A 71351-nucleotide genomic window follows, 5' to 3' on the forward strand; every position below is an offset into this window, starting at 1 on the left:
TCACTTACCTTAATCTAGAAATATGATTGAGGAAATGATTCATTTAAAAAAATTGACGTCTAGTGTTCTGCCTTATGAATCTTTTAGCGAGATTCATTCATATGAATCTTTCACCGAAGATTCATTGAGATGGATTCATGAATCTTTTGGGATTCGAATCTTAAAACGTTTATATTTCTTTCGAAACCCTAATGAATGTTTATGAATCTTTCATGGATCTTTCACGATTCTCCATGATTCCTTCATTGGAGTGGATCATGCGACCATAAAAAATGGATCACCCAACCAATTTTTTTTTTCTCGTAAGATTTCTATCAATTGATGCATTTTTGGGATTCATGAGTCTCGCATTAAAAGATTCGCGAATCTCTAAAAAGCAATGAATCATTCACATTCATGAATCTGAGTAAAAATCACACAACTCCTTTGAAGTCATGGATGTCTTTATGATTGTATGCAAAATAATAACACGGGTAGAGCACGGACTACGACCGGATAAAATCCGTTCGACGGTCGGTGAAAAATGAACTCTGTGCGTTTATACCTTATATGTTCAAAGGTTCCTTTGAAGCCTCCAGCTTCGTTTATACCTAAGACGCTCAAGTGTTTCCGTGAAGTGGATGATTGTATCTTTTCAAACGAAGTCGTTGGTATTCATTTCAATAATTATACAAAATGATGATAAACTCATAAAAAATTACAAATAGGATCCTCAGAAAAGCAATAAACACTCTTTTTTTAAATAAGAACTCTCAAATGTACGAATTCGTTGAGAATCCGCGGCTTAAAACCTCGCGGATTTCTTCCCATACAAACGGGAACGAACGGATTTGCGAAAAGAGTTCATTTCGTTCATATTCAAAATGGCAGGTAAAATGAACACATTTGAGAGGAGGTGAGTGAAACTTGACAGCCAGATTTGCCCGCGCTTTTCAATGTGAGTGACCTTTGACAACTCGATTCGAACGGATTTTATCCGATCGTAGTCCGTGCTGTACCCGACAATCTTGTAATTATTTTTTTTCTGAGCAGTAAACTGATTATTTGAAACATATTTGTCGAACTTCTATAAAAAATTAACTGAATACAGAAAATCTATATTTGAATTTACTGCAAATGCTGCTTTAGATTTTTAAACGTTTGTTGAAAGGAATTTTTGTGGATTGCAATAAGATTTTAAAGTATCTGTTAGAGTGCAACCACTTTAATAGACATTTATTTTTGTAAGTTTTCAGGACTAACAGTAGTTTTATGGTTGGTTTTTAGTGTCGATCTATATTTATTATTGAGTTTGGGTTTTTAACAGAAATCCGGGTAACCTTAATGCTTGGTTTTCAAAACATCAGCAAAAATACTAAGCATTTAATACAATCCAGGAATCTGTTAAAACCTTTTTAACATTGAAAATTCGGATGAAGGGTTTTCATTGCAAAGGAATTCAATAAACCATCTAAAGGTTTATGGAAAGTTAAGTGATGTGTAGAAAACATGTAAGAAGGTTAAGTTTACCTATTACTAGTATTAGAGTAGAAGTAAAGTGATCAATTATTGGTTAAATAACTGCAAAATGAAAACCGGATTGGTGGCGAACTGATCATTGTAGAAAAGTGAAAATTTTCGATACTTTACCTGGATGGAGTCGTTTGGACGATTATGATATTTTATAGAATCTAGCATTAATTTTTAGATTAGTTGTTCGCAAAGTTCTGCTCACATCGCCTGAAATAAGTGTAATGAAAGTGCGCAAATTCTACAACGCTCTTCTCTGCTAAACCACAGACTTCTCGACGAGCTCAAGCAGTTGTGTGACATAGTGAAAAATGTGAGGAATGGTGCAAACAGAAGTGACTGACAGAACGGTCTCGCCCAAAGTGCACCAACGGCAGCAGCAGCAGCATTAAAGTGCAACGAACGGGTTCCATCGCGTTAAGGTGGAGCCTTGCACCATCAGCCACAGCCTACAACCACTGCATGCGTTGTTAAATGAGTCTGCCATCACGCAATGCCCGGCCTGCAGTAACCCATCAAAGATGATAGTGAGTTTCTTCCCCGACAGTGTCTGGGGATGTACAGTGAAGCAGCACCAAAAGCAGAAACACCTCCTGTACCATAAGATCATCTACGCCCTCATTAGCGATAAGTACAAAAACCGCAACCTGCGCAAGTCGTCCTTCGCGCTGCTCTACCTGTCGTACGTCTTTATCAAGATGCTTCCGGTCACGCTGGCGATCGAGTCGCACACCGGCACCAAGGCGATCACCTCGCTCCCCGCCAAGCCGCGCACGGTGCCGGAAATGGTGGGGGCGGCGCCACTCGGCGACGAGGACGACGACTACATCGACGATTACGGCGACGAGTACGACATCGTGAACAATAAATCCGGTAAGTGGTTCGCTTCCGTGCGCTGGGCGGTGAGTTTCCCCAGGACGAGGGTAAGGCATGATAAACGAAAAATACAATACACCAACCGAGGGAAACATAAAAATTGACCTTTGCAAATGTCGTACCCTTCTCGGAATCATGTCAAATGGAAAGAAAAAAACGTATAAATTCGGCGATAAAAAGAAAACTGGATCGAAAATGAAATGCTACCAGGAACAAACATCCAAATGCAGATAGTATCCTCCCGCGTACCGGTGACATTCGAAATTCGTTTTTATCGTAAATCCAATAACGCTACATTGCCTGATCTATGGCCGACTCTGTCGTTTCGACAGAAAAATAATACAATTTAGTGCGTAACGTCTTTTTGGCCTTACGTACCGGATACAAACCATGAGACAAGCGGTAGATCCGGCGACGGAGTAGCTTCGGATCTCGTGGATGAAAAGATGCTTCCGTGTAGCTCGAAAAAGGAAACAAAACATTACCACACCGATGAGTTGTTGCGCAGAAAATTCACGATTAGAGCGGCAAAATTGGAACCCGAATGGAAACTAATTCAAAACAAATTGCCCATTCATGCGAAATTCTGTCCCGTCCCCCCGGACTCGCCGGGGGAACGAGGCTTATTTTTCCCAAAAATAGCTTGACAAATTTGCGTTCATCAGAAAATTTGATTAATTGCCCCCATTGAACCCCTCCACATTCTCCTCCCATCAGCGAGGTTTCCCGTCACCGTCATGCATAAAACAATTTTCATCCCTGTCCGACTCACGTCGGATGCTTGGCTTTTGGCCGTTTTCCCAAACATTAAACAGCCCAAGTAACCGCAGTGCTGCAGAGCGTTCCAGTAAAACGGGCGAAAACCCGTATGCCGGGTGGAAAACGGTACGGTGGGCAGGGGTGACGGTGGTTAAGGGGTCCCATGGGGCGGGCTGCTCTGAGTTTTCATGTCCGCGTGCTTTTAAACTCCGTGATTATACACTCACTGCCGGTCACTTTCCGCCTCGGATGGCGTTTAATGATTGCGTTTTATTGCTGCATGTCGAAAGCACGAAAGCATGGTCCAGGCTCGGTCTCGGGGGTTGCCCGGTCGGTTTGTGGTTAGTTCGCTCATTAAAGGAACAAGCGTGTTGTCAGCGAAACGCCATCTAAATTACTCGATAATTGGACGTGTTTCGCACGCTTGCGGTAAACGTGAATCAGGAAACATGAATTTTGCACGATAGCGAACACACAAATGCTCGATTATTAAATCAGATAACCAGTTCTAAATTATGTAGAACGGTGAGAGAAAAAGAGATGTAAGGCAAAAGTTATCTATCTATTTACTTGTTTACTTTCCTGTTGTACAACTTTTAATGATTATTTATTTGGTGAGGGTAATTTTATGTACATCCTATTTGTTGTTTACTTCCCCTTTCCACTGCGTTGCGGCAAACTTCATTGAATTCTATAAAAGGTCACACTTTTGCGCCCGCAAAGCTGCACCTCAAGGTTTCCATAAATATTCCTTTTGGCACATTTGCCCAATCCACCCACGGGGGAGCCGGCAAAGTAACAACGTTGTACGTTTTAAAAAATGACAATATTAGACGGCAATGTTGGCCAGGCGCACGGCAGCCCGGCATTCGCGTTCGCCAAAATGACCCAAATATCTGTCATCCAGCGTTACATACTACGGCCGAGTGGTTGGCAAATGGCGATGGCAAGCGGCCAACGTTCTGTTTATCAAAAACAAAAAAAAAGCATAAAAATCCCGCTCGCCTGCCAAGATGTGCCAAGAAAAGGTGATAATAAAAGCAGAAGTTATGGCCGTATCATGTAACACTTTTTACACACCGCGCAACCTGTCCGGGTTACGTAAGGAAAAGGGCGGCCATTTGCCGGCGTGGTTGACTTTTAGTGATAATCGATGGCTATTGCAGTACGTTTCGATTGTTTTAAACTACATTGAAGATGATATTTTCCATCATTGATTGGTTGACATTTTGAAGAGGTCGTGGAAAAATTAGATAATGCAATTGCCAAAATTAAACCAAGAACATAATTGAAATAACAGAATAGGGCAGAAAACACCCTGTGACCATAAATGTTCATGTATTATTACATAAAAACACGGAAATGAAATATATACAAACTTTGTTTAAAAAATTCATCCTCATATGAAGGATAGAACAAATGCTAAGTTTAAACGTAACTAACTAAAATAAAAGAGTTAAAAGTAGCATTTTCAGAGCAATATTAAAAAAAAATGAAAATATGGTTGAACAACTCTTCAATACGATATGCTTTTTGACGAAAACAAATGATAAAAAAACTGAAGAGTAAACTGGACCACCTTTAAATAATACATTTAGTAAGAATAGAAACTACTTATAACTGACTACCGAATTTAGTATCAACATGCTCCATCAACTTGAACCTACATAACGTTGTGCGTCTATTCATTTACATCCATCAGTCATCATCAGCGAATAAATGGACCTTCGATCGGTTTACTGATTGCTGCTTTCCTTGCATTTGCCTCTTCCCCCTTTTTCACGGTGCTTTTCCAGCGAAAGGACGGTACATAGGTGCACCGTGCGAGTTTACGTGCCACACCACCCTCCATCACGTCTACTGCGACCCGACGACGAACACCTGCAGCTGCGAGAAAGACTACGCCGTGGTGATTGGAGTACTGAAAGGATGTGCCAAGCGTAAGTTTTCCCACGCCCCATCGCGAGTCTTCGGCGACTACTCAAAGTCGATCCTTTCCCAGCTTTGCCCCAGAAAACGACCCCTCCGAGGGGTGCGGTCGGGCCGAGCGGAAGCGCGGAATGTTTCCGTTTTCCTGTTCCATTTATATTATTTTCACCTTTTAGCGTACGCTGGCCGGGCGCGCTCGTGAATGTCCAGACCGTGCGGTGAGCTGACCGCAGACGACGATGAAACGGACGAACTTTTGCTTCGGCTTTTGGACAAATGCCAAAGCCCGGTTCTCGAAATTATCCACAGAAAAAGCCACATTTGTAGGTGCGCACATACACGCGCGCCCGTTCCGAGCTGGTAAACATTTGAAATGTCCTCGCGTCCAATATTGTCCGTCGCCCCGCTCGGGGATGGATCACGTTTCGCCTGATGGAACATTAGTGCCTTCTTTGTTGCGATTTGTGTTTTACTTTTTGCGCTTCTCATCAAAGCAACCTTCAACTTACGGAAGGAAAATCACAAAGCGTTAAATGACGAGATTTTGAATGGAAGAGAGCCGTGGCCCGCCGTGGTTGCCAGCAATTCGACTTGCTGTCAACAAACAAACAAGACTTCCCTCCCGTGTTTTCCTTCTCCCTCCTTACCTCCTGCCCCATGGAAGAATGCGTTCCGATGGAGCGTAGCATTTATCCCCTCCGCTCGCGCGTGTATCCTTTTTCACCTTGTTTTCTCTTTCTACTTTTCCAAAATTTAAAAAAAAAAACACACCGTGCAGCCAAAAAACTTGGGGAACAATGCTTCTACGATGAAACTTGCATCTTCAACGACGAGCATGCGCTCTGCCAGCAGATCGTGCACAACGCCATCTGTCAATGTGCGCCCGGTTTCCACTCCGTCAGCTACTCGAAGCCGACGAAACGTGTCTTCTGCACACAGGGTAAGTATACACCGATGGGTTTCGTGTCACTCACGGGCAGGCGAGGGGGAAATCGGTCACGGCTTCCCAGCAAATGCAAAAGCAAACAGTGTTCTCGCCAGTTGCGATTGGGTTCGAATTATTGCTACAAAATCGGTTCTACAGAAACATAAGCTCCTAGCATACAAATTAAGTACCGGAAGATCAGGGCAGAACTTTTGATTCTATGAATTGACAGAATTGAGAAATAAGGGAAAATCCGGCTACTGTCGAAATAGTCTGTGCATTTATTCAATTTTTTTTAAATTGTCAATTCGTTTAAGTTTAACATAACAAACAAAAATTGGAAGTTCTTTAACTTTCCGAAGAAACTTGGCTGATTGGTTTTGGTAACATTCAATAAGAGAATTTCATAGTTTTCGTCTTTTATATTTTATAGTTAGACAACGAACGTCGCTTTTTGGTCGATGAATATGTTCTGCTAATAAAATAAAATGGTAATTTGTACTTTCTGTACTGGAGTTAATTCAATTGCTCTAAAGCAGATGATGAAAAACAGCATGAAAGTGATACTTTAGACGACTTTTTCATGTTTTGAAGGTGATATTGCGCCTCATTCGAATTTAGCATGATTTTTTAAGCCCAGAAAGTAACATAAACGTAAGCTATGATATTTCAAAATATTCATTGTATTTGAAGTTAATTTCTTGTATTATCCCTGAAACCATATTTTACCTGATGGAGTCGTAAATTATATAACTTGAATGTAGTGATTCAACGTAAAGATCTTATTTTACCGCCAGAGTATGGTATACAGTTTCACATGGCGATTTAACAGTTTAATCGTGCATTTTCAGGTAAAGACAAGTGAGGTATTCGAGGTTCGAATTTTCTTACGGGCCGCATGGAAAATGGTGCCCGGACTTTGCCGACCCCTGCTCTAATGTATAGGAGCAGTTCGGCTTTCACTGATCTGTACTATCTCTTGAAATGAATCATTTCCATCTTTTAAAAACTTTGTTTTTTGTTGTAATGTTACAAGAATTTCAGGATTGTATGTAATATTTTTATTGAATTGTCACTAAGATTTTAGTTCTCAAAATGTTCATGTCATCATATAGTTCTAACATTGGGCGGAAAAATTTTAAATCAAAATCATACAACCTAGTGCGGGCTAGGTACTTTTGTCTAGGAAAGCATTAGAACGAAAAACTCGACAGAAAAAACATTAAAAGGCTCGCTTAAAAGCGAAAAAATTGCACCCAGAGAGCCTACCTTAATCGACCGGTCGCGCTGCTCCTGTCCGGTTCGGCAGTTTCGGTGTTTGATTTATGCAAAAATGAATCCGATGCTGCGGCAAAACACGGCCTAGCGCGCCCGATAATGGTTCGAATTACGTGCGACACCTGCTGGGGACGACCCGCAGGTACCTGGCGTGCACTGGAGGGCCACGCCGCCCCATGCCGTGACATTTGACAACATCTGGCAGGGGCCCAAAACCAGCTAGGCACACGCGGCAGTGCAGAGGCCGAAAAAAGAAAACGAAACAGTGCGATTGTGTTTGTGCGGAAAAATGAGGAAAAACCCGCCAGCAAAATTCCCCGTTATCCCGTGGGGGGTTAGCAGCTGTTACAAAAAAAGGAAAAAGGAAAAGTGTAAAAAAGGACGTCAGGGACAATTCAGGAGTGACACATGCACACACACAAAGGAACACATATACGGTAGCGGAATCACTGCGGTTCCGGCAGCGCCAATCATTTAACATTCTAATCTACTTCGCAGACATGGCCTCCATAACTGCGGATCTTCCGACGCTCTTCGGTGTCACGAGCGGCATTGCCGTGCTGGCGGGCCTCATTTGCATGGTGCTGCACTTATTTAGCAAAACGAAATACCCTCGACCTAGGCACTTCGGCGATGCGAACCTTGCACCACCGATACTATTTTCCAGTGATACAGGTAGGCTTCCAGCGCGACTTCCTCGATGTGCAGTTGTTCGTGTGACTATTTTTATAATTTGACCACCGTCCCCTCCCCACCATTGCCCCCTTCACGAAGGATGGCCTACCCAGCGATTTTCTTAGTTTTTCCTCTCTGTTTCCTCGTGCCACATCGCGAGTCGACCTTGGTAGTGTCGCGTTTTCGGTTCCATTTCCGGGATTTCTTTTCTTTCCACTCCTTCCGGTTTGGTTCAAACCTGCAATTGCATTTCGGTTCATTTTTCCCTGCATTTTACTCTAAATTGTGCCACGGAAAACATTCCCTATGACGCAAAAAGTAGATCAAGAAATTAGACAAGGAGAAAACTGCTGCATGCCCTTAAACCACGCGACGCTTAGTGGTCGTTTCTTCCCGATGCATCCTCCAGTGGTCACCAGTCCTATACCATTATTTCAAAATGGCACTCTAAAAAAAAACCCTCCACTCGACTTTCTGCATTAATTTTCCATCACATTTCCTATCATTAAGTTGAAGTCTTTTACGTTTTCCTGCTCGGCCTCCAGTAGCCATCTCGACAATGGTCCTGTTGGAATTTCCGTTGCCTAATGCCTCGTTTTTCTTTTTCTCTCACTCTATCTGTGTATGCGCGTGTGTGCGTGCGTGTGTGTGTGTGTGTTCTTAAGTACGCTGAGTGATAATTTTACGCGTTTTCATTTGTTCTACTTTTTTCCGTCTCTACTTTCATGCTAACCGATTAACACAAAATAACAAAAACACGACGGCGTTAACGTTTTAACCTTCTTTCTAACGTCGGGACACCATTTTGAAACCAAACGTTCGTCACACGTCACACAACATCTCGACCAAAACACGCAAATAACCGGGCATTGCCGTGGGAAACCACTTGTACACACATTCAAACAACCGGTGCCCGGGTCCACCGCAGGGATACCATTGACAATACAGTCGGCAAGACCGTCATCTCGTTCCAGTCAGCGCTCGAGCGGCTCCATCGGTTCCTATGGCAATCGGCGGTCGTCCAGCGCGCCGCTGCACGGCTCCAAGGGGGTCCTGGTCTCGACCTCCCGCACAGGTGCGGCCCGATCTGCCGCCATATTGCTTGTATCATGTCACATATCTGCAATTAGAAATAGTCAGTCCACTAGTACCGATTCCCAGCACCCCAGCAGCTATCTGAGCGACGACAATATGACCAGATATCTCGAGCGCCAGCTGGAGCACCAGAAGCAGCTGCTCTACCTGGACATACCGTCGCTCAGAACGCACAATAAGTTGTTTTCCAAGTTTTGCAAGGCGACCGCACTGATCGGCCAGCCGTCGGCCGCCGCCGCCGCCGGCAGTGGGGGCCGCCGGAAGTACCAGGGCGGCGCGAGCAGCAGCGAGGACGAGGCCGGCGGCCACACCGCGGGCACCATGGGGAGCGTCGCCGGGCGGCTGGGCGGCCGGTACGCCGGTGCGTCCGTCAACGACGACTCCAGCTTCGACAACGACGACGACGACCACTACGACCGACACGGCACCGGCGAGCCCGGCTTCGCCAACCACTACTACAGCTACGATCTGCACGACAGCATCGAGCTCGGGGCCCTGCCGACTCCGGCTTGCGAGGTCGCAAACGTTGCGGTAAAACACATTCACTCCACATCCGTTCACAGGCTACCCGACCCCTCCCCCCACTCTCTCTCTCTCTCTCTCTCTCTCTCCACCATCCCTCTGTCTCTCTGTCTGTCACTGTGTGTCCCTTGTTGTGTGTCGCAGTTAACCCCGACTTGATTACCGAATGTTAGATGGAACTCCAGCTCCTGGAAAACGCACACACATATCCCACATCCTAGCCCCAATTTCCTTCGCGCCCGGGACTACTTCCGGCACCCTCCCACCACAACCCTAGTGTGTATAGTGTGGAATCGATGTTCTAGCTGTTTCCGTTACATTCTGATGTTTACTTTCTCTTGGTTTCATTTTATTCGATGTGTGGTGTTGCTGCTCCTTTCCTCTTCCACAATCGTGTCCTACCCCACCGCACTCCCGTAGCACTCCGCGTGTATGTATGTAGGTGTCAAACGATCGGGATTTACACGGTCGATTGTGCCCCCGGCAATTGAGCTTTGGGCAGGATGTCCTTCCGAATGCGTGCAATCAACAGCTACTTCCATCTCGTTGCGGCTGATGCATTTATGGATGCATTGAGTGTCACGCGTCCCGCCACGTTCACGGTGCTTGGTTAGGAAAATCGAACTTTGATTGCGTAATTGGTCGGTGCGGCAACTTTATTGGTTGCCAAGAGAACTTTCGTTTACTATTGCAGTCGCGCCATGTAGATTGGATGGAATAACAGATAAATATTTATGAAACAGAGAAGAATACATTTGATTATCACTAAAATTTACAAGTTTTAGACGGAAATTGGACTTTTTGCATAACGATTTACTGTGCAAAACCATTAACTGGGATTAGATTAGGACTACCAAATGCTTGTTTTACTAGCAATTCACTTGTAACCAAATTTTAAATTTATTTTACACGTGGTGATACACGCTTAACGCACCTATGGGCGTTGAAATTGACTTGAAAATGATCTAAAAGCGATGCAATCGAAAAGGGTTTTCTTCGCTAGACTCGTTAAAATATTTTAAAAATAAAATATATTTTAACAATTAAGTTACGCTTCAAATTGTGTGTGGTTTTGATAAATGGTTGTTTTGAAAGTAAACAGCTTTTTTGAACCATATTTGTGTTCAAGCATTTTTTAAACAATGCGGTGTTAGAAGCTTTTCACCAAAGACTTGGTTTGGAATACAGTTTATTTTCCCTTTAAATACTTAAAAACAAGCATGGCAAAATAGCAATTTAATATTAGATCTTCTTTTTATACATAACAAAATCACAATTAACGAGCAACAGATAGCGGTTAAAGACACGAAAAGCATATAATCAGACAAAAAACTAGTACATCAAAATTCACCGTATCGACCAATCAATTACTGTACAGCATGGTTGGATAAATTGGACATAAACACGCACGCCGTAGGGAAATAAAACTAAACGAGGAGATGAAACGAACCCAACACTGGTACACGCAAACCCGAACGTTCCTAATTCGCCACACCTGCCAATCGCGGCTAAATTGTTTTTGCCACTGATTACAAAATAATGCACTTGCGTGACGTTGCGCATGCACCCGGTTGCGCGGTTTGGGGCGGAAAGGGAAGTAGCTGGCCGGAAGCAACGTACAAAACACCGCAACAATTGTCAAGGATAGGGATTTGGTGCCAAAGTCGGCCGTATTCCTTTTTTCAAGTCACGTTTTCTTAGCGTGCTATAAACGTTCGCTGCCGTGATGAACAAGATTGTGTCCTTCACACATTCGCATTCCCGTACGTCGTAAAGGTCCCCGGAAAGAGAAGACAGAAAAAAACAGTCCTTTCACAATAGTTCCACGTTTCTTCCCCGCATAGCTGTGTTTCGTGTTTTTGGGTGTTTGTAGTAGTGTTGTGATTTAGTGTTTAATCATTAACCGTCCGTATGATTTTCCGCTCCGACGGGCGGCCAGCGTAAGTTTATGGTTTCCGTTTCTTTCCATTTACAAATGACGAACTAATTTCAGAAGTGTTTCATGCATATAAGCAATATGGCGAAATGATTTACCTACACACATGAACGAAAAGAAAAACAATATGAACGAAACCATTCACACAAATCTGGTAATGATACTGACATCCACAGGCTGTTGTCATGGTTTTTAAATAGGTTTTTTCTACTTTATTTCCAATGTATCACATGTGTTACTTTCATCTACTTCCCTATTTTTCCACTCCTTGGTTTGCGTTTTATCTTTTTTCCAGCGGTTTTTATTTCAGTTCTTACGTTTCACATTAGCTTTTTTGGCATACGCTTACACTTTCTCTCTACACTAGGCTACTCTGGCTGTTACGTCTCTCACGTCTAGCTATTCAATTCTACGGCTGTAAAAAAAGTTATAAAATGTTCTACAATTTACAAACAAGTTTTGCCTCCTTTCTGTAATTTACATTTCTAAGTAGAACATACATTAAACATTGAATCTCTTTCTCCCAATTAAGCCACTAGTAGCATTCACACGAAGCTTTACTTGAGCTGCAGGATAATTTTCTTATCATATTGCTTCCGACCAACACAATACACATTTTTCTATATTAAATTTTTATTCATTTTCTTCTCGTTGCTACTAACTAAACTGATGTTTCATTTAGTTAATTTCGTTTCGTTGAACCGTTCAATATTCCTGTGTATAACCGCACTGCTTAGCAGCTTTTTTTCCACAGCGCAGAATAAAAATGCATTGATTTCTATTTCGATTTCCATTGTGAAAGTGATACAATTATCTTACCATTGCATTTAAAACAACGGACGGATGTTGTTGCAAAAAATCACTACAAATTAGCAATTGAAGATGTTTTGCTCTGTTTACTGCTCTTCCCATGGTTTGTGGTGTTACTTATATCAACGAAATTGTTCCATTTCTCTCCGAGATATTTGGTTCATTGAACATAAATTTATTTTTGCAAAAACAAGACATTTGTAAAAATAAATCTAGACAACAAATTGTTGCTCGAGACTAGTAAAGAGATTGAAACTCCAATGGTTTTTTTTTTAAATAAAATTATAATGAATCGCTGTTGCCATCCAGTTAAAAATTTATAATTTATATTTTCTCTACGGCTTGTGTTAGGATTTATGTTTTTGTTTAATTACGTTCGTAAAGGATATGTGCATTGTTTTGTGTAGCACTGCCAGCTTGCAAGCATCTCACGGAAAATCTATGAATGTGTCTTTATCGTTTCCTTCTCTTATCACTGTCACTCTATTCGATGGTTGCTTACTATCTCGAAACCAATTCTAACGCGTCACCAAAGACACACGCCATTGGTTCATCCACATCGAAGATAAGTAATTGGGCCGGCAGAGGATGAAAATGGTCTTTTTCCCCCTTTGTATTTTCTCCCCCTCCACTCTCCCGTCACCGGCCACGACCCCCATGACCGCAGGTTCCCGAAGACCCAGTCTAGCTTCCGTACACAGCACCAGTTCGTCCGTGCGGAGCTACAGTATGCGTCGGTTTGAGCAGGAAATCCAGCAGAAGGAACTACGGCAGGAGATGAAGCGGCACCTGGCGCGGCTCCAGGAGCAGCAGCAGCTGCAGAAGATCAAGCCAAACATCATCATCGGCGAGGTGATATCGTGCCCGATGAACCGGCCCATCCTGACGACGCCCAGCCCGATGACGCCGAACTCGGTCGACGACATACTGCCGTCGGTGGACGAAACGCAGGAAGTCAGCATCCGCCCGTTCGATATGGCCCGCAAAACCGGATGGTGCGCCTAATCTTAGCCTTTCTCTTTCACCCTTCTGCAATGCAGTTTTCCCCCAACCTCAGCCAGCGATCGGTTAGCGACAGCACCGGCGGGTGCTTCGACGGGCCGTGCAGCTCGACGGAGCTGCTGAAGTAGTGGACGCACACGTAGCCTTCCGGAGGGACGAACTTAGCCGTTGACGCTAGGCGAATGTTATATAGACACCATTTTATGGAAATTTTTACATCGATAAGGAGCGAAACACGAAACCTAGGCATACGACAACACAAAGAGTGGGGAATCTTCACCGAACTGATCCTTGCCTCTCTCTCTCCCTCTCTCACACGGCCGGAAGAAGGGGGAGGCGACCTTCTCAACGACCCGGAGAAAATGCGCAGGAAGTGACAATGCAAACACAACCAGCAAACAGGAGAACCCACTCCCGACCAATCGACGTCTCTACAGTTTGACCAGGAACTAGTTTCCGAACAAGAACAAAAAGCAGCTTGCAAACACATGAGCAAATCGAACATACGCACACGTCAGGAGAAATCTCAACAATGGCAAAGCAATAGTACGGAAGTAAGTGCATTTTCCCCGCAGGAAGTTTATTTTTGGAGCGAGGCTAGGTTTCAAGATTGCATTTTGTTTTGGTAGAGGAAATGCAGGGAACAAAGTCATCTTTATTTTCCATTAGTAGCTTCAAGTTATAAGTTTAAGGAATATAACAATTTGAGAAACGAACACCAGTCCGGGTGCATAGGGTAGTGAACAGTGTAACGGAAAAAAACCCACACATTACAAGCGCTAAACACCCCAAATTCTAACGGCCTCGGATGATGTGCGTCGGGCGCACAAAAAATCATTCTTATGATTACTCTAACAAGAAACTTCTCATTAAAACAGTGTGTGCCCTCGCCGGGAGGAATCTCTAACGCTATCTATTACCAGTAGCATAGATTAAAACCAATTGAAACAAACAGAAACCACATAACACAAATATTCCTTACTACAGAAATTACGAAGTTTGCGGTAGCTTTTGTCAGTGCACGTTTTTCCCTCCCCTGCCCCCGATGACCCCCATCGTCCCATTATCTATCCAACCGAGTTCGACAACCGTTTTTGTACCAACACTTTTTACGGTTTGCATAACGTTTCAACCTAACTAGAGTGAAAGTGCTGGCAGGCGACAGAGTTTGATTCGAAGTTTGAGTAGTCTTTTTACGTAGAGCAAAAGAATAAAAGATGTCACCAGCATCCGGTTAACTGTAGAAGAATCTGTGACTTAACAAATTTAAAATAAAATGACCCGAAAAACGCTCCCCCACAATAAGCAACAACAATGAAACTCTCGTTTGATTGGATGAAAGGATGTCGATATGAATGCTCTAGTGGTACAAACGGTAAAAGGCAACAAACGAAAAGCGGAATGTTTCGAAATTACAAAAAAAAGCATAAAACAATGAGCCGAAAAAAACAAGAAACAGATTCAAACAAAACAAAAATAAACAGAAACCCGTAAATTAGCACGTTCATGTTGACTTAAATGTTGTATTAATATTAAGAAAGTAATAAACATCAACCGAATGTACGTGCTCAGCCTTAGGCAAATAATAAAATTGATAAGATTCTCAGGATCAGGATTTGTTGGTCGCGAGACGAAAGAAAAGAGCACGGTGCGCGGAGAAAAAAGAAATAAAAAGAGATAAATGTGAATGTGTGTTTGTGGCTGAGTGCGAAGTGTGACCCAGTACAACGCGCTAACGAAGGACCCGAGGGAGCAGATTGGAGGATGAATTGATTAAAAAATTATTCTAAAGATGATGAAAAAATACTATTAATTTATAAAAGTAGATAATGTTCCAAGAGAATACCGTTCTGTTGATGTGCAATGTGATGAGGAGCAGGTTTGTAGAGACCAGTAACGTGTTAGTGTTTAGGTTCTCGAAGATCAGCATCGTTTAGTTCTAAGAAGATCAGTCGATTGTTTTGCAGGCGGATAAAAAAAGATTTGTCTTATTTTAACGAATAGTAGATTACATAAACATTTTGTTATAATTTATGGCCTCTTCCAATGTACTGCTCAACAGTTTTGCTTTTTTTTTTTACTCGTGCAAAGATTGCAATTTGAATCTTGAATTTCACAACATTTTCTCTCCGTTCTTCCCTGGAGTTTGCATGTGTAACGGAGACAAAATAGGATGTAAGATTAGACGAATCCAATGTGACCGCAACCGCAATTGTGAGTGCAGTTGCGCACGCGAAGTTGAATTACAAGTTGTACGTAATCCTATGGCGTAGCATTTCGACAGAGTTATATTAAAGAGCATCGTATGAATTGTCCAGTAACTATTGTTCAAAGTACTCTGTTTTCACCAATTGAAACAACTTTGACTTTTTGCCTTCTTCCAGCGTTCGATACTGTATTTACTGACATGGTTCGTTACCACGGTTTAAAGACGCAACGTGTTTACTTCCTACTTAATCTTCCTATTTAACCGGCACATTCAATAGCGCAACGAACGTTGATCGAAGATTCAACCGTCTTTTTCAAATTCCTACCTTCGAGTTTTTCGCTTCCATGTTACGGCACCGTTTCGTAAAATCGTTAAAATATGAATTCCAAACAATCTTAAACGATATCGATAATTCAGTTCGGAACAAAACGAAGAAAGGAAAAAATCACGACTACATGTCTTTCGGGTGGATGGTAGCAAAAAAACAAAAAAAGGGAAAAGTTAATAGAAACAATTGCAGTAATGAAGTGAACAAACCAACAAAGCTAGAAAAAGGGAAACAGATTCTGTGACGATGTTTCGCAAAGATCTTTAATTTCCTCGAAACCATATTTACCCCGAAGTTGAAGGGAAACTACATGGTAGGAGTGTTGGACAATGGCCACTTTCCCTTTCTGTACACGTCACACGATATTGATATTATAACTTTAATATTGAAAATAGACTGATATACCTATAGAAGCAAAAAAGGAATGGTAATCGTTGAACACACAAAAAAAGGGAGATAAAGTTATATGTGAAAATCAGTGTTTACGTAAATGAGACGAAATCAAACGAGCATACTGTAGAACCGCCAAAAAGGACTGGTAAATTCTGTGGTAACCCCAAAACGCGGAAAAGAAGGTGTCAAAAAGGAGCGCGGTGTGGCGTAAAGGTTTGTGAAACAACAAAAGGATTTTTTTTTTCCGGACAACGGATACGCGAATGTAACATGCGGGACATAAAGGACCCTTCTAGCTGCTGTGCGCTTTCCCCCTGCCATGCAAATGTGCAAGCGAATCGCATCGATGTTAGGCTACTACTACTACTACTACTACTACTACTACTACGACAACAAGCGGGCCAGCTTTGACCTCTTCCAGGAGAGTGGCCAACAAGCTCGACCCTCTCCAACCCGTACGGGACGAGCAGCAAAGTGCTTTCAATTTCGCTTCAGCAACAGTGGAACAACCAAAATAATAAAAAAAGGAGTCAAAATGGAACAGATTAAAGCTTTGCGTGCTCCTGTGCCCTGCCGCCTTCTCTACGATACATTAAATCTAATGATTTGGTTTAGTGTCAAGAAATTCCAAATTATGGTTATGGTTTGTTATGATTTTTAACCCGAAAAAAACGAAAAAAACGCCGTTTCAATGGAATCTACTCCAATTTCGGTGTAGCAAAACAAGCATTAAACCCCCACTACTAAACAATGCTAACAGGAAGGCAAAACACAATTGTTTTAGAACCAACAACTAAATGAATAAAATGGAGATTTTTGTTTTCACAGTTTTCACTGTCGCTGTTGTTTATTTGTCTCAACCCTTGCGACCGTCTTTAGTCAACCTCCTCGATCGTCGGACCGGCACCGGAAGTTGGTGGTGGCCCACCGGCACCCGGCGCGGCACCAGCACCGGGCATACCGCCGGCACCCTGGTAGAGCTTCTGCACGATCGGATTGCAGACGGCCTCGAGCTCCTTCTGCTTGTGCTCGAACTCCTCCTTCTCCGCCGTCTGGTTGCCGTCGAGCCAGGCGATGGTGGCGTTGCACTTGTCCAGGATGAGCGTCTTGTCGGTGTCCGGAATCTTGTCCTTGATGCTCGCGTCCTCCATCGTCGACTTCATGTTGAAGCAGTACGCCTCGAGCGAGTTCTTGGCGGCGATCTTCTCGCGCTGCTTCTCGTCCTCGCTGCGGAACTTTTCCGCCTCGTTCACCATCCGATCGATGTCCTCCTTGCTCAGGCGGCCCTTGTCGTTGGTGATGGTGATGCGGTTCTCCTTGTTGGTCGACTTCTCGATGGCGGACACGTTCATGATGCCGTTCGCGTCGATGTCGAATGTGACCTCGATCTGCGGAACGCCGCGCGGTGCCGGCGGGATGCCACTCAGCTCGAACTTGCCCAGCAGATTGTTGTCCTTGGTCATGGCCCGCTCGCCCTCGAACACCTGAATCAGCACGCCCGGCTGGTTGTCCGAGTAGGTGGTGAACGTTTGCGTCTGCTTGGTCGGGATGGTGGTGTTGCGCTTGATCAGCACCGTCATCACGCCGCCCGCCGTCTCGATACCGAGGGACAGCGGGGTGACGTCCAGCAGCAGCAAATCCTGCACCGCCTCCGACGTGTCACCCTGCAGGATGGCGGCCTGCACGGCGGCACCGTAGGCGACGGCCTCGTCCGGGTTGATCGACTTGTTCAGCTCCTTGCCGTTGAAGAAGTCCTGCAGCAGCTTCTGCACCTTGGGGATACGAGTCGAGCCACCGACCAGCACGATGTCGTGGATGCTCGCCTTGTCCATCTTGGCGTCGCGCAGCGACTTCGCCACCGGTTCCATCGTGTCCCGGAACAGGTCCGAGTTCAGCTCCTCGAAGCGGGCGCGCGTGATCGAGGTGTAGAAGTCGATACCCTCGTACAGCGAGTCGATCTCGATGCTGGCCTGGGTCGACGCCGACAGCGTACGCTTCGCCCGCTCACACGCCGTACGCAGCCGACGCAGGGCACGCTTGTTGCTGGTGATGTCCTTCTTGTGCTTGCGCTTGAACTCCTCGACGAAGTGCGACACCATGCGGTTGTCGAAGTCCTCGCCACCGAGATGCGTATCGCCTGCCGTCGACTTCACCTCGAAGATGCCATCCTCGATCGTCAGGATCGACACGTCGAAGGTGCCACCGCCCAGATCGAAGATCAGCACGTTGCGCTCGCCGGCGCCCTTCTTGTCCAGCCCGTAGGCGATGGCCGCCGCCGTCGGTTCGTTGATGATGCGCAGCACGTTCAGCCCGGCGATGGCGCCCGCGTCCTTCGTCGCCTGACGCTGGGAGTCGTTGAAGTACGCCGGCACGGTGATGACGGCATTGGCGATGCTCTTGCCGAGGTACGCCTCCGCCGTTTCCTTCATCTTGGTCAGCACCATCGAGGACACCTCCTCCGGGAAGAACGACTTCTTCTCGCCCTTGTACTCGACCTGCAGCTTCGGCTTTCCGCCGTCGCTGATCACCTCGAACGGCCAGTGTTTCATGTCGCTCTGCACGGTCTGATCTTCAAACTTGCGTCCGATTAACCGCTTGGCATCTGTAAACGAGGAACCGTTGTCGACCATCATTCGATTTGAGGTTAGGGCCAAGTGCAAAAAACGAAAAAAAAACCCCCCGACTTACCGAAAATAGTGTTATTTGGGTTCATGGCCACCTGGTTCTTGGCCGCGTCGCCGATCAACCGCTCGGAGTCGGTGAACGCCACGTACGAGGGTGTGGTGCGGTTGCCCTGATCGTTGGCGATGATGTCCACCTTGCCATGCTGGAACACGCCGACGCACGAGTAGGTCGTGCCGAGATCGATACCAACTGCCGGTGTCTTTGCCATTGCTGGGAAGTGCGGGAAAAGACATTGTACGTTTACATTTTTAGCCAACTGCACGCAACGTGCGGAAAACTATTTTTATCCGCCCCATCACCGCCCCAAAAGGTCAACCGGATGAGTTGGCCAGTGAGTGGGCAGGAACGCAGGAAAGAAAATCTCGGGAAACCGAATTCAACCAACGCATCTTCATAAAAATCGATAATTTCACGCACCTTTAATACACTTTTTCTTATCCTCGAACTAATAGAGAGATTGTCACCACGTGCTCTATCACGAATGATTCACCGGTTTACGCACTGAATCTCCAAGGCCCCCTGGCTGGCTGGCTGGCTGTACTGGGTTTGTTGCGAACCGATCGCTTTGCTGTTTCAGTGAAGACTAAAGACTTGGCCGCTCCGAACGGGGGCTTAAAATAGTTTCGGCCCGCGTTATGTCACAAGCCGGTCTCTGCGGTCCGCGGTGGAGGTGACGAAAATAGTGACGGAATGTTGGAACGGCCCGAAGATGATGCTCACCGCGCACCGCAGAGGATCTAGAATGATCGTCATCGTTTTTCGATGGTGGTGGCACCGAACGAGTTGTCGTTGTGGACTTTTCTTTTGCACATTTCCTTTTACATTGACGTGCGCGTCGCGGCACATACCAAGTATTGGTCGATGCGAGTGAAAAAGAAGCAACTAGAAACAGGTGCAATGTATGGTTAATCTCGTGATCTTGAGATACAGTTCCTGGGGGTCATCGTCGGCGGAAATGCAATCTCTGCAGAAGTTCAACCAAGTTTAAACCCATGTTTGTCTTACTTGTTCGCCTCAACGGACTTGTTTAACCACGTGAACGGAAAACAAAAACGTGCCCATGGAAAGTACCTGTCGGTTTAAAATTCTCATGCTAGCAGCATCTTTCTAATTTTGCACGAGGATATTTTTAAACATTCTGGACTGGACTCAACACAATGTTGGATATTGCTTACCTGGGCAAGGGAAAGGGAAAATCATGAGTCACATGGCATTTATACGACACACGTGAAGGGACAGTCGATTCAAATTATTGTAGTTTTATTCTATTGCGCAATCCAAGAATGATTTCACCAAGGCGTTGACGTAGGTTTTGAACTCGAAATGAATGAAAAATTAATGATTGTAAGTAAATATTATACAGATACAAAAAGATTTACTCTGCGCACACATTGAAATCTTATTCTTATTCTTGGACGAAGAATTGATGATATTTTTTTAATAAGGTTTGTTTATGAAACAAAAATCTTAAGGGATCTTTCATTTGAAAATAGGTCGGAAATTTGTACCACGTTCAAATGGATTAACCTGCGAAGTTACTGATTTCAGCAGTACATTTGCTTTGTAATTTAACACAAGATTAAACTTTTTTGTAGAGTAAAACGCTTTTATTGACACTTTATTTGGTGGATCCTGTCTACCCTAATGACTTTTCATGCTTGATTCACCACAGCGAAACAAGGATGGAAAACGAAATCATAATAAACACTACAACGAAAAACAGAAACGAGACCCGCCGTCACAAAATGCATCCCTTTCAATGGAGTCACTACCAAAAAAACAAATCAAAGTATGCTGCGCAATGAATGGGTTTAAAACTAGTTTGTCTGATTGACGTTGCTTGAGCGCATGGACGATGCCGGCCGTACACGATGGGGGCCCCAACAAATGCAACAAAGTATGTAGAGAAACGAACAGTGGCGATACCGATTGGCGTTGATGAGTCCTTCGTATGTACAGTGTTACTACATCGGCTAGGAGATCGTCGGTCGCTGCGAAACCGGAACGCTTCACGACTTGGTAAAGTATGACTGATAGACCATACCGAGCGAGGACGCCGCAAACCAAATGAAGCAACTCCACCACGTGGCAAAGCCGAACAGACCGCGGTACACGTCCTTGGTGAACACTGATTTTAGGCTCTGCATCGACAGCTGGAAGCTTTGGGCGGTGGTAAGAATGTTCGGCTCCACTGTCGTCGGTTCACCTTCCGGAGTGACCCCGGCAAACTCGGCCGTTTCTACGGTCGCCTTTTCGATCGTCGCTAGGAGCGACTGTTCGTATTCCAGCTCGGCGGAACATTCGTCCAGTGGCATCGACTGCTTTAAGACGCCCGACCAGGTGTACTCGCCGAGTGTTTTGTACATCAGCGCGAAGAACAAACACATCAGGATGGGTGCCACGTACTGGAGCGTCACGACGCAAAGGTAATAGAAGATGGATGTGATCTTTTTCTTCAGCTCAACGTTCGTGATGCGACCGGCTTCTTTTTTCTGCTCTTCCACCCGCTCGTAGGCGAGATTCAAATAGGCCTGCAGGTAGACGGGCATCAGCAGGAACCGGAGAACCACCGCCACAACAACGGCCGCAAGCCGCATGGTTTCGAACGCTTCGGTTGAGAGGCTGTTGACGAGAAAATCATAACTGTCAGTTATTTGGGTCGTTCGAAACGGCATTTAATTAATGTTGACTCACATGGGAGCAGTCATGCCGGAGAACACTCGCGAAGTGAGATAATCTCTGGCCAACGGTTTCACCCACAGGATAACCAAGAGGAATGGCATTGCGAAACTGACGTTAAGGAGTAGCTTCAGCCACACGCGATCTTTACAAAATCTACAACGAAAAGATACTTGATCCGTTAAGCAGTTCAAAGTTGTGAAAATCGAGAGTCAACCCACTTCAACGAGTCCCAATGCATACGCGCCATTCGCAGTCCAGGGAAGGTGAAAAGCGCACCAAGGATGCCGCAGCTGACTGCGATGAAAAACTTAACAACTATCTTAGATGCTGGTCCACTGCAATGAGGGAAAATGTTGCAATCATTACGGTCACATTTGGTCATGTTATTGCAGGCGATTACATACGAAGAATTGAGTCCCTGTCCCTCGAGGAAGCTGGAAGCGCTTTGGTTGAAGCTTTGATATGCTTTGTCGAGACCGACTTCCAGCGTATGCTCGGGCACGATCAGAATCATCATGGCAATCAACAGGTACACCAACCCTGTCACGATGCAGGTCGAACGTTCTCCTATCGACTCTTCGCTTTGGAAGTACTGCACGGTGAGTGAAGCTAAAAGTTTACTGTAAAATCATTTATGTTAAGGAACTTTATCAAACGCCAAAGAAGTGTGCAACACGAAGTGTGCGGCGATTTGTTTCCGTTTTGTGTTGAAAAGGATACAATGCAAAAAATACAACCAGAAGGCACCACAGCATGCTTAGATTAATTTCCTCCTTGAGCGGGAAGAAAAAGTGATAAACCTAAAATGAATCGAAAGAAATCCCGTTAGAAACCGGCATCCGGGAGCTCAAGTGCAGCACTTGAAATACCTCAGAAATAGTGTACACGATGGCAGAGTATAAGCTAAAGTCGACCAGCCACTGATATTCCGTGTAGAACCGCAAATGCACGATGTCGTACGATGCAATTGGTATCGTGTCCAGCTGAATGTCCAAGCTGCGGGGAACGTGAAATGTGCCTGTTTTGTCACCATTAGCCTGCTGGCCATTTCGCTTATCCTTTTTCGCTTTGGTCTTTTCCCGCGGCACACCGGATAGCTTCCGGAGCTCGTCGTCCGACGGGTGCAGGTACCGTGTCAGCCCGGTCGAACAGAGTATCCATTTGGCGAGCGAAAAGTGCGGGCTAAGCTTCTGGATTACGCTGACCATGATCAGCGTAATGACTAGTTGTGCGCCAAGCAGTGCCTGGAAGCAAAGGGAAGACCACATTTCGACATTATTTCATCCGATAAAGGAGCACGCTTTCGCCGGGCCACGCCGGTTAACGCCTAAATGCATTAGGAAGCTATTAATTTAGCACTAATTATAGACCCACGGTCTACGCTAAAAATAGGTCAACCGATTCGGGCGTTGCAGGTGGGAATTTCGTACCATCTCGTAGTGTCCTTCCAATCACTTTGGTCAATGAAGACTGCCTATCGTCATTACGGGTGACTCGTGGCGGGACGGATATATGAAGGCGTGCCTAATCAGAGCACGTTTTCATACACAATTACACTAAATTGGCCCGCAACTCCTAGGGGTCCACCTTTCACGTAACTTCCCAACACTTTACGGCGAGTTTTGTTTTTGATATTTTTTTTTATTCCAATCTTCGTGACGGCAAAACGTCAAAGCTACCCGGTCAGGGGAGAGTGTTTATAATCGGTTCTCGAAAACTCCCGGTGTGTTGTTGACAATTGAGGGTATTTTAATTGGGAGCGCGGAAACGATACGAACTGTCAGATTTCTCGTCGCGGTCCCATACAAAAGGTAAACAACACCTTTGAAAAAAGCGAAAAAATGGCTAGCCGCGTCGTTTCGTTTCCGCGCATCGTCTCGACACGTAGGTGGCGTCGTTTTGGATCGTCGAGACGGCCAGCCATTTTTTCGCTTTTTTCAAAGTGTTGTTTACCTTTTGTATGGGGCAGTGTCGAGAAGTGTATCGTTTCCGCGCTCCCAATTGTAATACCCTCAAATGTTTTTACCAAGATGATTAAATACTGAATATATAGTGTGTATTTATCTTGGTTTTTACAATGTTTTCCAGGGTAAACACGAATCCTATGAGCTTTAACCCCTAAATTTTCGTTTACTCGGCAATGGAACACATTCCTGAAGTTCATTAAAGATTTATTAAAGTAATAACATCTACAGTATGAAAATATATAAATTGTTTAGCAAACGATAAATGGTAACCTCCTTAGTTTAGGATGCTGTTTTGTCAAGGGTTGATCGTGCTGATACAACATCGTCTTGTCCAGTAGTGCACCATGGAGAAAACCACCCCAAAACTAGTGATATTATTCAGTGGAAAACGAAAGTGTGGTAAAGATTTCCTTTCCGAAGCGTTGCTCAAGAAGCTCGGCACGGACCGCGCCCAAATTATCCGCATTTCGGAACCGATCAAGCGACACTGGGCTGAATCGATGGGACTCGATCTTGCGGAGCTTCTTAGCGACAGTGCGTACAAAGAGCACTATCGGAAGCAGATGATCGAATGGAGTGAAAATCGGCGACGGGAGGATTACGGTGTATTCTGTCGAGCGGCCTGTAGCACCATTGACCGGGACATCTGCATCGTTAGCGATGTCCGGCGGAGGACGGACATAAGGTTCTTTTTGGAGACATTCGGCCCGGAACGTCTGCGTACGGTGCGGATCGAGACGAGCCAGGACGTTCGTGTCAGTCGAGGGTGGCGATTCGAATCCGGAATTGACGACGTGCAGTCAGAATGCGATCTGGATGAGTACGATCGGTGGGATTTGCGGCTGCTGAATGATGGCGTTGCCGGGGTCGATGAAATGTTGCAGCGGTTGTATTCAATTGTCGAAGGAATAGGTTCCCCAACGTAGGGATTCACGAGCGGAAGGTGTTTTCCAAATACTTACCAATTAAGAGGGCACAAAGTTAAAAGCAGCTTACACTAACTTATTTATTTTAATTATGGGTGATATGGTTAAAGAAACTTTCCAATAAAAGAACAATCGATTTCATTTGAAAGAGCTATACCTAGCGATTTATTTTATTTCGTACGAGAAATAAGAAATGTTGCCAAACGACATACGATTACGATTACGCGATGTAATGGTTTTGCTTAGTAATGTTTCTTCTTTGCATAGGGAGTAAATGCTTATGCTTTATCCTAAAGTAGTATGTGATATAAACTGTTGCACGAATTTTGCCGCGTAGCCTTATTATATCTGCTGTTCAGCAAACACTCCTGATACACTTTTGCTATCGATTGCCCCCTACAAATAAATGCGAACGAATGGAAAGCGAAACGCACACACGATTCCACGTGGATGCAATAAATTAAATGATGCCGTTTAGTATCATCCGACGAAAGCAGCACTCTGAGGTTTGAAGGTGCACAGAGGTCCCCAGAGAGGGAGGGAGAAGTCAATTATTCATTTTTGGATTGCATTGCATTGCGAGTTCGGGTGTCTTTTCAATGCATCAACTGTTCCTGCTTGTACACGGCATGGTAAGCGTTGCGGATAAGCGCATACGGGAAGCAGGACTCCAGCAGGTCCATCGTGAGGAACGGTGACTCCTGGACGATCTGCTCCAGCAGCAGGTAGATCGATTCGCGGTTCTTGATAGCCTCCTTGTCCGATTCCTGCCCGAGGCGCAGCAGCGACGAGCTGGCGAGGGCCAGGAACTCCTTCATCCGATCCTCGATGTCGTTCTGGCCGCAGATGGTGAACATCGCACCAAAGATGTTGTTGATCGCCACGGCCATGCAGTGGGTGTTGTTCGTGTGCGCCTCCAGCGACGCCCGGTAGAAGGAGTTTTCGTTTTTGGCCAACTTGGGAATGCTCACGGCGACGAACACCATCAGCAGGCAGATGCTCGGATGGTCCGTGTCGTCCGGTTCCGGTTTCTGCGCCTTCAGCGCGTTCGAGAGGGCCGGGTCCACTTTGCACTTCAGCCCGGCGGCCGACGCCATCTCGGAGACGGTCTTGAGCGGATCGCCACCGGGGACGTGCTCCTGGAAGTCCTTGATCGAGGAGAGAAGGAAGGGAACGCGCTGCTCTAGCACGTCGACCAGCGCCTCCTGGGCCAGCTGGCGGAAGCTCAAGATCACCCCGATGATCGTCATACGCTGGAGCAGATTGTCCACCTGCTGCAGCCGCTTGAACTGTTCCTTCATAATCTCCGGCTTGTCGAAGTTGCTGCGGAGAATCATCAGCACCTCCTTGTTCTGCACGACCAGACGCTTCAGCTCCTGCACCTGATTCGCGATATGCCACATGAGCGATTCGTTCAGCAGCTTGATGCCGTACGGTCCGATCAGTTCCGCCAGTGCGCGCAGCTCGTTGAAGTCGGAGAACTCCTCCGGATTGAATGGAATGTAGCCCTCGGGGGTGATCGACACGAACGCTTTCTGGTTGAGCGAGAACACAATGTTGCCGCCGCTCACCTTGCGCAGCAGCGCGTCCGAGTACCAGGTGTTGTAGAGGGCGGCAATCGTCTTTTCGCCGTGGCTATCCTGCGGCTGTGTCTGTTGCAGCAGACAATTGTTGAAGACGCGCGTTATGTCGATGTGCACGTAGTTCTCGACCGTTTGCAGCACGTTCATGTAGGCGCGTACCGAGGCGAGCAGCTCGGACGGTTTGGCAATTTCGGACGTGTCCGCACTGTACATGACCATCCCGACGAGGGCCCGCGAAAAGCGGGTCTCCAGATGCTGGCAGAGGTACTCGCGCGGGGCAAACGCGTACTCCCACACGTTGACCGTGGGGCAGTAGTTGATGGCGTAGCAAAGCTCCGTCAGCGCCATATGCAGCTTGTCCATGGTCGTTAGCAGCTCGCGCGTCTTCCGGTAGCTCTCGTCACCCGGCCGCCGGATGTCATCCATGTGCTTGTTCTTGTTCTTATCCTTCTTCTTGCGATTCGCGGCCGCCGAGAGGATCTTTGCGCAGTGCTTCGGAAGCAGCGCGTCCGCCATCATGCACTGCTCGTCGCAAATCGTCGTGATAATGTTCTTCGCCTCTTTGGCCATCTCGTCCAGAAACATGTTCACCACCGAGAGCGAACGTTCGCGAATGTGGTGCCGCTCCTCGGGGCACATCTCGTGCGTGCAGTTCTGGAAGTGGCTGCAGATCAGCGGAAACGCAATGATGTACCGGTTCTGGGCCGGGAACTCCAGGCACATGTGGAACTGGTCCTCGAACATTTTGTTGTAGAAGCAGAAGATCGACAGATCGGACGTTTCCACCAGCGACTCGTCCAGGTAGTCGACCATCTTCGTGTGGAACACCATCGAGTCGAGCAGGCGGGCCAGATCGGGATAGTCGGTGATGCGGATCGACGACTTGGCGCTCATGAACGTCTGCAGGCGGAACCAGTCGAGCCGGAAGGCGCGAAAATCGAACACCTCGTTGTCTTCGACCTGCTTCACCGACAGGCTGGTGACCGTCTTGTAGAGGGCCGTTAGGATGACGCTTTCGTCCTCCGGACACATCTGCACCTGCTGCATCTTGTAGCTCAGATCGATCGCGTCGTACCCGGACAGATACTGGACGTAGTAGCGTTGCATCACCTGGCTGTACTTACGCACCAACGCCCGCAGCTCTTCCATGTGGAACAGCAACTCGGGGAGATGGCGATCGACGAGGTCTTCGGTCGATTTCCCCTTGCTCTTCACCACCGGCGGGTTGTCGTTGTGGCGCAGCAGCCAGAGGATCTCGTCCCGCGCGTAGCACAACCCAATGAACACGAGCAGCGCCTTCGGTCCCAGCAGGCCCGGCTGGTCGGTCATGATCAGCGCCAGTTCCTTCAGCGCCGTGCGCAAAAACTTACGTCGCTCACGGTGCAGCAGGGCCGCCTTCTGGATGGCCTGGTTGTAGCACTCTTTCACCTCCGAGATGCGCTTCCCGTAGCCCTTCAGGCCCTCGAAGTTGCTCTGGATGTACTGGTGAATGTAGATGACCTCGTCGCGGAATAGGGCCACCACCCAGCTCGAGTCTAACGCCGATATCCACATATTATTCACCAGTCCCTGCTGCCCAAGCGCCTGATGGTGAAGCATCAACCCAAAGATCACCCAACGGTCGAGCGTCTCGAGCGAAATGTACTCGCACGACATGGTGTCCGTTTTGGTGGCCTTCAGCAGCATCGCCGGCGTACCGATGAGGCTGAGCACCTGCAGCTCGCGCCACTTTTCCGCACTCAGGTTACGCATCGAGTAGATCTTCGTGAGCGAGTTGATCGCGCTCGACAGCAGCTTCTGATGAGGGATGAACTCCTCGGCCAGCTTCTTCACCGGCATGTCGTAGTCGATGATCATCTGACCGAGGCGTGGGAACGCCTGGTCGCTTTGGCTGTGCTGCATCTCGTAGGCCGCATTGAACAGCCCCAGGACGGCCTTGCGGTCCTCCACGCGGGAAAGCAGGATCATCAGCGACACGTACGTCGTCACCAGATCGAGATAGTTCTTCGTCAGCTCGAAGTTGAGCGTAATGTCCAGATGGATCTGGAGTGCGTCCATCGTGGTGAGAATTTCGCACACATTGTCCTTAAAGTCGAGCAGATCGACAAACGTGTAGTAGTAAAGCGAAAGCGACTTGATGATCTCGGTCTTAATGCTCGCGATCGCCGCCAGCCCCTTGACGTCGATGTTCGGGAAGCGCTTGACGATGAACTTGATCGACGATTCGAGCGACTTCTCCGACAGGAAGCCCGGCTTCGATTTGGTATCCCCGCATGCCTTTTTAATGTTGTAGATGCGCGTCAGGATACCGACCCCGCGGTCGTTCAGGATGATCAGCTTCTCAGCGATCTTTTGCTGGCTCGGGTTTAGCTGGCGTGCCATTGTTGTTGTGACGGTGTTTGTTCGTCTCTCTCGCACTTCACCTCCACTCAGCTAGCGCATCTCTGCACCGGATGTTTTCAAATGCAGGCACGGGGTTGAGGTTTCCCTTCCGCGTCCCGTTCGTTGTTTAGAGCTGCAAAAGAGAAACAACAGAAACGGTGATAAAACCATTGAAGCCTCGTAGCGATGCAAGCGGTAGAATGTTAATCAACGGAAGCGGCCGTTCGGCTAAACTAGATAATCAGCGGAGCGGGACGCACGAATATTGAATCAGCCGTATCCGCTACATTCTTCGTGAGCCACGAAAACAACTGAACAAAAATGCATAAACTACACCTCTTCTCCCACACCTCCCTTGTTTGCCCAACGAATCAATGTATGACACATATAAAAGGGCGAGTCCACCGCAAACGGAAAACTGTCTGTACACCAATAGATAGCGTAACCCGAACATGGAAAATAACTGGAACGTGTAAATCTTCCTTTCCACTAACGATTCCACTCACTTTTCGGTAGTTTTGCAGGATAGATCGAGTATATTTTCAATAATTCGAAGAGACGAGAAGCGACTAGCGATGCTTATTTTACTTTTGACGTTTACTTCTGACGTCTGTCGAATCTAGCCAACATGGTACAGATACCTTGGGATAGGTAATTTCTGCTGAAATAACAAATTTGTTAATAACTTTATGATCGCTTAACCGATTGAAACATGTGACCCCTCAAATGAAAATTCTTTTCAGGACACACAACTTGTGCTACAAAAGATTTTTCTGTCTTTAATTGTGTGGAAAAGAGACAGGACTCTATCGGGAACAAGGTTGATAAACCTCGATAATTGAAACTCAAAAATTGGCAATTTATTAATAACTATTGATTCATTTAACCAATTTTCACGATTGATCCCTTAAATGAAAGATCATTAAAAATGAAATGAAATGAAACGAACTTGATTTTTCCGTAGTTCTTAGTTTTCAATTATGCTAGAAAGAGGCATAATTAAAACTACAGTAAAAATTATGCGATGTTTTTGTGTTTAATACGCTGCTATAAATACTTTGCTATAAAAATGCATCGTGTGGTGCACCGACATCTGTTGGAAAATATTTATCTTTGTTCTCACGTGGATTGGTATTAAAATACAAAATCAAAAACTATTTACAAAATTTTTCTTTTCTTCATTGCCTCATAAAGGTCCGGTTCATTGTATTAAGTCAAAGGTCCGGTACCTGACTAACTCACTAAAGTGGTGAAAAAAGCAAATCGATTGCTACAGTGAAGTTATAAAGTAAAGAGCAACGTAAACAATAAATATGCAAATGAGTTATTTGCTACCTTTTGTATAATTTCAGAAAACTAGCCTGCCAAATTTTGAACTGTTTTAAAATTTATTTCTCTTGTTCAAAAAAAAAAAAAAAAAATCAGAGGTTAAAGAGTTGTCTTTGGAAAGAACATTGCTATCGTTTGAAAGATCTTTTACTGACTCCACTTAGCTTTCATCAAATTTCTCCACAACCGAATTCTAAAAGAGTCGAAAATTGAATTCAAATTCGGATTAGACTCATCATCGACGTCATTATCATATCGCACCAAGAGGAAAAGGGTGGAAACAAGGTCCTTCTTGACCTTCGAAACAGTTAATCCATCGCCGTCGGTCCCTGGCAAAGGGTTTGGTGTGAGAAAAGAAAGTGGGATTCAGTCAAGACACAACTCGAAAAAGGGCCCGCCTTTACTCAGTCCTTACGATGGTAACGAAACAATTCGTCCCTTCACCGGACGACGGCATCTATTATTGTTCGCTCTTTTGGGGCCTCGACATTTCCCTCTCGTTCCGGACTGTGCATATCAATTTTTACCCGCCGGAGGACACCTGGGGACGCTGGAAGGAAGCTGTGCGATTGGGGAAAAGTTATGATCTGCTGCTTAAAAACACATCTCCCGACTTGCTATCTTGAATATTTAATTTTATTTATTTGTTTCCGCTGGTCGAGTGGGGAGTTTTCGCTTTCGCTCACGTACCGAGTTCCTTGGCTACCGACCGGTGGTCCAATTTCTTCCGCCGCCGGGTCGGGGTCACCGCGAAGGGGAAGAAAATGCAAAACAAAAAACCCGAAAGACCGGAACCACTTTGCTGCCGCAGCCGAAACAAGGAATGGAAACATGAATGGAATTATCAACCGACTGTTTTTTTTGCCCTCGCTCCGTATTCGTATTTCGAGAGCCCGAATCGAGTGGATCTGGGTGGCCGGAAAATGATTACGAATTTAACGGCCCGCTCGGTCACCTCTTGCAAGCCCCTGGTCCGGCTGAAGATGACGGGTCAATCTCTTCGGGGGCTGCCCGAACCACTTCAGGAGTGGATTTTATCATTGACATCGTTGACGATCGAATCGGAATCGAGACGGCTGGACGAAATTTTGCCGATGCGTCGGTTGGTTTGAGTTTTTTGTCCGATGTATTTTCCAGCCAAGGACATCGGCGTCTGGGCCGCCGGGAAGGACAACCGAGCGCGAATTCAACAGGCTACGGCGTGGATCATTGACTCGCCCAATCTCCGATCTCGTTTGAAGATTGTTACGATTTTTTCTGTGTTATTTCATCGAACTGTAAACATAATAAAAAGAATAACCGTTTAGCTCCTGGAAAGGTAAATATCACATGTTCTGAATGATTAATTGACAAAGTATGAAATTTTAATATTTAATAAATATGCAACAAATTGTCTTATTTCGACTTCGTTTTTATGTCTTTTTAACAGCTCTTTATCAACAAAAAAAAGCAAAACAGCATTAAAAGAAAAATAGGTTACTAGAATTAAGGTCACTGTTTCACGTAACAATAATATTTGTGGTGAAATATAAAATTTAACAACCAGCGCTTTTGACAGAGTTTTGTCTCATAAACCAAATTTTGAATTGAACTATCTAATGAAGTAGGAGTAATTTTACTGGTCGTTTTTACCTTCTTTTCTGGGGGGTGTTTTTCAAGGCACTAAACAAACTCTGCTGATCATAATCGTGAAGAAGTAAATCGCTTTTTCCCGTCGTTTGTCATAACGCAATATCACTAATGGACGAAAATCGGTTCTGGAAAATGTCTAGAGGAGTTCCATTCGTACGATTTTTTCCGATACATCTAAATCACTTTCAGAAGATATTAATATCGTAGAATAGCTCACTATAACTGAATCGTTTGAGTTCGTGGAACATTTGGCTTTCTTCATGGATTTATTTTCATTGGATACTGCCCATTAGCAGTAATGAAAGGAAGTAATTAGATGACCGTATGTTAAAGGATGGTAGATTATAAATGAACGAATTTATCCTCCAGTAATTATTTTTGCTATTTTTATACCTTCAAACGTTTTTTTTATCGTTTAAGTAAAAGAGGAAGCAACTAAACAGTAACGTGTCAATGTTTTCGCCTCAATGTAGTTTTAAAAAACTTACACACCATGTGGAGAAAACTAAACAATTTTGATATCGTTAACCATATGAAGTAATTTCAGGAATATTGGTGTTCGTCCAGCATGCGACCAGAGCAATACAACCCGAAGAAACGCAATCAAAGGTATGAAAACTCCAAAACTTGTGCTCTACGAGTTGGTCAGCGACATCATTTTTACGAAAAACTTCTTCTCAAGCGCTGGACAATTATTTATTTTCATCCCATTTCGTACAGTTGGCAAATGGTGTGGTTTGGGGGTTGTGTTGCCAACCCTCTGGCGTTGGCGCTCGTTCATTTGTTGCTTTTTATGGTCACGACCGAACTTATAGTGTATATTTTGTTTCGTTCAAATGTGTAAAAGTTACCGTGTAGTGTGCGCCGTGTTTAAGGTTTAATTCGGTTCAAACAAGGGTTGGAAAATGTTCTATTTTATTTCCACATGGCACGCGCACTTTTCCCATATTTATCCGGGCAGGTGCTTCAAGTGTTTTGTGCAGCGGGAAAAGGTATTTCGTATAGTTAATCGTATAGTTTCCTAAAATTTCTTTAAAGAAAATTCATGTATTAAGGCACGCAATTTACGTAAATCATTGGTCCTTTTATCGAATTAAAGACTTTATTGATTTTTCGTAAATCACTTTCGAACTTTGAACTTAAGCTCGCGCTTAACAAGTGTTCGCAAATAATCAGACAATGATCGCGATACGATTCAATTTTGAACCCTTTGTGTCCGTGTCGCTGGCCGTGAAAATCTCCTTCAGATGGAGGCTTTATCGCGATGTACTTTTAACAATCACGCTGGCATATACACGCAGGACAGTGTTTATCATATTGGAGGGAGTCAAAATTAATTGGCAATGATAAAGAGACATAAAAGTGCTGATGGGATATTTGACATAGGCATGAGGTTAAGGCTGACGGATTCGACTGCCAACCAGTAGAACAGCGGGTTATAACCCGGATGCCTGCAGACTGACTCGTTCTTTGATCTCTGTTCCCTGATGAAACTCGGGAAATCTTATCACTGTCCTTTCGAAAACCATACACGCTAAAATGAAATTTTATGAACGACGACAAGTTAACTAGTAAAGTAAACAAAAAAGTATAGTACCTGGCTACCATGTTGGTATTTTGACCTCTGACATATTACAGGAATAATAAGAATCAGCATTGCTCTTAAGCTTTATTATTACTTATGGCATACTTTTATTTAATTTCCTTTGATGGATTTGTATTATGAATTTAATGGTATTTGGCATGAAGTGATTGGTAACATTTATTATTAATTTATATATTTTACGCACTCGCATCGATAAAATATATATGGTTTAGTTTATTGTTAAATTATGCTGGAGAGAGTTTTCTTGGAAGGTTTCTTATCTTTCTTATGTTTGATGGCATAACTACGTTTTCAGTCAACACTGATTTGTTTTGAGATATTTTTGATCATTACTAATTTATTAAATGACCATAAATCAAGGCCTTAATGTTTTCAGTTTATTTAAACGGACATACACACATCAGTGTGTCACAAAGTATGACACGTTTGATGCATTTTACTGAGCTTTAACGTTTACGAAACCGTACGCCAACCAACCTCTTTCGATGAGTTATTATTCGGCCTTGCAAACCGACACGTGAAATGGTAATTATGTTTCGGTTGATTCGGTCAGTTACAGATCGATCGTAATTTAGCTCGCTAGAAGCTCTAGGACCCGCGAGTGCATAAGACGCGGGTATTGCAATAAGGCGCATAATGAATGGCTTCACGTTATTTCAGATCGTTCCGCGTCAGAATTACACCCAATTCCGCCAACTAGATGAAGCGGAACATTCGGACGGCTCGGAACGAAACGAACGTCCGTAAATCAGCTTGTCCTGTGGTAATTAATAATAAATTATAATGTGTAAGCTTTAAAAACAATTATAAAATTATTGTCCAAGACAGGGCCCGGCACTTCTAAGGGACGCCGGCAATGCCGCAGCGAATTGACATTGCGCGCTGGGCAGGACAAGACATGCAACAATGCAGCCCCGGACGAAAGTGCATCGTTTGCCGGGCCAATGGATGGCGGGCTCATTGGAGCGGGATTATCGTGGACAAGCCATGCATCATCGGACGGCCGGCTGGTGGATTGTCTTTCTTCGGGATTCGTCGGGCCGAACTACCAAACAACGTGTGTGTTTCCATAAGGCAATCTCGTCGTTCGCCGACGTTCGAATGGCCTCGTGCAACAACCGCCAGCACATGGTGAATGTTGTTCCACCCGGTTGGCTATCGGAATCGGATTTGGGAGCCGGGGCCCGATTGGTCCGCTTGCGAAAGCCGGCCCGCTGCATTATTATGATTGTTATGTTATCATTTAATTATGCTCGACCAACATTGGCATTATATTACTGTAAATTAATTCCCAATAGACCATTTAAAACGAAAAAGCCCAAACCCCTTTCGGTGGTCGCAATGGTTTTCTGCTCTGCGGGTTCCCTTCGCTTGCGTTCAAGGGACCCTCGGCCCACGGTTCGGCCTGGTGGTGGGGCAAATTGCCCCGGGAAAAGTTTATTGTGATGAAGAAAATTATTCGCCAGGCTCCGAAACCGTCGTGTGTCGTGTGTGCGGCTTGCAGTTCGGTTGCAGTTGGAGTGCAGCGTAATTCATGCAAATCGTTTGAAAATATAGTTCTCATTTTACCGATACTCGATGCAACCCACCCCTCCAGTGCAGTTGGGGGTTGGGAAAGTCGGGTCGTGGATATTGATGAATGGGTGCCGGTGCCTCGACAGCGTGGAACAACAGGAAGCACAAAGCAGTAATCGGTCCGCTAGACTAGACTAGGGGCGCTTGGTAGTTAGTAGGCAAAGTTTATGCCGAAGCGACACCGACCAGCAGCGTATCAGGAAGTCCATTATGTTTCGGCAAACATTGCCTTTTCGGTGGCAGTGAGGGGACCCCGCGGGATTCCTCACCGGTTCCCTCGATAAAGCTATGCGGGTCAGAAAGGGAAGATGTTATGTCTGCAAGAGCATGTGGCATCGAAGTAGAGTCCTCCGGTTTGGTACGTGTTTTCCCAGGCTTGTATGGAGTTTGTTTTTTCTTCCACTAGGAAAATGGTTCTATTCATTAAACATAGGCCCAGCATACATGGCTGTACTAATAAGGCATACCATAGATTGTCCTTTGTTGGATGTGTAACGTTTCGATGTTGGAAATGCCTTGTGTCATAGGGGTTGTAACTCAGGTGGACCGTGAGATTGGAAGTTCACGCAAGAAAGTGTTTCTAAATGACCTTTTTCACTACCAAATACTAGTTGTATCCTAGTTAAAATAATAAATAACTGTTGTTCAATAAAACTTTTTTTTTGAATAATGTTTTTTTAAAGATGAGATTAAAATAAGCATGAACGAAAAGTCTTTCTATTTGTTCGTGATATATTTACAAACAACCATATTATTTGACAAATTAAATGATGAGTGTATAGCGTTTAACCATTTGTAATACATATTCGTAAGCCACGCGAATAGGTTAAACTTTTGTTTTTGCTTAAAATTTCTGAAAGGTCAACAACAAAAGTGTTGTATAAATCTAAGTATAACTTTCGAAACAACTTTTTGCTTATTTCATATGGGTTGCCATGACTTTTGTTAAGTTACAACCATCAGCAACATCATTGATATAAATCGTAAGTTATGGACATGTCGAACTTCCTTTCTTTTTGATTTAATTCAGAAGGAATCGATCTTAACATTTATGTGAAATAATGTCTGATTTTTTATTCAAACGGGAATGCAGGAATCTTCTTTCAAGATTCTATATCCTGTAAGAAAACGAATTTATGAATTCATCCTTTAAAAATGATCGAAATGAACCAATTTAAAAGATGTTCAAACATTGTATTTTCTACCAGAACTGCAGCAGAAAACTGAGAATTAGATTATAGACATTGACACGAAAAATTGAATTTGATGATGGTATAAAAAATAATTAACTATGTTGTTTTGATTGTGTTGTTAAACATTTCATCATTTTCTTTTACGAACCTTCTTCACCAACTCCGTAAAACTCCCTTAGTACCTTCCGAGACCAGAAGCCGTAGGACATGAAAATCTTCGCCCCAGAGTGCTTCCCGCTGGCAACGGTCGTTAATTGGCGCAGAAGGATTATCTAGGATTGTGCGTCCCTTCACTGCTCCGATTAGTGGCTACTCGTACCTTTCAAGTCGGTTGCGCGGAGCCTTTTACATTACCCAGCCACCCCGTTAGCCACCCCGAGCCTCGAGCCACTCCGGGCTGCTAAGCTGCATCATATTAACATTTGTGACGCTTTGGGGATTTCTGCACATTGGAGTGTGTCCATCGAATGGTGAGGTGGTGGCAACGAGGAGGAGGAAGTGTGCAAGCTTCGAGCACATTATCATAATAACATTAGGCATTTCATTATCCCCCGCCAGTTTTGCTGCTGGCCCGATCGCCCCATCCAGAGCTGGACCGACCGAAGGGGAGAAGTTGGTTTCGGCTGATATTCCTAATCCTGACACATGTTTTCTCATGTGTGTGTGTGTGTGTGGGGGGGGGGGGGGGGGGGGATTTAGGGTTTGGGTGATGGAACACATACCACCTTCCCGCGTAAAAAGCGTAATTAATTGATAATTAATAAAATCCGATGGGATACTCGATAATTGTGCGGGCTTTAGGCGAAGGCGATGGAGATATGGTTTTCAATTTAGACGCCCACGGTGGGGCACATTTAAAATCAATTTTGGACACCTGGATCGATTTCAATTCGTGGAGCGTTAGATATTTTTGTTCTAACGATATCACTCCGGAGGTGTTAAAAATGCTTAAGTGGCCAGATTTAAAAGTTAAGTGTGGAAAGCTTTCGATTGCCTTTGGTGAATTTATTAGTCTTGAGAAAATACACGATTTTTACCACATATTGCAAATTTTTTTACCATTTTTTTATGGATTATTCTACTGGCTTTAGTTGTAAGGACCCCCAATTTATGGCGTTTGTTATTCTTTACCCTTACAAATCATTCTCAATAATAAGCCTTTACTCTAGCAACCATAATAATAATATAATTTTCCATATTGGATGTATGATTCCACTTTTTCTACTTATACTGGAGCATGATTTCAACAACATATATAGTAAAACACAATAACATACAATAATTTTTATGTCCTGTAGCAGTTTTTTGAATGTAATTGTTTTGTTTGCTATTTGTATTGTTTGAGCGAAATTTCGATTAAAATGGATATTTTAAATAATTCATGTCAGTAAAATTCTGGTCCAAACGAAAAATTTTAATATGTCAAATTTGTCTTTTCGTGAGCTGCCACCATGAATTATAATTTTGTTTATCCAATTGTATGCTGTTCTTGCAAACAGTAACTGGACGTAATCTTCTTCTTCTTGGCGTAACGACCTTGTTGGTCATGCCTGCCCTGTAAAGGGCTTACGAGACTTTTTACCCTATGTGTACGTGGATAGTCAGTCCTCTCGTACAGGGGAGGGTCCGGTCTCGGTTGGGATTCGAGCCCACGCCGTCGAGGTGGTGAGCCCCGGCGCTCATGGGCCGATTTTCTAACCGGCGCTACCGCCCGGCTGTCGCGGACCCCTCGTCCAGACCGCCCGGCTGTCGCGGAACTGGACGTAATATAAATAACAATTTAATAAAAGAATAAAAGATATTTTAAAATTGCATGTAAAATGCGTTCGAATCAAAAATAAAATTAGTAAATATTTTTAAAAACTTAGAAACATTGAATGAAACAATTAAGAGAATCAAATTTGAAAGAAAAGCCGAAATAAAAATAGTTCACGCGCTTTACAACATAATGTATCCCATCTTTTATACATTCCATTCGATTCCACTTCCACTCCGGCCGCTTGTATCCCCCCGAATGCCAACGATTGCGTGGACGGGCTAAAACTTCGGTTTTAAAAGCAATTATGCTATCAATTTATTGCAATCGCCCAACTTTGGTTAAAGGTTTCAAATTCCTTTTCCCGGAGCAGTGCAACCGGGCCCCCGAAAGTGCAACAATGGTTCGGGCCGCAATATTTTCCCGAAACCGGCCACCGTAAGAATGCTGCCGGCTGCCGTTACCTTCATTTCTAGGCGGAAAAGAATGAATCATTGCACGTGGAATCGGCAACCGGTTTCCCGCCCCGGTGCCGGGTGCCAAGATGTGGAGTCACAAATGAAACTGGACACCAAAATGTTGGCAAGGTGATGAAGAAAAGCGAGAGAGAACAAAACAAGCAGACAAAGGAGACACAAAAAAGAAGATTGTAATAAATTGTTCGGATAACTGTAGCCAACAAAACCATACACCCGGGCCATATGTGACGTAATAAATATTCAATTTTTCCGGTACGGAGATGGAAGAGATGGAATAAAATAGGCACCAAAAAAAGAATAAAAAACCCAGGACGCACAACCAAACAAACGACTCGTACAGTTTAGAGCACTGGGAACGCAGCGATGGGCTCGGGAACAATGAAGAAAACTTTTCCGGCAGGAACAAGTTCGGCCACTGTAACAAGGCCTGGTTTTGCCTCCGTTCCGTCCAGCCAGGGCCGGTGAGGTTGATTTTTGTGCCGGGGTTTTTCCCGGCAGGGAAGAACTCCCACACGCCTGGGAAGGCCACTCCTGGACCCCGGTGCGAATGGTACGGACTGTCTGGCCGGCTTTCGGGGCAGCTGCTCGGGGAATCCGATTTTCCACTCTTAGGCACAGGCAAACCAGTTTGTGTCCAGTTTGTTTTCCAAATTGATGGCGAAAAGTTGGCCAACGTTCATGCCAACGACTCTTCGGTTCCGCCCTGCTCGATGATGCGTTATTTTTCCGGCACCCCTTCCGGGATGGCCGAAAATGCCGAATGGAGAAAAAAGAAGCAGAAAAGGAAAGCTGATGCTCCACGCGGTGGAAAATGGGCAAATAACGGCCCGTTGTGCTCATCCCTTTTGTTTGGCAAAATAACGAGCGCCGAGCGCAGCAACAGACAGGTGGCGGGAAGAGACCCGGCGGTGTGTGTGTGTGTGTGTGGCCCGGCCTGCTGATGCTGTTGGCCGCTTGTTGCCGGGCGCAATATTTTTACCCCTCCCCCTCGCCCCTCCCTCGTAATGGAAATTTTCCCTGAAAAGCAGCGGAAGGAAAAATGCCATTTAAATAAAATTAAACTGAAACTATGGAAACATTTATAGCTAATTGTTGCTCTTCTGGAGGGCAAAATTGATGACTTACCGACGAGCGGCGTTGGCTTAGCAATCTTTTTTCCCATTCTTTTTCACTCTCTCGCTCTCCCACTCTACCCTATTGTTTCTTTTATGGGGTTCGGTTGGAATGACTTTTAATGGAAGGTAGGAAGGCTCGCTTCCAGCGTTCGGTGTTGTTTCGAATGGAGACGCCTGGTGGATAGGGTTATTAGTCGCCCAATTATGTCGGGCTCGAGCGAAGGAAAAACTTCGGCTCAATAGCTTTTCCAACCTAATTATGCACGTACAAATCAGCAGCTGTTTGGGTGAGGGGGTACATTATGGATTCAATTTCGCTTGAAATAAAGCTACAGGAATGATGTGTTCGGTGTTTTTTTGTTTTTTCTTCTCCACGTCAATCCCTTTTCCCGGAGAAGAATTCAAACACAACTAATTAATCTTCATCTCGAGGGGGGTTGGAAGTTTCCCGATCAATGCTTAACGGGCAATGCATTTTTCAGCCACTCGCAGTTATTCAGCCGCTTTCGGTAGTAATTATCTCGTCCACTAATTGGCTCAAAGCTGCGCACGATGAACGCGAACGGGGTGGAATTACGAGAGGGAAAACATTCACTTACTCGAGCGTGCACCAGGCACGCGTGTGCCCTACATCCGATCAGAACTCGTGGAAACAGGCACTTCAACAACCCGTCGAATATGTGCTGATCGTTAATTTTCCAAGCACATGCCATTGAGCGAGGGTATTTTTCGTACGATTTTCCCTAGAAAAACTTCCCACCCACCTTACGAAAGCCGAATCGGAATGCAGAATTGATTTTTCCATAGTTTTTGTTTGCGGTTTGAAGTGATCGTTCGAGGCAGCGTTCGGATTTGTGATGGATGGAAGGTTTCCCAAATCCGACCACTCGAGCCAGCCGGCGCTCGTGAAGCGAGGATGGTTTGCATTTGGCAACGTAAAACCGTAAAAAGCGATGATGTTGCAGCGGTCGAAGTCGAATGCATGCGTTAGCATTCCATGCAATATGGGTATGAATATTTAATCACCATCTTGACGGGTTGAAATATGTTTGGAGATGTAAATTAATAAAGTTTGATCTTGATTTCCATCCGCAGTTCGGGGTTCGCTTCGACCCGACGATATGGGTTACGTTTCGTAGTCGTGCTTCTCGCGGCGGCCCTTTGGATAAAACTGCACGAAGAACTGCCTGGAAGGAGTGCGTTTCCTTGCGGGCAAACCGGGCGCTGAGGGAGTATGAATAAATTTCTGCTTGAAGTCTTATTTTGTACAATCTGCTGTCGAGTGCAGCCGTTGCCGCGTCTTCACTCATGACGTTACATATGACGTACCGCGGCTGACGGTGAGAGTGCTGTAATTAAATGCATGCATTATAATTACCCTCCTCGCAGCTCATCACCCGCAAGTCACCGCCTCATTGAGGGAGGCATCCCTCGGAGACGAGAACTAGACACCCGTCGATCGATGCAGGGCGAAAGTTTTGCGCTGCGCTCGACGTTGCAAAAGATAAGCTTTGATTTAATGATAACCATCAATTTACGATGTGCCGAAGTGGAACGGGGGGATTTGTACATTTGTTTTCACACCGATTATGAAAGCTGCACGGTCGAATTGAGCCATCCGGTGGGAACAGGGTTATTAGAAGGCAGGGTCTGCTGGATGTGGTGAGTGCAAGCTGTGTGATTTATAGATATTAAACAAGGATTCAATTAGTTCTAGGAAGAAGTCATGATTGTTTGAGAGTAAGTACTGATTTTCAATTCCTTGAAACTAAAACCAAATTTCAAACAACATGCTGTTAGAAATATTTTATGCTTTTCAAGAAGGTCGTGCATATATGGGTCTTGTTTTTTATTAGTAAGATTACCCCTACTTTTAGAACATTTTTGCAGTATTTGTAGTTCAGTGTTTGGTAATTTAAGTAGTAGAGGATCTACCTATCAATGAATCAAATCAATCAACAATCGTTGTGAAATACGCAAAGAAGATATGGAAATAGACATGAACGGTCGTATTTAGTGAAAATAGTGATAGAATTGTTAGAAAAACTTGAGGTAAAAATAGAAAACTGCTGAGGGCAATCATAGGACAAAGATGAAAAGATGTATAAAGGATAATAACATGTATAAAAAATAAAATAAATATAAAAATAAAACATTATTATAAAACCGATAGATATTATTCAAACCGCTTTCAACGCCATTTATAAACAGTTTTGTTGTGTTGATTTGCCTTTCCAAATTCCTCAAATATACCAATCAATATTTTTGTTACCAAAAATAAGGTAATTTATTTAATTTAAACAAAAATAGCTACACTATATGTATACATTTAAGTGAACTCCACACGCGACTTGCGTCGACATTCATCCATCCATCATTCTGAAAAGCGGCCCGAGCCTTGGACTTTGATTTGTGTTTCAATTTTTCTTATTCATTATTCAATTTGTAAGCTTTTGTGTATGCGCTTACGAGCATTCCCGCTTTATTTCGAGCTGGGCGCTTTTTATATTTCAGTTTTCGTTTGATGCCCGGACGAGCCTGAATAACGCACCGCCGTGTTCACCAGAAAAGTGGTTCGTACACGATCCATTAGGCCGCATTTGGGCCGCTTTGCGGTACAGCTCTTCGCGTGCAAGCTTCACTTTTCCACCGAAGCTGATCCGCGAAATTCGTACTCGTGTCGGGCGGCGGGGAGCAATATAAAATCCCACCCTTCGCGCACACAACGGAATATCCTTAGAATATGTGCGTACTCATCTTGCGTGGGGGCTTGCGACTCCACTTTATGCATGAAATGATGTGTACGCGCTGTACACATGAGCGGCCGCACGACTCGCACGAACGTTGGTGCGTCCTTTCCCATCTAGCAAAGGTTACATCCCCGGCAGGCCTTGTCACCGTCCGCACCCGTGTGTGTGTGTGTGTGTGATTGTGTTAGCACCGGGCCACCCAGAATAACGCTTCATAAATCTTGGTCCTTTGGGTCCCGCCGAAATGGGACATCTCATTCGTCGAGGCGAGTTGGGATGCGAGAAAGAAGCCGAAAAACACGGAGAAAACCAACGGCGGATGCTGGAGAGCAAAATCAACCAATCCTTTGGTCCCTTTACCGGGTGCTGGTTTCGTGTAGGGCGAGCTATCGCTAACAATGATGGAACGAAACTTCGGTTTTGCGAAAAAAGGGAGCCTGATTCACAGGAAAACAGGGCCCACCGGTTCGCGCTGCGCTTTTCGTTGGACAATCCTGTTTACATATTAACATCAAGCGAATAACATTTATTCTCAAAATCCCTTCGCCTCATATGGGGCGTCCCTGTTAGCCACCAGCCACGCATTTGCAGGGCTTTCTCCCACATGCAAATGTACAGTGGCTCCTTCCGGTGGCCCGATGGTGCGCCCCGTGCGTCCCGATGAGCGGATCAAAAAAGGGTGGCTCTGTTCGTCAGGAAACACGTCCGCTGGGGGTTGTTTCCGGGTTTTCCCAGGATCTAGCCAGGGTGAGGGTGCCGCTTCAACGTGGCTTTCAACGTGGTCTGGCCGATCGGTACGGTGTGGAGGAATGCTTTGAAATGAATTATGCCACCTGAACTGCTGCCACTTTGAGCGATGGATTGTTTTGGCTCGGGTCTCGGGATCATCGTAATGCGACGAGCTTACGCATCGAATGTAATGCTGCTAGATGCGAACAAAATGGTAAATGGAAGGTAAGTTTACATTGGATGGAGAAAAACCATGCAAAACAAAATGGTACGCGCGGCAGAGGCGGATCTACCTATCAGCAGAAGGAGGATGGGTGGGGTGGTGCTGAGCATAAGGGGGCCCCTTTTAAATCTGGTTACTGTATGATATCAAATATATTTTTTCTAGTAAAATTGTCGGTATATGTTGATATTGCTTTACTATTTTTAATTTTTACCTTTAAATCCTTGTTGGAATATGATATCTTTTGCCTTATTTCGGTCTGTTGCAACTCCTGTGATTCACTTGTGTATTGTTACTCATGTAATTTTTTTTCCCAATCGCTGTCCAAACTAATTAAAGGATTTAACAATTGGAGGGTGGTTTCCAATGTATTGTGCAACCATTAAAAATCAAAATATTACATGGTAGCTAATTGAATTTTTTTTAAAGAAAAATCCTCTTTCACCAATTTAATAGATAGATATTTATCAAAAGAAGTAGAACCGAACGAAATGAAAACGAGAAGAGTATTAAAAAGAGTAGTTTCCAATAGCAAGTTATCATGTAGTCGCGGTGCAGGATTCGGAAGCCATAATAAACAGCAAAGTTCGGATTGCAGGGAATTTTTTAACTTATACACATTGCCTTATTGAATATTATGAATTCTTAAAAATACATATGCAACAAAATACAAACAGTGGAACTGTCAATTACTTCTATCGTCATATTGCTGATAAAGTATAGAAATAATTGAAAATCGAAATTGAACCGAAATTCGATAGGAAATTAAACAAACATAGCGGGTTCAAATTAATGATTTTTTTTAAATACTTCTCTTGCTATATCACAAGTACTCATGCTGAAGAATTTACATACTGCTTTTAGAATTTATTTCAATTGATTAACGTAAAAAAACATATGGCAATACTGCTAAAATGTATAATGGATTACATGCTCTCAGTAGTATGGACACATTTAGTGTAATGAAAATGTCTGGAGGCCGACGGATAATATGGAAATTGATTTATTTGAATGGCAAGTAAAGAAGTTCGAAATCCTTTTCAAATCGAAATGGAAAATAACAGGTATATTTCAAATCGTGTACAAAGACGAATAACCGGTTATGTAATGTTATGAAATATGAAAGAAAAAAAGGAGTTCCAATAAACCTGTGGCAACAAAGTGATCGAGATTTATTAACAGAACACTTCCTCCAAAAATACACCGTAAACATACAGGCCATTGTAACGCTACGACGAGGAAAAAACTCCCCGGTGATAACTCGGCCGAATGGAATGGCGAATATTTTCCCGGGCGGATGTAAAAAATCACACCATCTTAGGAAATGGCATGTAATGAAACAATCCACCGGTCACGCTTTCGCCCTCGGTACGCAATATTGCACATAAGGATTCATTTCTCTTACCTCATGTTTCCCGACCACGATCCCGATTCCCTCTCTTTCACGACTGTGACAGTGTTTTTTGTTCAGCGCTCTTGTCACAACGACCGAACATTGCCCCCGAAAGCCGGTCTGCACGGCCAGGAAAGCTGCGTGTCGCTCGCCCGACCACCTCACTTTGACCATGAAAGAGACCGCCGGCCGCCTTCAAGAAGGCCATAAATTGTTTATGTCGTTGTGTAAAGATTTATACTCTGGAAAATGATTTACGTCCCGGTGCGGGTGTAGTGTGTAAAAACAGGGAAAAGGTCGTGTGCGACACACCAAGGTGAAAGAAAAAGAAAACCAACTCGACGCCCTCATCCTCCCCCAGCGGATCCCTTGGGGGTAGTCGGCGAAAAACGTCGGACGACGCTCGCGAAACAGTTGATTTGGGATTGCATTCGATTAAGGCTTTCGCCAGTAATGGTGATTTTTATGTTTTGCTTCATAGCCGCAAACCTAAGGGTGGTTGGTGCGGCTTGTAGGGCTTGTAAACTGGGGCGGGAAATGTACAGGGTTCCGTCCTTTTATTTTACAATCGTAAGTCCACGTTACGGCAGGTCGGCTTCCTGTAGTGTGGGTGAGTTTGATGGCAGGTCAACTTTAAGAATGTCTCCCAATCGACTGGATAATGGTTGAAAGTCCTCTGGGTAGCATAAGAAGACTTGTCAAAAATGGGTACCATAATTTTTCCCTTAAACATTTCCATTGGAAAACCCTCAAAGCGAACGTTAAATAATAAATTCGAATGCAAATCAACCAAAGTACAATAATAGAATTGAACACGCGTTCTAAACTGTTAGCCACAGTAGCAAAGTATTAAAAATAAAAACTACATACTCGAACATACCAACTGCAAACCACCGAAACCGAATGTATCATGATATTATGGCATGTAATGCGTGATGTTTGTTGGGAATGCAAAAAAAAAGTACCCCGACCGACCGGGCCAGTGAACGGCCCCCAAATTGTCGGTTGGAGCTAAAACATTTGCACTACTTTGCCATAAGCTGAGATGCGAATGCGGTTGATCTGCATGGTTGTGGACAGCCCGTTTTTCCACGCAAAGTCCTTGCCCACCCCCAACATGGAAACGGCTTGCGGTCGGTGGTTCGTAATCACACAAAGCGTCAGGCGCGTAGGACGGGAGGCTCGGGATGTTGCTTACAATGTTAACAAATAATTCGATGCAAGCTGTTAGACCGGATGATAGTTTTGCTAACGGAGCGAGTGCATCAGTTGCAGCTGCCGATCGGTCGATGATACGTACGGTTTCGGTTAACCGCATCAGATACACGCGTTGCGTTGCGCTCGTCTGCAGCTTTGGAGCCCCCAAACAAACCGAAATGAATTTATTTGAGGTTTTGGCGCGTGTACCAGGGGCCTTTTTTCATAGATTTTCGATTTTTTGCCCACTTTCTACAATGTATGATTGTACTTTGAAAGGGGAGTTAGGGTTTGAATGAAAGCATCACAAGCCAAATAATAAATATAATCTTTTCTACCGACAACTCGGCATTTTGCAATGTTTATTTCATGTTAATCACTATGCTCGTTAGAGATTGACTATGACTGTGGTAGTACAAAATTTAAAAAATTATATTAAAAACATAACAAAAATAAACAGGGTTTCTTACAGATTTTGTTGATTCCGAATATGCTTAGTTATATTTTGAATTGAAGTTTACTTTAAGCCTTCATAATTTAGTATATACTTATACTACAATATTCCTTTTAACACGTTAACCGTTTAACTGAAGGCGAAAAAGCGAGTCTTTGTCATCGAAATCATGTTATTGTACCTTTTCAATGTTTTGTTATTCACATTCATATTAAATTGGGTATAGTTATTATAGTTAAGATGCCATTTGCGATTTAAATTTGTTTTCTATGAGAATAGTTGTGAAAGTTAAATGCAGGGGAAAATGGGAGAAAACCCCTCTGCCAATGAAAAATGACAATGCCAAGCATATGAGGTACATAAAATACTTTAGAAGCCATTAATATAAAGTAAATCTTTAAACTGTAATCCCCGAGCTAACATCGAATTTGGTTTTATGTAATGATATTTTCTTAATAAATCATATTTCATCCACATAAACAGAAAAGAACGAGCTATGTACATTGATATGTTGTTTGCTGATTAGAACTGTGATTTAATGATAATATTGTAATGGTATTTTCTTGATAAATCATATTTTACCCGCATTTACTTACGAATTCCTACATTTCCTCATATATTCTGGGAATCCAAGAGGGTTCCACTTCCGGTGAAACGTTCTTAGTTGACAAAATGAGCAAATTTGGCACTGCGAACAACGCCAACGTTACATTTTGATTAATTTTTATTGTTGCCGTTTCCCCCCGAAAGGGGCCATTCCAACAAATGCTCGATACAGTGCTCGAAGCGCACCCCCTCTGCTGTTTCCCACTCGCTTTCCCACCAAAACTCGCAAGCGTTCCATAATTTATTAATTGATTAATTGAATCGATTCAATCGAACGTAAATTTTAGTCCACGAAAGCCCATAAATTCAATAATTATGATTGTTTGTTGCTGTGTGCGTCGCGTCCAGGGTGCCGGGTTGCAATTGTGAGTGCAATTGCACGGAAATAATTGCATCGGAAAAATATCCCACACATCCGCACCACCCGTGGGCGGTGGGTAAAGGTCAACAAACGAAACGAAGGGTTGCTTCCAGCTTTCTGCTTCGGATTTTTTTTTCATTCACCTTTCCGTTCCCGGGTCCGGCGTTATTTCATAATGAATCAACACGACGAAGGGGAAGGATAGCTGGCCGAGGGGCGGAAGGGGTTGGTGGGTAAAAAATGGAGCCAAATTGGAAATATGCGAGTGCAGCAGGTCGGTGCCAGGTGAAGGTGGCATGCCTTAAAGGACCGATGTAACTCTCCTGCGGCACGACTGTGGCCAAGCGGTGGAAAACCTCCTTTCCCCGACGGTTGGCGCTGGGAAGTGGACCGTGAGTTGCACCGGGGGACACCGGTTGAGGTTGTATCCATAATTTTTCAAAGGCGGTACACACCTGATGGAAATGAAATTCACGTGTTGGCAAGATATTCATCAGTGTAACTCGCACGCTGCTTTTCCCGGAACTAATGGCTCGTGGAACTATTTATGTGAGTGTGTGTGTAAGTGTGTCAGGCGCGCGGGAAAACTTTCAGCAAGAATTCCGAAAGTGACCGTTTATGGCAGCTAAGCCGGGTGGCGGGACTAGAATTTATATCTTTCAAGCATGATACGACCACCGCTCGGTTGCTCTCGCTTTCGCCCGGTGGAAAACAAGGCGGACCACCCCGGCGCAAGCAACAATTGAGCAACTTTCTTAGCCCATAAATAAATAGACAGGGCAATTTGCGTGCGCTTTCGAGTGTACGAATGTTTATGTGTGTGTGTGTGAATGAGGCCGCCGACGCCACCAACAATGACGACGACGACGACGACCCATGGAGCGGACGCATGACAAGATCGGCTAGAACATGCAACGCCTCCGGGCGTTGATCGTGAGCGGGGGGGTGGATGGGTTGGGTGTGTGCTGGCGGCATAAATCATAATTCCAAAAGTGCAATAATTTCTCCACGCTTGGATGATGGCTTTTCCGCTGGGCGCACGTTTTTTTTATCTCGCCCGCGCTTGTATTGGCATGGGTGGAGAACATGAAAAACATCGGAGGGTGGCTTAGATTGGAGTCTTCTTTTTCCTTGTCGTGCCACCGTTGCCCCGTTTTGTAATCCACTTCCTGGACCTGATGGGGGGTTCTGGCGGGCGGACGGACGGACGGTGGCGAGTGAACCAGACACAAATGTTCGGCAAGAATGTGTAACGATAGCGCAAATAATTTTCTTTACTACCGCTTCACACGAAACAATTCCAAAGGATAGGCCAGTTTTTCGCCGGGCGCTCGGCTTGTACCATGCATTTTTTTCTGCTTTGCTTCCGCTCTGGCATGTAATAGTTGGCCAATTCTTTTCGGACGAAATGTGATGAATGGGAAAACTAATGCTTTGTAAGGAGATAAGTGCCCCATGGTGTGAATGTTTCTTTGTGGCTTCCCTTCACTCACCGTTTCCACACTCCATTTTCGGTGTGTTTTATTCTCTCCCGACTTTTAATTGATTTTTTACGTAGTGGGTTGTGTTTTAGGACTAGTTGCATGTTTTTTTTTTGTTAGAGGAAAGATGAAAAGATTAGCATTGCATTATGGTTATTAAAGTGTATTAATTTATGCCATGCAATTTATACCTTGTAAAGTTTAAAGGACAAACTTTCTTTAAAGTGAATCCACCAAAATTTGGCTGCTTTTCTCGCGATTTTGACGGGCCCCTTTTAACTAATTATTTATTAACACGTTAACTGCCATGGCTATCATTTTTGATAGCCAGCTGTCATTAGTTCTAAATATTTTTTGTTCCCTAAGTAAATGAAAATGCAACATAAAAAATATAGCAATATTTAAAAAACATTCTTTGCGAAGCTAAGTCTTTGCTTAGCCTTAGAAAACCGTCGGTTTTATACATTGTGTAAACAAATTTAATACTAAAAGAGTGTACAAAAAAAGTGTGCTAAAAACGCTTGGCAGTCAACGTGTTAACTGTATCAAGAAATGCGTTTAGAATTGCTGGGAATAATAAACTAATATAGTTTGCTAATCTTTAGCATCGGTATCGATTGTTTTCAGTGTAAATATTCAATGAAAAATTGGTTTGTCTGTTGATTTAGTGTTGGAAAAAATATGTTTATATTTTATTTCATACGACGCGTAGCAGAAATTTTTTTTTTTTAATTTTTTGTAGAGCTTCCACAAGATCTAGAATATTCTGTTATTCAACTGAATAAAGCCGGGTTCCACAATTTATAGAACTTACTTTTTACTAATCTTGCATGATGCGCGCAACCACATGATTGTCGCGTAAATTGCACTTGTCACGATCAAGCGTTTATTGAATTCTCTGGTCACATTCGTACATTCGCATTAAATAAAAACCTTCGTACGGTTGCATGTCCCATTGCACGGTTTCCACCCGAGCTGCCTCGCGCGATGGGGGTGGGGATCCTTTTGTCGTGCACTTTTTTCTTACTTCGTCAACACATCCGCAATCTCACTATGAAATAGCAATAAACGTGTAGTACATGCTCCTTTTGCGTCGTGCAGCCGGGGCGTCGCAATCGAAACAATTCGTCGAATGCATCGTCACGAGAGCAGCACGGCACGGAACCGGATTTATTTTGCCCCTCCTTCCCGTTCCCTTTCCGTCGACCCCACCCCCAGTTTTGACTTGCCTGTACCACCGGAAGCATCAGTCAGCTAGCCAGCCAGCCGGCGTGTGCACGAAGACATTAAAAATTGCTTTCGGAATGCTTTCGGGTGGGTGTATATTATGATTAATAACTGCAACTCTTTTGTGCCCCCGGGGCTGGTCCACCGATTCCGTGTCCGTTATCCAGGGGGGAGGGCAAGGCACGGGCGGAAGATGGCACTTCCGCTCACACGGTGAAGCTGATGGCCAATCACGGGGCGAAAGTGTATCACGATGTGATGTGATGTATCGTTGCTGTTTTGATTTATGATGCAAAAATAGTTCTTTTTGCAACCGTGGCGTCGGGTTTGGTGCATGAGTTGGGCAGGAGTGAGCCGTGTTTTTTGTCCGGGAGGGACGGGGGGGGGGGGGGGGGGGGGGGGAAAGACCACCGACACCGGAATATGATGTGCTCAGTCGCAGGCGCTCATCCCGATATGCATCGCAGCTTAGAAAAGGGTGGTCGCTTCTGCCGGTTCGCTGTTGGTGTTGGCAAGTGTTTAGTGAAATTCGGCGCACGGATGCGCTAGGGCCAGCTGGGGCGCCCCCGGAAAACGGGGCGATGGCCGAGCATTTGTGGCATCGCTATAAAGCTTTTTGTCAGCGGTAGATTAACGACAGTAGCTGTCGTGCTAGAGTTGGCGGTATGTTTTGGAGCAGTGTAATAGATGGACGCCTTGCCGGCGACGATCCGCACCGAAACGTCATCAGGACCGCTGTCGACGGACGCCGGGAACATCGGCGGAGCATCACAAATGTTCCTGTGGCCGTGTACGTATGGGAGAATGTGTGGTCTAGGATCCGCTTTTTTCCACTTCACCAAACCGCATCAAACGGTGGTGCGGAAATGAGATTTTGATTATTCTTCCCCCCGAGGGAAAACTGGACGCGTGGGTTTACTTTCGGAGCGGCCGCGGCACAAATTGATGTTTATGACTGCAAATTATGTAATATGTCGGATGTAGTTTGCGTTTTTAAGCAATAGCCTGTCCATCACACCGAAAACGGCGTGGAGGTTCGTCGTGCTTTAGAATGGGTAGATAGTTACCGTACCTTTGAGAAATAAATGAAAACAGCTTCAACAACTGACCATGTCAGCACGACGTGCTCAAAGAAGAAGAAACTTCAACAGCTATAGGTATGAATTATTATTACCATTTGTGATGAACATCTCTCGTTGATTGAACTATGGTTATTTGTGTTCTTTATTACTATTTGTAAGACCAGCATGTATTTTATGAGGATTTTTCATCGCTTTATTGTACAAAACAAAACATACTGCTTTACAACACATTTTTGTGCTCACATGTTTGTTTCGATATAAAAACAATTTTTGAGATTCAATTACATCCACATGGATTTCCATTATATTCTCTCGGTTGTAAGTAATAACTTTTATGTTGCAATTTAATTTTTATACTACACGATTGATTATGATACATTTTTTAAAAGCGATCTTTGTGTTATGATTGCTCTGGATTTATTTTACTAGACGTTCATCTCACTGTTATAACTCTAAAACTAAAACTAATTAACAGTTCGTTTTCGTATTTTAGCGTGCATGAACTCCCCGTGTACAACAACCCTCTGATAAACTATTCATTGTTTAGGAAAAAGTTTTTCAATTAGTTTTGCATTAATTCTATATCCATTGATATAGCATCTAAAAGTATCAACCCGTGTATAACGTTCCCCTTTATCGGGTGTTCGTCATTTTTGAACTTAAAGGGGGTCTTCACATTAGTCGAATTACATATGTGATGGATGAAATAAATAGTCTCTTGAATCAACTCCAATGATAGCGGGTTGGAATTAATTGTAAACCAATTTGAAAGATATATTATTGATCTAGTTTTATATTTTACTTCATTTTTCATTAACGTAGAATGAGCAAAACCGAAACAAAGTAAAGATTAATAAAAGTGATTGTTATGAGAATTGATAATCATCGGAATAATGTGTTTAACAACAGTGTAGCTTTAAAAAGACAGGTAATACTCTGATTGATAACTGTTTGGATTAGAGGCATGTCAATGTTGGACCTTAGTGACCTTGGACCACTTGGTTGCAACTCATTTCAAGCACTTTAAAGGCAGACTAGGTTTTTTTTACCAGTCATCCTTTTTTTGCCTAAATCGAATTTATAGCATGTGGTAGTTTGCCGACGCATCCAGCCACCGTGGGAACGTGAAGCGAATCCACGCGCCCGAACATATGCTCGATGTCATTAGCAATCTGTCGCTGGTGATGCACATTAAATAATGTTGTCAATGCGAATCAAATACGAGATTCATTTGCATCGCTGAGCCACCGGATGATTATCAATTGGGACAGTTTGCTGCGAGGATTAGTATCAGTCATTAGTGAAAGTCATTAAATCAACAGCACCATCGCCCGGGCGTACGGATAGGTCATTGGGCCGCTCCGTGTGCCGAAGATGTACGTCTCGTGCTGAAAAGTGTCACTTTAATTAATAACCAGATTAAAACGCCGTGTTTGACGAACGCGTTAGGATGATTTATGATGACCGAAAGCTCCGCCGAGCGGCCGCTCTGGCGTTTTGGAACGTTCCGAGAGATTATAATGTTAAATGAACCATAGGCACATGGGTGAGGTTCAAGTAAGCACCGATGTGTGGCAATACCGAAATGGATTTGAAAACAAACAAAGTGGAAAAAAAAGTTTCCCCAATCCGTTCCATTTGTTTACGACCGTGAAACACTCATAAGCTCATCGTGTAGCAAATCTCTGTCCAACCGTTCATTCCGTTCGCAATTTTTTCTTCTTATTGGCAAGATAAACTGCTGTTCTTGCGACTAATGAAACAAAAGGATACTGCCAGCGGACGGATCAAGGCCGGAACTGCAAAACCAGAAGCGTAAGATGCTCAAAAAATAATTATTTCTGACCACAAATCTTCCCGACGCTTTTTGTAGCCCTTTGATTGAATAAACTTGGCCCGAAATATGGTCCAACAAAGTTTTCCAATCAATATTTACCGCTGGTATAAGCGTTTTCTCCCTCTCCCACCCCCCACCCCACGGGTTTTCCTCCTCCCTGATGGGCACCGGGTTTGGGTCGAGTTATATTTGGAATCCCGTTGTATCCCGTTTCTAATGGGAGAGAGTGTGCGAGAGGGAAAAAAAGCAACGAAACGAAATGAATGAAAGCGTTCGCAACCATCCGACAGACCCAATGATTAAAACATTGGCGACGGTTCGCGGGGCAGTGGGCGGAGGTCCGCGTGCGGTTCTAAGTGTAAAAAATGACTTCCCCAACTTTTGGCAAGCGGAAAAGTTGTATTGTTATGAATTGCTTTTAAGATTCTTTACGGGGTCAGAGAGAAATCGGCTAGAACGAAAAGTTGGTGCGATATTAATAGTTCGCCCCCTGCGTGGTGGTGGATGCGGGAGAAGAGAAGCGCGGTGGAAATCGTTCGAACCGTTGATGCAGAGAAGCGAAATTGTTAGTTATTTATCTCAGTTTTCACTCGATATCTATTGCATTGTCAAGCAGGATGGAGAGTAAAAATATTGAGGCCAGCAATAGGCAGTCATTGAAACGTGCCATCAAAGTTTGAGAATATTTCCGGCACCGTGGCGAGAGAGAAGACAATCAGATTTGATATATTTTTAACTTCTGAAGTTTCTGGTTTCCATTTCATCAAATTGCAATTTCATCAAATCCATCATAAAAAATAGTTTGATTGAAAAGTTTGGTTTTCGTTGAGATATAATACTATCAATGGATGAGTTTTGCATCTTTTCACAATAAACAAGACGGGCGTTAACGAGAACGTAGGAAAAAGTAAAAAATAATTCACATGTAAAAAAAAAGAAAAAATGAAGGAGCATTAACAAATCTATGTCTGACACGAATAATAGCGTCACCCATTTATAGGTAACGTAGTACAGAACGTGTTAAAGATGATAATTTATTTCAGCTGACAACTAAACGGTATAGAGATCTCGTCATCTTCATTATAAAAGCTCACTATGAACTGGAAAACCAACATTTGCTACCCAAATTCGAATAAGTATGTCGAGAAAAAGAGGGTTGTTTAATGAATAAAGTGGATGCCTTAGCAGTTTTGAGCGTGACTCTTGTTGAAGGAAATGTTAGAGCCCGTCACTCGCGGCAAACATGCATCTACTGGAAGGTCGTTGTTAACAAAAAAAAAAAAAAAACAAAGTCCCTTCCTTCCCGAGTGCTCTTGAGGGACTGTGTGCTGTGCAGCTGTTTTTTTGGTTCAACCTTTTCCCCGTTGTTGATATTCGCGTACTTCAGGTTTTTACCAAACCAAGGTAAAACTCAGGTTCATTTACGGCATCCGTAGCGAAAGCCCGGCCCTTGGTTCGCTGCCTAGCCATGCACATTTCCTTCGGGTAGGAACGAAAAATCCCTCCGTGGTTGAACCACATCTATGTACTTGCCCATCGCACAAGGGACCGGGAGTTCGCGCATTTTTCTCGCAACGGATCCCTTTTTCCCAATTTAAAATGTTTAGTTCAGAAGACATGAATGCGAATAATTTCAATTGCACACTTGACGTCGGTGCACATTTCCCGCAACGTTTCACCGAATTAATGGGAGCTGGAGTTGGGGTGCGGGAGCAAAATGAAATGCATCCCGATAATGGCGTGGGTATTTGGGGGTTTTGGGGGGTGGGTGGCGTAAAAGGTGGAAATGAAAGAAAGAAAGGACCGCTGAGTAAATGTGGTCCGTTGGAGATTCGTTGCATTTTAAAGCATCATGGAGTGATGACTCCGTACAGTTTTCTCTACGGAAACAAGCAGGGATACATTATTTAGGCTCTTCGCCATACATTCGGCAGTTCATTGTTTGATTTACCAGCCAACGGTTTGCGCGCTTTCTAAACATTTACACTGACTTTGAGCGTGGATGAAACCGTTATGAAAAGTCCTTTGAGGCATCCTGGTGACTACAAAGTTAGTCAGAGTCTCCGAGCCTACCTTCGTTTGACAGGTGGCGAGTGTGTGTGTGTGTGTGTGTGTGTAAACGGTGGCATTAATGGAAATTCTCTTTGATCAGCGCTCGCTGATGGCGTTTGTGGATCGAAATTAACATTCCAACGCGTCGGCATAAAGGCCTGCCACTGATAGGCGCAACGCGCGGCCAGGTTGCTGCGAGCGATGCAATGATATTAATCATTGAGACGGAAATAAAGCCAAGGCGGATAGGTGGGCTTTTCTCTGCCGGGCCTCGGATGCGGGGCGGGGGCGGGGCGGGAGGCAAAACATAATTAATCATCCCGGGTAGAAATTGAGGCGCGCAGAAATTACCGGCGGCCACGAATTCCCGCCGTGCGAGCGCGCCCAGGCCGAGCGGCGACCGTTCCGGGCAGGGCGGCACCCATTCGGATGTTTATCAAAACCGGGAGAATTTACATATAAATACACGAAATGTTTGGGGCCCCAGCAGTTGTCCATCACAAAAGCGGGAATGGAATCCATGTTTTATGATGTTTCATTGATTATCTTCGCCCGAGAAGCGTCCAGGGCCCTGGCCCGGGCTGGAATGCACCAACGCTTGGCGCGCTAATAAATACGAAGATGGGCCGGGGGTACTCATGAATATGTAACCGGAATGGGGGAGCGATCCCTAGCCTCCCGAACCCGGCCGCACCAGAGCGAAATGAAAGGATGAATGGTCGCTATATTATCGCCCAAGACGGCGCAATGGCGAATCGGCGGATGACATGCAGCGTTGTGGGCTCGTGGCGGGAGGTATGTTTTATTGCTTCATAGCTCAACGAGTGCATCATAATTGGCTCTAATGCATCCTGCAAGTCGGCGCGCGCACTGGGTGGTGATGCTAAATCACTGCCAGATCAGCAGATAGCAACAATGGATGCAGACTCCTATTTGCATCATGCATCATGTGATAAAAAATAATTTTCAGCCATTCAAACAAACGGTCCAGCACGAGCTAGGCTTGCAGGAACAGCTATATTGGGTAGAGTAGTACGACGAGTTACGGTAAATCAGAGCTTTTTGTTTTTGAAGTTAAAAATGGGTCTTTTATTAAACAAGGGTTTCAGTAGATTCGGCGTTTATATGACTTTCTATGGCTAACAAGTATGATTTGCATGATAAGTTATGGTGATGAGAATAACAACTCCCTTTAGAGATTTGAATCAGACTGGCTATCACGATGATTAGAATCTTTTACTAACTCTCTACTCTTTAGGTTGGTTACTTGTGATTTAAACCGCGAGAAATGAGTTATAAGTCAATATGAATCCCCAAATAGTGATTCGAATCCAAAGTAGGGATATGAATCTCAAGAGTAGGTTAGTAGCAGGTTGGTAAACCACTTAGATTTGAGTCCTTAACAAGGAATCGAATCCTAAACAAGGATTGGATTCCCATCCAGATGCAAACATTATTAATATACTTTCTTTCCAGTTTATTCTACTCTTATCTTATCCCTGTTTGAGATTCAAATCCCTATATGAGATTCGAACCCCTATTTGAGTTTCAAATCTCTGAGTATGATTCGATTCCTTGTTCGGATTCAAATTCCTGTAGCGACTACTAACTGATTTACCCTCTCTTGAGATTCGAATTTTCTCTTCAGATTCAAATCCTTCCTAGGGATTTTGTGGCGACGAGCTACTCTTTAAATCACACATTCACTCTTTTGGGATTCAAATTTTTATAAGGGATACAAAAAAATAGTTGCATTAACTTCAAAGCCCGTGTGAGCTTTAATAAATCAAACAAATAATAAGATTCACTCATTCTCTCATAACACAGTTATGCATGAGATTAACTAATTTTTCACATTTTTGCAATAAATAGTCTTAAAACATTAATAAAAAGCACTAAATTTATTTTCTGTCTTTCTAGGGTTAAAATCTACTACCACCTCAAGTTTGAGATGTGACGTAGTCAATTTAGCTTGGGCGGTCATCTCGCCAAAATTAATAAACACATTGTGTAACAAATGGATAACACTTGTTCTTTAAGCATGTTATATTTCATTGTTTTTTGAAGGATCATGTTTTTAACTCATTTATGGTACTTTTATTTAACTTATCCCCATGACTTTCCAGACTTTTTTGTTATGTTAATTATTCATAACCCTCATCAAAGTAGGCTAGTGTTCAACATGTTTCCATGTTTATTATTTTTAATTCATACTCATTTGTGCAGAACATAAACTCATTTAGATGTAGATCATTTGGTAATTGCATTTCTTTCATGACTTCCCTAGAGGTTAATATATATTTTTTAACTACTTTTTTAAAGTTTTACATAATAAATAAAGTTAAAGCGAGCTCAAAGATAAACATATCGACAGTGTTTGTGTACAACATTGAAAACACACTTTACCTTGAGTGGACCTTTTCCAAGCACCGTCCGATACAAGGTTTTCTCCGCGTGGAATCTGCTCGGGACTGAATAAATAATATCTTAGTTACCACTTTCCAAGGACACCTAAAATCCACATGGATTAGCCTGGACAGGAAGGGGGGGGGAAGTCGAGGGAGGCATCAAATAAATATCTTCACAAAGAAAGCGAGCGAAACGAGAGGAAGATGAAAAAAAAACGAAAAACAACTCACACTTAAGGGCAGTTGAATAATTGAAGTTCAACAAATTAAAGCCAGCGCAGATTAGCATTCATTATATTTCCATAATATAACAACTATTATGAGCTCATAAAAATTTCTCGCACAACCCGGGATTTTCGGAGGCGGGGGATCTCGAGCCGGCACGCTGAGCCCGTAATCCGCTGTGGCCTGACCGGAAAAAGCATCGAAGACGCAGCGAAGATGCCCTGGCCCTCGTGGTTGCTTCGGTGCTGCGCCCGGGGTTCGGTGTGTTAAGTTTGTTTTGGCGAAAATCTAGTCGAGATTTCGAGGACGGCTTCCCCTCCGGGCGGGCAAGTCGGCGGCAGCGGGGGCAACCGGCGGGGGGATGACGATTTCGAGGGCGACGCGGATTATTTCATTATTATTAGCAGCGCCGGGACTTGTACAAGTGCTTAGCGCGAGTTCTTCGAGCCGGCACTTTCGGAGACCCCTTTCCGAGGTTCGGTCGGTCGGTTAAATTTCGCTTTTCCAGTCCCTCGGTGGGGCGTTTTCCCGGACCACGGCAGGTCGCCGTGATTTCGTTCGTGTCGCTTCTGCGGTTTGCCGGTGCAGGCAGCAATGGCTATGTCGTGGTTTTCCTTCCGATGGTGAGCGTTTCGTGTGTTTTTTCCTTGCTTTGTAGGGAAAGTTCAAGGAGCAAAGAGGCATTGGACGTCGGTACACTCAAGATACAGGGAGGGCTTAAGGGAGTTTTTTTTCTAATTAAATCAAGATTGATTCACGTTTTAAGCAGAACGAGAAAAATGAATCACTTCTTGCTGGAAGTTTTATGAAACGAAAACGGTGGCTTTTTGCAGTACAGGGCAAGGTACCCTCGGGAGGCAAGGGTGGGCGGATCTGAAGAAATCCTTCCCAGCCTCCTATCAATCTGGCTACGAGACACAAACCGGCTTGCGTTTTTTTTTTGTGCGTTCGCCCTTTATCCACGACGGCGTAGTTGATGCTTTCCGTCGTGAGGTAAACGATGCGTAAAATAAACACCCCCCTTCTTTCCCCCTTCCCTAGTCCCATACTTAGGAGCTTCTTGTGCAAACTTGGAACCCAACCTCCCCCTAATGGAGGGTAGATATTGTAGCCGCTTAATTATAGCGATCCATAAATCGCTCAAACCGAGACAGTTACACGATTGAAAGTTTCCGCTCTCTTTTCGGGAGCGGTCCATTCCCTGCGCCCGAGTCCTCCCCCTTTGGGGCCGGGTTTTTCTTTGCCTTTGGCTCTTCCACCCCACACACGCCCCCGGTGGGTGGATGAGTTCTGATTCTGTCAACTCCAATACGCTTCCTTACGGGCGCCCACCCACACTTTATTACGTAACGTGCCGGCGACGACGGTGTGGTCAAGTGTGAGAACCGGGAATGGCCGCTCCGGCCGAAAGCGCCGGAACATGTAGCACAGCAATGAGCGGTAAAAAAGAGGGGCAAATGAAAGGAAGCACTGTGACAGTGATATGAGGTACAGTGAGGAGAAAAAATATTATTCCAACACCGGCAACATTATTGCGGTGACAAAAAGTGGCGGAATTTTAGAATCGATCGTAATATTTTACCGCTTTCGTGCATGTAAGGCATGGTGCAAGATTTATGTTTGTTCTGCCAGTGCGTATCGGATTCCGGATTGCAGCCCGTTCTACCCTGTGGAGCGCTTGAGGGCGTAGGCTAAAACCAAACACACACACACACATCCTGCCACACCCACACACTGTCACCATCATAGTCACCCTCCCTCCCACCCGTTAGAAGTCAGTTGACATATTTATCAAGCCCGCCCGGGACGGATCTCGAGGCGGAACTTACTTACTGCACTTTCACGTCTTGTCAGCGCCGGAAGCACACCGGATTAGGCCTGCGGCGATGATTCGAAGACGAAACAGGACAAGTGTAATCTTGATTAATGTAGGGCGGCCCGCTCGTTGGAGGAACCAACGACGGGAAAAGCCAATGGTGGGCGATATGCCCCCCTTGGGGGTGTTTGCTTTTTTTCCTCTCCTGGTTAGTTCTTTTCTCGCCATGAACCTTGCGTAAGAACCCGGTAGCTTATATCGGGGATAAGCTCGATGGAGACGAATCACTTGGCCGGGTGCGTTGGTGTTGCGTTTGTCCCCCCATTTGAATGGATGGCGTCCACTCCACGGGCGGGATTCTTGTTCTATCGTTTGGAGGGAAGATTTTGAATGATAGCTGTTCCCAAAAACTCGCCCGTCCACTAGCGCCGCTCGTTGATTAATTTCCGGAAGTTTCTAATGTCCCCCAAATTACAAAACGTTACGGCTCGATGAATGTTTCATCGGGGTGCTTTGTGTTTTGAAATGATGGGTTCACTTGCGGTGAGGCAATTCACTTACGCAAGGGTTGAAAGTTTTCTGAACGTTTTTCAAGGAGAGTCTTTTAATATGGGCTTAAAAATCTTTAATAAATTGTTATTTTGTATGAGACAGATGTGGTACCAATTTTCTATATGTATCAAAACAATTCATTGTTCTTTCATTGCACACATACTGCATAGGTTATCTTTCACTAAGGAGGATGATCGCAATCTACCTACCAGTTGTTATTTAAAATATTTAAAATACATCCTTAGGCGTTCAAGTATTGCTTCTTATGGGGCTTACAATTGAAGATAACTTATAACATAAATGCCTATGAAATAATGGAAATTGAATAATGAAATCGTAGACCATATTTTAAGAAGGATTGTAATACATCTCAAACAAATGAATCAATTTCGAAGTTCAATAAAAATATTATAATTTAAATTTTCATAGCCTATAATAAAAAAATTATAAATCATTGCTTGCACACATCGGGTCAAACCGATATTTTTTTTTGTAGATGTAACTTTAACTTCAAGCAATTTTTATACCACCAAAATGTTCAGTCATTTTTAAGACATTAAATCTAAAATCGTGTTGCGGTCAACATGACCGCTATTTGGGTTTTAGTGTTAAAGAAAACGTGAGACAAGTTTACCGTGAGCGGTGTTTAGATCATAGTTTAAAAATTTATACACATTTAAAAAAAAATGACAATTTTACTATGTTAAGTTTACTTACGATACTCCAATTTGATTGCATGATATATTGTTTATTGATTTGCTAATATTTTTCATTTGTTTTATTTTTAAACTAGGTTTACATCATTCAAAAACAAATTTAAAAATTACTCACATTTTGCTTTATTCATAAAACATGTAACCATATTATTTCAATTCAATCTCAATAAAGTTCGTATGGAATTGGAAAAAGATATAAACAAATTATGAGTCCATCCAGAGAACAGCATTGTGGAAAATAGTTGCTATCACCTCGGAAGGGTTAGCAAGTAGTGTTCCCCCCTTGCAAACCAACCCGATCCAATATCTCCCGATAGCAGATGCGAACGATGGAGATGTGATGCCAATGATTGCACGGGAATCTGTCTCGGGGCCACTGGAATGGAACGGATTTTAATAAACTTGTCAAGAAAATGCACAGATAACTTTGCGCCCAAGTGGCGTTTTAAAATAAACTCCTGGCCGGAAATCGAATGTCACCGCCGGACGTGCCACGCCATCGTCCCGTCGCCCAGGTCAATGTCCTTCGCCAAAGGGGTTGGTCGGGAGGGTTTCTTACACACTCACCCGTGCCACTCCCTCTCTCGCTTTCTCTCGTTCTCGTTTGCGAAGGTCTCGGTCGCACCGTCTTACTTCCACCCGGTCCACTCATTTACATTCATCTCGTGGCAAAAGTCTATGAATTCTTCGGTGAAATTAGGCAAAATGTCATTCGAGGCAAGCTCCGGGCGCATTAACATTCTCCAGTGGGCCCGGGGTTTCGCATTTTGGCGTCGAGCCCGATGACTTGTCCGACTTCAGCTCCGGTTACTTACACTCCGGCAGCTGTGATTGTCATTTATCCTGCCGTTTGCCGTCACCACAAGCCCCATACCACTATGGCACTCCTAGCCTTCGCCTGGACGGACGGCCCAACGAGTTTCCCGGCACTAACGAGTGGAGACAGTTTCGGTCTCGGCTTCTCGAGCAAAACCAAAAATAGTATTATTACGTAATTAAGAAAATACTTTCCTCATTAGACGAGACGCAGATGTTACAGGCCACTCGAGACAATCTTTCTCGCATTGTTTTGCTGGTGGAAGAGGCGACAGTCATCATTAAAAGGCCCCCAGGGGGCAGGGGCACCGGGAAAGAGCTGCTTCCGGAGTGGCGACGACCGGATGGAAAACGACCGAAACATTTAACGGTTTTTTAGCGCTACGGTGCGAGCCGTGGTTTTCCAATGTCGCCGGAACTCGGCATCTTGGTGGGGTGCAGGAGAAACTGTCGGTGGAGGCTGCCGACCCGGCTGCACCAAGACATGGCCAAATTAGTCCCATACTTATCTGTTCAACATACCACTCGGGGGCTTAGCTGGTGCACCAATTAGTTTCACCTCACCATCGCTGGTTTGGTAACGTAACTGATTCCGCAAAGCTTTAACAATAAAGAAAACTGGAAAACTGAGTCCCCTCAGGCACGTAAATTGCATGCATTTACAAGCAATTTTTCGGGAAGTATTGAAGGAAAATGTAGCAAACGGTTTATGGTAAAATAAATTAAAGAGACAGTCAAAAGATAAAAATTATAGTGATGCGTTTATCATATATATTTTTCAATAAAATGTTATACAACTAAGCCTTTTTTCTGATGTACCGTTGTTTTCCTTTATGAATTATTTTGTTTCTCTTTAGAACATTTATAAGAGAAACAAAATTAATAGCTTTAGGGTAAGTGCACCCATAGTGAAGCTAATACCAATAGTCGTTTTAGTGGAATAAAATCCTAGTTCTACGCCGATATATATACAATGGAGTTATTTGTTCTTCCATGAAATGTTCTTTGATCTTCTGCGGAGTGTTCAAAAGATGAACCATCCCAATCCGTAATAACCGTTATTAGCAATGACACCCGGCAATAAGCGCAACGATCGTACGCCGTTGACGTGGACCGACGAAACAAAAGCTGCATTTGCAAAATGCAAAACTCAGCTCGCCGAAGCAACCCTACTGGCTCACCCCGTTAAAACAGGTGAATTGTCCCTCTGGGTTGACGCTTCAGATATTGCCGCAGGCGCGGTCCTTCACCAAATTGTCGATGATAAGGTTCAGCCGCTTGGATTTTTTTCGAAGAAGTTTAACCCCGCTCAACTACGCTACAGTACATACGATCGTGAACTCACTGCTATATTCCTCGCAGTGCGGCACTTCAAGTTTATGTTAGAAGGACGGAGTTGCCACATATACACAGACCATAAACCGATCATCTACGCTTTCCAGCAGAAGCTTGATAAAGCATCCAACAGACAAGTTCGCCAATTGGACTTCATCGGGCAGTTAACGACAGACATCAGGCACATAGTGGGCAAGGACAACATCGTAGCAGACCTACTCTCTCGCATCGAAAGCATCCAAACTGTGCCAGTGCTTGATTTCGACGCGCTAGCTGAGGACGGCGAACTACAGGATATTCAGCAGGGTAAAATTAAATCTTCATTGATTCTAAAATATTTTTCGGTTCCAGGCGGAAGGCATCAACTGCTTTGTGATTGTTCGAGTAACAGCATTCGTCCTTTCGTTACAAAGCGGTTTCGCAACGCAGCTTTCCAGGCAACGCATCATCTATCCCACCCTGGCACTCGTGCAACAGCCAAATTAATGACTGAGAGATTTGTTTGGCCGAACATTCGAAAGGACAGCATCGCCTTCGCCAGAAACTGCCTCCAATGCCAACGCTCGAAAGTGACTCGACATACGCAGTCGCCAATAGCGCGGTACCTAGCACCGGACAGCCGATTTTCGCACATTAATATCGACATCGTGGGACCCTTCCCTACGAGTAAAGGAAACCGTTACTGTCTTACAGTCATCGATAGGTTCACTCGGAGGCCGGAAGCATTCCCCATGCCGGACATGACCGCGTCTTCAATCGCCGAAGCTCTAGTCTCCGGATGGATATCCCGATTCGGTGTTCCCGCCTTCATATCGTCTGATCAAGGACGACAATTCAAATCATCGTTTGATCGGATCCAAACACCTGAGCACGACTGCCTACCACCCCCAGTGTAATGGAATCATCGAACGATGGCATAGGACCCTTAAGTCGTCGATCCTTTGCCACGATCCCAACTACTGGAGTCAACATCTACCGGTAATTTTACTTGGGTTACGGACAACCTACAAAGAGGACATCAAAACTTCGCCTGCCGAAGGCACGACTCTCAAGATACCGTCCGAATTTTTTTTTTTGACAACCTGCAGAGACCTAACGAAACAGAATTCGTCGCTAAACTCCGATCGACTATGCGTGATCTTCGCCCCCAAGAGACTGCCAGGCACGGGAAGCGAAACATTTTCATGCACCAGGACCTGCGAACATGTAAGAGCGTCTTCGTTCGCAACGATTCAATAAGACCATCGTTATCGTCTCCGTATGAAGGACCATTCGAGATTCTTAATCGAACGGAAAAGTTTTTCAAATTGAGCATACGGGGACGTGAAGTCAACATTTCGATCGACCGTTTGAAACCCGCGTACATATGCAGTGAACAGCCAACGTCAACAGAACCAGCAGCCACAACTCCTGCCGAGATTCCACCGACTAGAGTAACTCGCTCTGGCAGACGAGTTATTATCCCTTCCAGATACCAATAGAGGGATCCTAGTCTAGGAGAGGAGTATTGTGGCAGCCTTACAATTGCGCACAGCACTGTATATTTTATAAAAATGTGCGTTACCTCAAATCGAGACACTATTGAATTTTAGCTTTGAAGATGTAGTAGTGTGCTTAGTGTAATTTAGTAAGTAGGAATAAAATTCGATTCTTCCGATCTCAGACTTCATCGCGAACGGTTTGATTAATTTGTTGAGAAAAGAACACGCTAAATATAGAAGCTCCAAAATTCAAATTTTTAAACAGGTTGTCCCAATATGCCTCATTCCTTAAGAAGCTATATCGAATATCATGATTTCCTTTAGGCTATAAATCACTACCAAATCATTAAAACCATATGATTTCGCTACTTATATACCTCAATTTAATTGATTTATACGAACTTAGTGCATTTTAGCATAATTTTATTCTATTTTCATAGTTTTTACCATAGTACCCAAAGTCAATTAACAGACAGGTCGCAGCATACCATGTAACGAGCCGAAAACCGTGGGAAAATTTTTGACAGTTGGTTAAAATTTTGTTTATTTCTCACGAACGGCGAAGAAAGTGGGGTAAAACTGTAAATTTGGTATGTTTCATCAACAGAACAAAGAGTTGAGGCGTTCGAAATATGTTCTTGAGGAAGGCTCCGTATAAAGCAGACCAACACACTTAATTTCGGCAATCACGGAGGGCAAAAGGATCTATATCCCATGATTTCACACAGAAGAGCAGTTTCTACCCGCAAAACCATGGATACTGTGATCTAGAATTACCAATTACCTATTTCGCGAAGATTTTGGCGAAGATCTCCCACAAGTATCCTGGAAATTTTGTAAACATTTTTTTACCAACTGTCACAACAATGGCGGAGCAAAACACAGCTTTGACCCGACCTGTCTGTTGATTGTCTTTGATAGTACCACTATAGGCACAAAATCGGCCCATGAGCGCCGGGGCTCACCACCTCGACGGCGTGGGCTCGAATCCCAACCGAGACCGGACCCTCCCCTGTACGAGAGGACTGACTATCCACGTACACATAGGGTAAAAAGTCTCGTAAGCCCTTTACAGGGCAGGCATGACCAACAAGGTCGTTACGCCAAGAAGAAGACTATAGGCACAAAAACCTAAGATGTTTTTATAGTAGCCATAGATTTTTCACAAGTAACACACAGAAGAAAGGAACGTGTATATTTTTGTTTTATTCCGTTTTTGATCAATACAATCAGGTAAATTTAGTGATTTTATTCAGTTTCTACAAAATAAACAAAGTGGAACTGGAGAGAATCGAAAAAGCAAGACTTTTTTTTTTTTTAATGTGGCACGACATCCCCTAGTGGGACAAGGCCTCTCTCCGAAGAGAGTTTGTGTGACCGAAAGACGGTATATTATAGATCGGTGGTCAGCCGTTCGTAATACCGGAGGGTGCCAGACTCGAGATTCGATCCCACATCTGTGGTGTGGTGTTTCCTCGCGCTACCGCTGCTCCATGGGCACCCCCCAAAAGCAAGACTTAGACGGCGTAAACAGGAGGAGGCTCAGCAGAAGAAGCAGAGGAAAGAAAAGAGAAAGCGGGCGAAAGATACACTATGAAGCATATACTATAGTTTTAGCTGTAATATTCAAACCATTTTTTATGAATTATAATTGGACATATTTCTCTAAAACAATACAGTCTTTTCAATGACAACGCATTGGTCAAGGAGTATTTTTACCGTTTTGCTTGAAATATGCTTCAAAAATATGTCATAGTCAAAATATATTCAAGTTCGTACTACCACCACTATAGGAACACGATACCACAACTTCTTTACAACATACCACCATTATAGGAGCAACCGACTAGGAAGAAAAATACGCTTTTGTTCGTGTATTTTGTATGGGCTACGGTGAAAATAGTTGTTTTTCAGAAGAAAAGTCATGTTTCGATCATAATTGTTTCAAATATGTAGAATATTGTGTACTTAACACTCATAAATTACACCTAATTGGTATTTACAGTACTAAGTGCACTACTATTGGTACAGTTACCCTATATAGAAATGTAAAATTCACTTAAAGTTATGGTAAAATTAAAATCTATTAAATACGCTTTTTGTGTTCTTTTTTCATAGCGATAGCCCTCAGATTACCATTTCCAATCCTCGACTCTAGTGCTCGTTGCAAATCGTTCAGGCGGATCTAATTGTCAAATGTTTCACCGGGTAATTTCTCATTCGCCGCTCTAAAACATCCTTAGGGGGCTTTTGATGGAAGCACCGAAAGGGACTCGCGATGATAAATTCTTGCCGCACAAGCAGGCGTGATTGGGGCTAAGTATGTTTAGTATCCAAAACCGCCCCCCCCCCCCCCCCCCGCGGGAGGAAACGGGTGTCCCCTACCGGGTGAAGGCAATCACCAAATGCCGCCATTAAAGTAACGCCCGGTCGTTGATCGGATCGTGGCGCTAGTGTAAGGGCCTGTTCCGAGACGACCCGTGAAGTTGATGGTAGCTAGATGTTGCGCCGTTTTTTTCTACGCTTCCCTTGCAAAACATAATATCTCACCAGATGCTGCCGGTTGTTTTCGTTGGAGTGTGCTTTGCCTGGGGAGGAGGGAAGACATACGCCGTGGCCGCACGGCATTCGTGAGCGTTGGTTGTTTCTTTGGTCGGTCGGTCCGTTTCATGTTGGACGCTGGCCACCGGTGAGGAGATAATGGAAGATTCTCAATCTTCCCCGGACAAACACAACAAACGGGGCAAATCTTTCGCCGTCCCAAAATTGTGCCAGCCTGGTGAAAACTCCGATGCAAACGGTACGGTAAGGGGGTTTACAAAAAGGAAAAATAATTTCTTTAACTGGAAGTACAAGTAAGAGAAAAAAAACAAGGCCCTCCACATATCCAACCAATGTCAAGATAACTCAGCAGAGAAAAAAAATTGAGAAAATCGAGAAAGAAAAGCTGCACGAAAACGAACGCTGAAATGGTCAGAACGGACCCATAGAATTGCGCCGCACCATTATATGCTGGATGGTTTATTTCTTTTTGAGCTGGCACGAACCACAACCACAAGCACTTGCCAGTACGAGCCGGAGAAAGAAAAAGAAAACAGCCGTCTGATTTGATTAGAGAATTTACTAACCTCAGATGTCATTATTGTGGACTGCTGGCACGGAGTAGTAGCTTATCAGGAGTTGGTTCTATCGCTTACTCGACTTATTTATTTCTTCGTCTTGCAGGTCCTTAACGTCCGCAAACGGGCTGAAGCTTGTCTGATTACTGATTTTTATTTGGAAAGTAAAGCTGGTGGGTTAACTTTCTAATTTTAAGCGAAACACCTGCACGCACCTTTTTACAAACGTGCTGGGTCTAATTCGGGAAACGAGTTTTATTCGTTCTTGAAGCTGAGATTTTGTTTTATCATTCAAAATCTGGTAAATTAAAATGAAGATAAAGTTTAAGATGAATTAAATCTACTCGTGACCTAAATCGAAAATTCATTAAAAATCTCTCTTTCTCATTCAAATAATTTTCAGCCTGTGGAAGTAAACTCTTTCGACGTTTCGTCGTTCGGTTAATCCATTGTGAACGAACCGAATGGCGAAAAAGTGTTAAAAGCATTCGACGGTGTTTGTTTAGCTTGGCTCCGCAAAGAAGGCGGTGGTGCTTTTCCTGTTCTTTCCCCCTTTCGCGACGATAACTGTGCTTTCCACGAAACCTTTCATGTGTTTACCTTGACGAGGACGTGTCGGTGAAAGATTGCGGTTAACGCTGGCGAATGATAGGAGCTTTCAAACAAAAGGCATCTTTTCCCTCGCCCCATCAACACGAGTCGAGTAAAGCTTCTGGGCTCCGATCATCCTTAATTTCCCCCAAACTCCCCAAACCGGTCCTTAAGCGCCAAGGTGCTGGCTGTGGAGGCGACCAATGTTTTTCCTTCCCCCGCGACACCCGTGTGTACGAATGCCGGGCGATGCATACGATTCAACACCACGAGCTTCAATTAATTTTGAAAATGAAATATGCCAGCGGTAATGGGAAGTAATTTATATCTTTGATTGGATTATTTATGTTTAGGCGTGCGGTTGAGCCACCGGGGTGGCTCGGCACTAGGCGGGGGTGGTGGTGGTGGCTGGATGTTTTCGGGATCCCGGCCTGCCAGCAGCCAGAGGAGGGAACCATTTCGGATGTCTTGGTTTTGTTATCTGGGAAATTATCTCATTTTTCTTGAGCGTCGGCTCGGTGTTTCTCGGTGTGTTTACTTTTTTCTTCGTCCCGGTTGGTTGTTGGTGTTTTTCCTCTTCCAGATGTTGTTGTTGCCGATGCCGATGGAGCCGCCCAGTCGCTGGTGGCAGATCTGGAAGCTGAGCCATAGCCTCGGAGCCTTACCCCGGGGAAAGTGCGTGAAAAGTAGCCAATCTATTATTATTTTTTCTTCCACTTTTTCGCTGGTTTTCTTCCGCCCTTCTTCCCCATTTCGTGCGTGGTAATCATCGGCCGGATTACGGGGCACCACCTCCAACATCTCCCGAGCCTCACCGCCCCTACGAAAGGGGATTTGTCATCGACAGCGAGCCGTGTGGCACGGTGGAAGGCTAATGACAGGTTGCTATCGTCGGCATCCATCTCCACTCGCCCTTAAACGGTTCCGAGGGAAATACGGGACGCTTCAAAGCGGCAGCGGCGGCGAGCACTTTGCAACACTTTGCCAACGTGCGTTTGATGAGTTTCGGCATTAATAATTTACTTTATCACCTTCAGCCAGTCGTTCCTCCTAATCCTCCAGTCGCACCGAGCTAACCACTAATATGATGTGTTTAATTGGTCGCCGTAGACGTCGTTGGTTTGGTCGGTTGATTTGTGGTCACCACTTAGCAGTATTAATAAGCACGGTTTATAACGCTTTTTACAGCGTCGGAACGGTCGGTGCGACGGCAGGGGTAGTACTTCTGGTGAGGCCCCCGTAGGTTCAACTGATCTCGTGCTCACTTCCCATTCCCACTCTCCACCTTCCGGTATGGATTTAACGATATTTGCAATGCGTAAATTTCCACGTTATGATTTCAGGTGGGTATTTTTTGGGGAAAATGCGTGCCATTTATCCTAACCACATCGTTACGGAGGGGATTGTTTACCGGCATCAAGCTGCTGAATGTTTTATAGTGCACTTGGGTACTGTTGGCATCAACGCGAGGCAAAGGCAGGAATAGCTCTTAAAGTTGTTTACAGATACAATCATTTCTGATGCTTGATGGCGATTTAAAAATGTTTAATAGTTCATAGTTTCATCGCTGATCCTGTGTAGACTTTCAAAAAAGTATCTGCCGTTAAACACCGAAAACTTTTAAAGCCAGCTTTAGTTTCCATCAAACATCCTCACAATCACAAAAATCAGGTTTATGAGCCTTACGGGGGGGGGAAAAATGTATTAAGTACACAATAACACCGCTCCACGCTTCACACAGCAAATTACCGATCGTAAACGGTGACGGAATAAAATTAGCAAGTTTTTTCCCCTCCTCATTTTCCCCCCTTCCCTCCCCGGCCATCCGTCCGAGGTGCGCAAGTTGAAAAGTTTTCGTACTTATCACGCCATGATTGGTAAGGAAATAATTATGCGTATCAAAGTTACGGTGGTAAGTAAAGTTATGCATTAACGCAGAACCGCGTACCGAATGTCTTATCTTTTTTTTTTTTTTGGGGAGCGATTTTCCTACGTCCCTGCGTTTCCAGTATGGCGGACCGGAAAATTCACCTTACCGATCTGTCATTCCCGGATTGACGGAGCAATACTTAGCCACGACTGGGATGATGTGTTTGCATATTTTTGTTTTTTTGTTTTCCTTCCAGCGTGACACGGAAAGTAAATCCATCTAACTGGAGCGGGGGGGGGTGCAGAAAATGAGTCCACCATGGAGGTTTGGGGCGGAAAAATGAGTGAACATCTGTGAGTGAGCTCATCGGGGGGAGGGAGAATTGCCGGAAGTCCGGCGCTCAATGATGGATCCTGAAGGGGATTTTCCCCACGCGAACTCATTTTCTCATAACGGACCGTGAGTGGCTTCGGTCACTCACTGACGATGATGGTGATGATGAAGTTCCACTTTCACCTCCCCAAAAAAGCTCCCCCGTTACAAGGGCTCTCTCGGAAGTGTAACGGCTAACCCCCTCCCACTTTTTGGCAAACACTCACTTTCGGTGAGTCCACCAGCACCGGTCCGGACCACCCGGGGAAAGTGCGCATGATCACCGCCGGCAGCAGAGACAGCAACGCGTACATCAGTCGCAGCTGCCAGCGAGGAGGCCTCGGCTTCCTGGTTGGGTTGCACCGTTTTAGTGGACCAGCAGTTCGATTCTGGAAAATATCTTCCAACTGGTGTGTGCAGGATACTGTCGTTGAATTATTGCCATCCAATCGATAGCGGCCAGGAGGAAAAGTGTGATATTCGTTAGCATCGCATTTGGGCGATTTTTATCCGAATGAATTCATACCCACTTCACCAGCGTGTGGAAGAGAACTGTGGCGAGTAAAGGAGGATTAGCTTACAATAAAATAATGTTTTAGAAAACCAACACCTGTGTGAAAGATGTTTCCTACAGCGGGAAAGTATTGCACCGTTTCCGTCGTAGCGGACGTCTGAGAAATGAGCTTTTCATCCGCCCAGTGGGAGTGTCTTTCTCGTGGGTTTTCCTCCCAGCACCGTGGCACATGGGCTGGCGTTTCGAGACGTTCTAGAAACGGTTTAACAGGCCGGCCTACGGTAGAGTGTGTAATGTTGATCGATTTACGAGTGACTTTCGCCAACGTGTCCAACCCCCCCTCCCCCGCCAGTAGTTTTCGAGGAAATGCTGAGGAGTCGCCGAGCTAACGCAGCTCACCGAAGCTTCATGATGATGAAAAGTGTGTAACATTGTTTCTTGCATTATTCAGACGAGCTGCGAAATTCTAGCCCGCACTTTTAGATACGATCAATTATTAACTCGCTTACCCCTCCCTCCCGTTCGCCCCTCCCCGAACCCGTGGTTTGAATTTTCAAGTCTGAATAAATCATCCCATCAGTTTTCTACCGTGCCGTGCACGCAGCGATTTGCCAATTAGTCACATTCCGATCCGAAAGCCGAACCGCGCGGTGACAATGGTGTCGGCGAGGCGGAGGTCATGGCACCGGGGCACCGGGTGTGTTTGTGTGTGTGTGTGTGTGCGTGTCTGTGCCGGCCCTAGGAATCGATAGGATAAAAGTGCCGTGAGATGGCTTGCATGTGGTCTTGTGGGTTGAAATATTCACAATCCTTAAAGTACGGGGCCCCGGCGTTCTCGTGTGGCCGGAAATTGGTGCCGTGCCGAGGTTTTGTGCCGAGTAACCAAGGCCTTCAATCGGATTTCAGTGAGGGTGTTACATAATTTATGTTTCTTAGCATTACCATCGACATCGACGGGCCGGTTACACATCGACTCGGCGGCCGACCG

At 44.5% G+C, this 71351-nt stretch overlaps 5 protein-coding genes across 6 annotated transcripts; 2 read left to right on the forward strand and 3 right to left on the reverse strand.

Annotated features, from left to right (window-relative positions):
• The first annotated feature begins 2030 nt into the window (after positions 1-2030).
• On the forward strand, positions 2031-13541 carry LOC131267425 (uncharacterized). The gene is made up of 7 exons (XM_058270304.1): positions 2031-2382; positions 4941-5084; positions 5852-6013; positions 7775-7951; positions 8880-9470; positions 12982-13268; positions 13355-13541. Exons 1-7 carry the CDS (start codon positions 2031-2033, stop codon positions 13442-13444), a joined length of 1803 nt encoding a protein of 600 aa, XP_058126287.1. The 3' UTR covers positions 13445-13541.
• Positions 13542-17087: 3546 nt separating this feature from the next.
• Positions 17088-19473, reverse strand: LOC131262852 (heat shock 70 kDa protein cognate 4-like). Its single transcript, XM_058264935.1, has 3 exons — positions 19349-19473; positions 18935-19141; positions 17088-18848 (listed from the first exon to the last, which is right to left on the reverse strand). Exons 2-3 carry the CDS (start codon positions 19137-19139, stop codon positions 17122-17124), a joined length of 1932 nt encoding a protein of 643 aa, XP_058120918.1. The 5' UTR covers positions 19140-19141; positions 19349-19473; the 3' UTR covers positions 17088-17121.
• A 1045-nt stretch (positions 19474-20518) lies between these two features.
• Positions 20519-23291, reverse strand: LOC131263031 (transmembrane protein 161B). Its single transcript, XM_058265159.1, has 7 exons — positions 23044-23291; positions 22483-22857; positions 22334-22413; positions 22018-22233; positions 21832-21948; positions 21626-21766; positions 20519-21553 (listed from the first exon to the last, which is right to left on the reverse strand). Exons 1-7 carry the CDS (start codon positions 23044-23046, stop codon positions 20941-20943), a joined length of 1545 nt encoding a protein of 514 aa, XP_058121142.1. The 5' UTR covers positions 23047-23291; the 3' UTR covers positions 20519-20940.
• A 572-nt stretch (positions 23292-23863) lies between these two features.
• Positions 23864-24662, forward strand: LOC131267449 (phosphomevalonate kinase). Its single transcript, XM_058270331.1, has one exon. The coding sequence runs from the start codon at positions 23925-23927 to the stop codon at positions 24504-24506; it is 582 nt and encodes a 193-aa protein (XP_058126314.1). The 5' UTR covers positions 23864-23924; the 3' UTR covers positions 24507-24662.
• A 137-nt stretch (positions 24663-24799) lies between these two features.
• LOC131267448 (membrane-associated protein Hem) lies at positions 24800-29061 on the reverse strand. 2 transcript variants are annotated; one of them, XM_058270329.1, is made up of 2 exons: positions 28978-29061; positions 24800-28604 (listed from the first exon to the last, which is right to left on the reverse strand). In XM_058270329.1, exon 2 carries the CDS (start codon positions 28469-28471, stop codon positions 25103-25105), a length of 3369 nt encoding a protein of 1122 aa, XP_058126312.1. In that variant the 5' UTR covers positions 28472-28604; positions 28978-29061; the 3' UTR covers positions 24800-25102. The 2 variants fall into 2 exon arrangements, with proteins under 2 accessions (XP_058126312.1, XP_058126313.1); XM_058270330.1 differs by lacking the exon at positions 28978-29061 and adding an exon at positions 28732-28770.
• Positions 29062-71351: the final 42290 nt, after the last annotated feature.

This window comes from Anopheles coustani, chromosome 2, assembly GCF_943734705.1.
Source record: "Anopheles coustani chromosome 2, idAnoCousDA_361_x.2, whole genome shotgun sequence".
Taxonomy (NCBI): domain Eukaryota; kingdom Metazoa; phylum Arthropoda; class Insecta; order Diptera; family Culicidae; genus Anopheles; species Anopheles coustani.

Coding starts and splice junctions, on each gene's coding strand:
- LOC131267425 (XM_058270304.1), top strand. CDS start 2,031: ATGATAGTGAGTTTCTTCCCCGACAGTGTCTGGGGATGTACAGTGAAG. Junction 5,085..5,851: donor ACTGAAAGGATGTGCCAAGC/GTAAGTTTTCCC, acceptor CACACCGTGCAG/CCAAAAAACTTGGGGAACAA. Junction 9,471..12,981: donor CGACCACTACGACCGACACG/GCACCGGCGAGC, acceptor CCATGACCGCAG/GTTCCCGAAGACCCAGTCTA.
- LOC131262852 (XM_058264935.1), bottom strand. CDS start 19,139: ATGGCAAAGACACCGGCAGTTGGTATCGATCTCGGCACGACCTACTCG. Junction 18,849..18,934: donor CCCAAATAACACTATTTTCG/GTAAGTCGGGGG, acceptor CCTCGTTTACAG/ATGCCAAGCGGTTAATCGGA.
- LOC131263031 (XM_058265159.1), bottom strand. Junction 22,414..22,482: donor TCGTGTACACTATTTCTGAG/GTATTTCAAGTG, acceptor GATTCATTTTAG/GTTTATCACTTTTTCTTCCC. Junction 22,234..22,333: donor CTGGTTGTATTTTTTGCATT/GTATCCTTTTCA, acceptor ATGATTTTACAG/TAAACTTTTAGCTTCACTCA.
- LOC131267449 (XM_058270331.1), top strand. CDS start 23,925: ATGGAGAAAACCACCCCAAAACTAGTGATATTATTCAGTGGAAAACGA.
- LOC131267448 (XM_058270329.1), bottom strand. CDS start 28,471: ATGGCACGCCAGCTAAACCCGAGCCAGCAAAAGATCGCTGAGAAGCTG.